We start from the raw sequence: 72089 nt of genomic DNA on the forward strand, positions 1-72089 counted from the left end.
CTGATTGCACAGGCAGTCTAATTTGTCCCTTCGGAACGACAGCTCTCCCTTCGAAGCTTATCAAGGGTGAGTCATATGCCATCAGATCTTCAACCCTTAAATTCAAGCCTCTAAATAGGTCAGGGTACATGATATCTGCGCCACTGTCTTGATCAACCATTACCCTCTTTACATCATAGTTCCCTATTCTGAGGGTTACCACTAAGGCATCATCATGAGGCTGGATGGTCCCCATCTTGTCCTCTTCAGAGAAACTTAGGATCGGGTGGTACTTGCCTTAATCCTCTTCGGCTAATCCCGTGACTCTTCGGCTAATGTTCGAGCTACTGACATTACCCTGAAAGGAGCTGAGCCAGTCCTTCCAGGTGTTGCAAAAATGACATTGATAGTACCTAGAGGAGGTCTCGACGAAGGGCCGTCGTGGTTTGCCACTCCTGATTGGTTTCCCCGCCCATTGGGTTGGTACAGGAACTGCTTCAGCTTTCCCTCCTTAACCAATTGTTCCAAATGATTCCACAAAGTGCGACAATCCTCGGTGGTATGACCCCTCTCCTGGTGATAATGGCAATGGAGATTTTGGTTGCGTCTCAAAGGGTCCCCTGCCATTTTATTCGGCCATTTGAAAAAAGGCTCATGCCTTATTTTCTCCAACAGTATTGCCGTTGCACCGGCTCCCCGAAGACGGTGTTGACCACTTGTGGGGGTATGTGACCACCACGCCCTGGAAAAATCCCGCGCGGGCCTATTGTTGTTGTATCCGTCCGACCACGAAATCCCTCATTTCTTGTGGGATAACCTTCGCCTTGCCTTTTCCCCGTTGCCTTGATCTTCCTCAACCTTTTTGTACTCGTCGATGCGATCCATCGGTCGACGTACGCTTCGACGAGGTTTCTTTTTTAAGGACTTCCTCAAGTCATGCTGTTGGTAGGCCGACCTTGAAGGTCCTTATTGCTACATCATCGAAAGTCTCCGTCAATTTCGTTGAACATTTCCCAATACCGTCCGAATACGTTTTCGGGGTTTCCCCTTCCCTCATAACCATGGATAGTAAAGAATCCAATGGACGAGGAACTCTACTGCACGTGATAAAGCGAGAACCAAATGCTCTAGTAAGCTCTTTGAAAGAATCAATGGAGCCTGCCCTTAAGCCGTCAAACCATCTCATGGCCACGGGTCCCGGAGCTAGAAGGAAAAATCTTGCATAATAAAGTTTCATTCTGGAATGCCTTTGCCATTCTCCGGCCGAAATGGCTTACGTGCTCCACGGGATCCGTCCGACCATTGTAAAGAGTGAAGGCCGGTTGTGTGAAGCGCCGAGGTAACCTCCCTTCTTCCAATGCGCGTGAAGGGTGACACGGAGATTTGGTGTAACGCTCTTCCCATTGCGTCATTTCCTAAGCCACAGGGGGTAGTCTGCCACGCCTCCCATGCAGATTGTCTTCTTCGGAAGAGAAATATTCACACGGGGGAGTTACGGATCTGCGCCCGTAATTGTCATCCTCGGATCCCTCCGAAGAGGGGTCGAGAGACCGGAGGAGTTCTCCTTCGCCTTTCGTGACGCAATCTCCTCTTTAGGCCGTCAATCTCCTTCGCATGGCCCCGGCATTTCTTTCATAAGGAACTCTGCTTCCTCCTTGCGAATGACTTGCACTTCTGATGGTGTGTGTAGTATGTACACTTCCTTCTCGGTTCTCTCCGTGTTCAGGATGCAAGGAGTGATCCTCACGCTGGGAGCCCACGGACTCCGCGCTGCGTTATGGTCCTGATCCTACCATGATGTCCTAAACTTCCTTAAAGACTAAATCCCCACAGACGGCGCCAATTGTAAGGACACAATTCAAATTCCCAAACTCTGACTGGTGGGAGATGGGCTTGAAAGGCCTTTCTTTACAATAAATTTGTAGAGGATGGGTTTGTAATCTAGATTTCAAGGATGGTTTAGACAATCAGGGAAAGGATGGGCTTTGGGCCCAGTGGGACAAATTAAAGAGTTGTTTGCAAAAGTAAGACAGGGAATTCCTCCTCGGACGAAATTTGAGGATAGTTTATAATAATATTTCTTTGAGTTTGGATACAAAGGTTGATTATCATCTACTATTGGCTCTCTCTCTTCTACTCCAAAAGTCCTCTCCTTTTCTCATATGTCTTCCCTTCTATTTATACTTATTTCCTTCTCTTCATCATCTTCCACTTTTTGGTTGCAATCCTCATTCCGGATACTTGTCCCATCCATTCTTCCCTAAAACCCGCTGGGATTAGGGACCAAGTTCTAAGCTCCATGCTCAGGTCCCATCCTTCCATCTATACAGTCAGCGTATCAATTACAGAGCTTTTAATGTATGGGCGGTGGTAGCAGCTTTACTTTAGACATTCCACCGCTCTTTCTATTGTCTTCCACGTGTACTGTGTATTCCCATAATCGTAGAATTATTTATAATATAATCCGGGGACACTAAACTTCTCTTCCTATGTCCTCGGCCTAATAATCCGAGGACAAATCTACTCCTCGGACGTATTTGGACATTTAGATACTCCACAATCATTTTGATGTCTTCGGATTTGGGTTTCCAGCCCAAAAGACTTCGTTGGGCCATCCTTCATAAATTACTGGGCCCAATACCCCTACAGAAGGTATAAGAAGATAATATATTTTTATGCTTGATTAGCCAAAATATTATTTGTGATGAAAAATATAGAGTGATATAAGTATAACATCACATAGAATGATATGGAGTAGAAATATATATATATATATATATATATATATATATATATATATATATATATATATATATATATATATATACACATATTATTAAAACAAAGAATCGAAGCCGGAACCTACGCTAGAACCTACGCTAGAGTAGTTGAAAATTTAGAGCGGTAATGCTAAAGTAGTTGACTTCTCTATTTGCTTATTGGTTTCTCGTATGCATGCATGTATAGGCTAGGTAGGAGAGAGCTCGTCTTATTTAATTGTCCACACAATCCAAATCAAATTCTAATGAATGTAGCTGATTCTCAAAAAAAAAAAAAAAAAAAAAAAATCTAATGAATGTAGCCGGTCATTACAATGCCAAAATTTTGTGTACATAGTTTTTACATACAAAGTCAAAGTATTTTGTTCATCATATATGGACTTTGAAAACTATGGAATTGATATCTATCAATGGCCCGCCAATGAATTTTTTTCCCCTTAATTTTTGACTTTGAATGTTAGAAAACTTCGTTAATTAAAGGGTTTGGCTTATCTAGCTCCAATACTTTTTTGACTGGATGTTTTCTTTTATTTTAAATATACAATGATAAATAGTAGTAGGTTTAATCTCCATGTTTTATGTGACAGTTTTTAATTAAAACTAAAGAAAATTTTAGTTAAAAAAATACTGGATATAAGCCAAACTCTTAATTAAATAGGGGTATACAATTGTATCAAGACAAACTTGCCATCACATCTTAAATTGCATGTGTGCTTGGTAAACAAAATATATAATTAAACTTAATCCAAAGATAAACAAAGCATAATCTTCAACCCTAGTTATTTAATGGGTTCCTTGTATTGCAAGTTGTGCCAAAAGTCTAACCTTGAAGACTTCTTGATTAACAGAGGTAGAGCTGGGGGGGGGGGGGGGGCATGGCCCCGCTGACTTTCGAAATTTTCCATTAGAGGTAGGATAAATTCACAATTCAAACGAAAAATATACTAATTGCCCCCTGAAATTTTAGAATTTGGACTTCTCAAAATTTAAAATTTAGTTTTATCACAAAAGAAAAAAAAAATATACCTTAAATTTTTTATAATTGATCCCTAAAAATTTTGAACCAGTCCATAATTAGTATAAAAACAACATACCCAAAAAAGAATGCAAAATAACAAGGCCCTAATAACCCAAAAAAAAAAAAACTCTTCATTTACAAATCCATAATAGTAATACCCAATCGTACCGCCAGTAACCACGTTGCCTTCATGCCTCGAGTAGCAGTAGCCACAGCCACAACCATGATCAACAAGACAAGGCAATTCACAAATGTATGTGTCTCTATTTGATGTACTCAACAACTTTACCAATTTATGTTTGCAATAATAGTGTTAATGGTTTTTCATTTGTGTGCATTGTGATTTGTGTTGCATTGTGATATGTGCTAAGCGAAAGGTCTGGATTTGTGCTATAGTGTGAGGGGCTTGTCGATTTGTGCCGTGTGATATTTTAAGTTTAAATCTATTATATACATTTGGATTTGTGCTGATAGTGCTATGTGAGTTATAGATTTAATTGTGTTGATTTTTATTTTTATTTTGTTTAGGCTAAATTAATAGTGTGGAACTGTAGATATAAAAGTGATGCTTCTTTCTTATATGTATATAATTGTTAGAGTAAACCTCCAGTCCGGATGTGGCGTAAATGGGCTGATTTACACTACCAATTAAACACTACCATGTCAGTCCTGTATTGAAAGAGTAATACATACTAGCACACACAATCACATCTCAATTTAACTCAAAATTCCCTCCATATGATTCAGGCCTAAAGAACAAATCCTCCAACGCCTAAACCCAAAGACAACTTCTTCCTCTCCTCTGAGCATCGGATCCCCACTGTTGGCGCCGCTGCACAACTCATCTATGGAGCTGGCGCCGCCGCACCGGACCTAAGGTGTATTCTTTTATGATTGCTATTTCCCCAAACTTTGGATTTCGTGATTTGATGGGTTTGGGATAATTTTTTGGATATCAATTTTTTTTATATATTGGTATGGGTTTTGTTGATTTGGCATGGATTTTTATGTTTTTTGGTATTTTTATGGGTTTTGATTAGATTCTTAAGTGGTAGGTTCAAACCCTAAAATCAATCTGATTGAAGGTTTTTTTTTCCCAGCTAGCCTAGATTTTTTTTTTTTCATATATGCAAAATAAATTGCTTCTTAAATACCAGAAATTGAATGTTTGTTTCAAAATTTTTATCAAGTGAACTGAGGGAGCCATTGAATTTGGTGAAACAGGTGGTGTAGCCTTGAAAATTATATGGACATTTTACTTTGTTTCTCTCAATTGTGGCAATTTCAAGGTGTGACGGTGCTAGCTTCAGAGACGAGGTGTGTGGTGGCGAAGCTCTGGTACTCAAAGGAGAGGAAGAAGTCGTCTTTGGGTTTAGGCGTTGGAGGAGTTGTTCTTTAGGTCTGAATGGTATGGGGAGGATTTTGAGTTTAATTGAGATGGGATTGTGTGTGCTAGTGTGTATTAATCTTTCAATATAGGACTGGTGTGGTAGTGTTTAATTGGTGACGTAAATTAGCCCATTTACGCCACATTCGGACTGAAGGTTTACTCTACTTTTTAATACTAATAGATTATTTGAAAAATTAAGCTCAAAATCAATTGTAAAAAATTGCAATACCATAAAAGAATGTATGGAATAGCTTTGTTGGGTCAAATTTAATTTATCAATTAATGTACTTTCTTTAGAATAAATTATATGTTTGTACTTAAGAATTTTGTTATATTTAGTTTGGTCCTCCTGGAAAAAGTTTTTGGCTTTGCCATTGTCCTGATAGCTATTAAGAATAGTTAGAGCCGTGCAGCTTGGATCTAAGACTGATGCAATTCAAATCCTTCATAATACATCTTATTAATTTCTTGCCGTCTAAATGAACAATGACACCATTATTGCCCATTCCAGTATTTCATTGCAAGTCAAAGACTCCATTTCTCTTAGTCTTACTGTTAGAGACTGGAAGAAATCTTATTTCATCTGTGTAGGATATTTTATGGCCCAAATGACCCAAACTATTAAGAATTTTAAGGTTCTAGATTCTTTTCAACACTGCTCGATTCTATCTGTATATAATTGGAATTTCCTTCTCCAGCTGCACAATTATCTCCTCCAGCAAATAATTTGTAAGCAGACTTCACTTTGAATCATGCCGATTTGGTCTCTGTCCATAAAACCCAATCCTTGGAGCTGAGTTGTTCTAGTGGAATGTTTTTTTTTGTTTTTTTTGTTTTTATCTCAGTGAGGTCATGCTCATAAGATTTGGATCGGGGTGGATTGCACCCGGTGCAATTTCCCTCATTCCCCTCAATTTTTTTTACTTTTTATTTATTTTTACTGCCTGTGTCTAGCACTACCAAAAATATAAACTTGGTGTCCTCACAGAAACATTAGCATAATACAAACTGAAATATCAAAACCAATTTAAAGAAAAGTTAGTAGAAGAGAAACCCGAAGAACTCCTAGAACGAAGTTGTTTGGTCACCAAGAAAATAAAATACTACCAATCATGGTATTTATCCAATAAGAGCATATTTCCCGCTTTATTAATATTAAATAAGAAGCATGCCAAATAACACGTTTGGCTGTAAAATTTTAGATAAGTATAACTCTAACTTAAGATGTATGTACATCATTACGACACTTCAAATAAAGTGTTCATACTTCCTAAACTCTAACAAAGAGACTCCACAACATAGTAACTAGTATAAAATAAGTAAAAATGCGGCCATTGGTCCGGGCCTATAGCCGCGTTTGAAAAAATGTGGCCATAGACCCCTCAAGCCTGTAGTTATGTATTTTAGGCCATGCTTGAAAACGTGGCCTAAACAAACACAGCTCTAGACCAAATCGTCTTATAACCACGTTTTTTTTTGAGCTATAGCCACGTTTTAAAAACGCGGCTATAGAACCTTTTTTTTTTTTTTTTGTAGCAAGATTAAAATGACTGTTTCCAAATTTAATGTTACTTGACCGAATTAACAAACTTCAAACTTAAATAACTAAAATAGTTTTTTGGGAAAAATTATTAGATAGTAAAATTACATTTTTAAATATAAAAAATACCTTCCCAAATTGATGAGGAACAGATGTCATTTCCATTAGCGAAAGTGAGCGGCGCTGGCAACTGGTTGTTACTGGCGGCAAGGTGATGGCCCCGGATTATGTCGTCTCGGTGAGCCATAGCAACATAGTACTCTATGCTTCCTTTCTCTGGAAGCCCATCAAAACCCAGAATTTGCTTAACCCGATCCGAGAAACGGTGGTGAATGTCGAAGCCAAATGAACCCAACCCGTAACAACTCCCAGAACTCAATCCCAACAGTAAAAAAAGAAGAAGAAAAAAAGAAGAAAACAAAACGTGTAAGAGAAGAGTTCTAGAGAAATCTAAAGACTAAAGCCTTTAACTCTTAAGTGGGCCCACTGACCAATGACTATTCTGAAATCTATAGCATTCTAGAGAAATCTAAACTTAAGAGAACAAATCAAAAAAATAATAGAAGCAGCAAACTCCTCTTCAAAAAAAACCCAACAGGTAGTGGCAGCAGCAGCAAACTCCTCTTCAAAACAAAAAAAAACCAGACACCCAACAACAAACTGCAAACCATGAAGAAGACAAAAGAGACAAAGAGGCAAAGGAAGAGAAAATAATAAACGAACCTGAAATGAAGATCTGTGAACACACCAAATTTATTGTCAACACCAATTGATGAGTAAGTCAAGGGTTTTTTTTTTTTTTTAAGAATGAATGAAGATGGAGAGTCAGAAAGTGAAGAGTATTTTTTTTCTGCCTTTTCTTATTTGTATCTTCTTTCAATTTTTTGCCTTTTGTAATTTTTTCTTATGCAAGCTATCTTTTGTAATCTTTTCTCTTGCAAGCTAAAGATTTTGTGATAGGATTAGCTTGCCTATCATGTCACTTCAGAGAAACGGGACTTTTTTTTTTCTTCAGATGAGAACTACAAGCTAAAGATTTGGTGATGGTGTGGTGATCTTCACGTCACTTCAATCTTTTTGGGTTTGTGAGAAACGGGCTTCTTTTTTTTTTTAGATGAAAAACTAATACTATATAATATATTATTATTTTGGGGCCCCTGTTACAAGTGGGGGCCTTAGGCGGGGCCTAAACCGCCTATAGCTTCAGCCGGCCCTGAGTATATGTGAACCGCAAGTCAATGAATATGAACAATGTTGTACAGTTCAAAGCCCAAGACATTGCTTAGCTTGATATTCTTTTTGCAGAGAGAAAAGCAGACTTGGTCTCCGAAAGTTTAGGCATGAAATGACCGAGTAATTTGGAGATATTTAGTTCATATATAGGGAGAGGAAGGTGACATGTTCTCACTTGAGGAAGACCAAGAAAATAGGGGATAGTATAGTCGTCGAGAGAGATAGAGAGCTATTGAGTGCTAGGTGTCACAGGTCGACGCTTGTAGATGAGAGTGAGGTCAAAACCGCGGGTGTTCTAAATCTTCATTGGTGTGTGTTTCTAGGGCCAAATCTGTTTGGGCTGGATGTGGAAACGTTTGCCACCAGTTTATTTGTTTATTTTTTAGTCTTTATGTATATTTTTTAGAAAATTTTTTCCCAACTTTTTAAGAAGTACAAATATGTTTTAGTACAATTTAAACAAAAAGTAATTAGTAAAAGCAAAATAGGCTGATTTCAAAAACACACTCACCTAACAAAACTGAACAATACTATATATTGACATACTAAAAAATTTATACAAAAAAGTGATTGTACATATTACAAACATTTAATCCAAACGGACTCACATGGCAAGAAAATTAGCAAGCTATTGATGGTTCCAATTTCTTTTGACTTTTAAATTCAATACAAATAATGATACTGGGGTCCAGAAAGTCTCGCCAAATAAAAAGATATCATACAATAGCTAAGACTGAAACAAAAATCATCAAGATTGTGCAAGTAAAAGCCTTCAACTTGGGTGAATGACTAGATGGAGCTTTGGCTTGTGGATTGGGGGCAAAAGCAGGAGAGGTAGCAGGAGAGACTGATGGACTGCTAGGTGAAGCAGTAGGAGAGTGTCATGGGCTGATAGTAGAAGTGTTCAAATTTGAATCATCGTAACCTGTGGACACCATGTCTCTTTATGGTCATAAAGAATTTAATAGGAGAAGAAAAAATTGACTCGCATAATGAAATTCAATATAAAGAAAAAGTTGAATTAACTCACAGTTAGATGGCTTCCAACCTAAGATCATCTTATCTCGATTGAAAACTATGCGATAACCAGTCATGAAGTTTTCTGGATAAAATAAATTAAACCATAAAGTTGAAATTCTCAATTTAAACATGTTAGGACACATAATAGCTAAATGACATAAGAGACCGTGAAAGTCCAGGTGCTGGTTTTCCCAAAACAGAAGTTGACAATATTGGCTTGTTTTATGTGCAATGATTATATGAAAACCATGTTTGCGGTTTCTTCTGCACATGCTAAAGTCTTATTTAAAACATAGAGTGGAGCTAACCATGAATAGTTTCCTGTTGTTTAAACCTCCCATTGATAATGTCTTACTACATAAACTTTAAAAATTTTAAGTTAGAGACAGCTAATAGGATTCTTGGCATAATGTTTTTTAGCCATATTGTGGAAATGTTGGTTTAACACGGATGAGATCACTTAATTTAAAGGGTTAATATAGTAATGATTTAGAAAATTTAATATTAATTGGACACAAGATGATTGAAATATGTAGATCTGACCTATTTACCAAAAAGTTGCAATTTACCCACCCCAAGAAATCACATTCATCAATCTAGAAATTATGTAATATTGTTCTCCCAAAAAAGAAAAAGAAAAAGAAAACTCAAATACTTTATTGCTTTTTATCAACTTCATAATTCATAATCAATAAAGTTGCAAATAACGTAAGGTTAAGTAAAGCATCCAAACTTTGATTGTTTTCTCTGTCTGATAGTCTCCTTATAAAAGGAATGAATGCACAAATGTAAAATTTCAAAATAAAACATGAAAATGAAATTTTATCAAGACAAACTGGTTTATAATCAGGATAGTAATTTTGATAAATATATACTTACGTCCTATGATGTTTATATCTGTACTTTTGAGAATAGCTAGACAATATCCACCCTGGAGACCACAACATCAATTTTCAGCATAACATAGGCAAGAATAAGATCTTAAATTAAGCACTAATAAGTGCGACAACACACCTTTGTAGAGAACGCTTCTGTTGTTGGATTAGTGAGATAATATTGTTCTCCACCTTTCATTGTCAGATTCATTATAGGGATCATAGGTGAGGATTGATTTGCACTACAATTAAAGTGGAGCTAATTAGTGGTTCAAAGTTGAAAAGAGAGAACCAATACAAAATAAGAATAGGTTTTCCCTAAATACCTCAAGTCATAACAGTATTCAAAAGGAATTTGGGAATTTGATAAATTTCGCTTTTCTGTGACCTGGGAATTGAACTGCAAAGTAACACAAATCACATACATTCATTTGCCATAAGATGAAGTTCCAATGATATATAAAACTAAAAGTTGTCATTTAAATTACTTACAGTTTTAGAAATAAATGTATAAGCTGGATCCGTTAAGTGTGTAAACGATGTACCAGAGTCAAAGATTGCACTGAACTCCATTTTAGAAACATTCACTCCAACATTTATCTGAGTGATGCTAATGTTATAAGTTGGACTGGTAACAAGTTTACAAGGGAAAATTAGTGCAAGCAGCATGAGGTTCTAATCCAAGACAGTCTTCTTGCTAAACTAAATAATTTTACAATGTTCAGAAGTGACAACTTACACTGAGGACCCAACAGTGAATGATGTTTCTTTTTGTTCCGAGGTGCCATTATCTCCAAAATTCATTCTCCCTGTCCCATCAGATCCAAAACACATGGAAAAAGAATTTGGACCTAGCCCTTTTCTTGCTATGGTGCTAGGAACAGATATATTACCAAGATCAAGCCCAAGTAGACCGTTTGGTGCAATTCCATTCAGAAAAATACCAGTCTCATTTTTACCACAACTGAAACAAAATGAAAGGGTTAGATCACAAGGGTTACACACAAATTAATGAAAATTTGCTGAAATGATCTGACCAGGAGGTATTAACAAGAAGCAACTCAATGATTAGATCCCCTCACCCCTAATTATCAAATTATCAAAGAAAAAGTAATGCTGGATAATTTTTTTTAGTGGTCATACTAAAGACATTAATTTTTTTTCTAGTAATATCACCAGCCCTCTAAAAGTGTATGATATCATGATAATCCTGGGCATAACCTACCTCCCTTAAGGTTCTTCAGTAAGCCTGAGGCAATAAAACACTTTGATAAACCTCACCAATGATTGCACTTATTTGAAGAGGAAAAGTGGCATACCAAACTCTAAATTTATCATCCAAATGATTGATATTTACAGAAATATCAGCTATTCCATAATTTTATCTTTTTAACTAACAATTGTTTTATATATTGTGGCAATTTCTTAAAGTGCTACAGTAGAGTACCTGTAGTGGCGGTTTGGAAAACGTTGGCGACTACCTATTGTGGCAATTCCTAAAAGTGCTGTATTAGATTTTCTATAGTGGCGGTTTTCAAAACCGTTGGGAAAAAAACACAGCTATAGAACAGATTTTTTTTTTTTTTTTGGTAGTGAAATGATATTGCTTACGATTTATAATTAGTATGATGTTCACTTGAAACAATATTTCTTTCAAAGATTTTGATAGCTAGGAAAGTAATGAAAAATAACCTACCCTAAAGTGATTGGAGCATCTACAACTTTTGATTGATCATCATCTGTAATTAAGTGCAAAACATCCTCTACCAAGATCCCAGAAGTTGACGTGTTGTTTGAAAGATACACAGCACTATATGCACAATCGCTATTAGCTGAAGGACATTGATTTGGATCGCAATAGATGCTGCTGTTGCAAGAAACTTTATTGCTTGTTGTTGATGCATTAGGACTGTAGATGTTGAAGTTTACTACCTGCTTGGCAAAAAGAATAATTGTTATTGCATTTTGATATTAAAACGAATAAATGATATTTTGATTTTGGTAAAAAATTGGTTGATTGAATTAAAAAAGTTATGAGTTTCACGGGTTAATTAAGTTCTAGTGGGAAGTTATTGTTTCAGTAAGTAACCTGTTCACATATTAACAAGGAAAGAATCTAATTTCATTTACAATTGATGGTTTTATAGGACTTTTAGGGTTGGATGCAAGAAATGGGTCAATTCCACGAATATGGGAGAGGTAGAGGCAGTGGCGGAGTTAGAAATTTAGGTCAGAGGGGGCAAGATTAGAAGACAAAGGCCAAAGGGGGCAAGATTAGAAGACAAGATTAAAAGTAAAAAAATGAATCTGAAATTTTTTTTATCAATATTAATAACAAAAGAAATAAACAACTATATGCTAATGTAATTACCATATAGAATCTAACATAAAATCATGGTTTTAAAAACCAGAACGGTAAAAGAATCGAAAAAGAGACTGGTTATCGGTTTTTTGGTCAGACCGGTAGTCAAACTGATAACATCATAAATAATATAATTAATTTTTTTAAATAATAAAAATTAAAAAAATATATTTTAAGTTTTTTTAACTAAGAATATTCAAATTAAACATATATATATATATAATTTTAAAAAATAACTTGAGTTTAGTTTTCGTGTATTAAATTTAGGAATAAAAATAACAAAACCTAACAGTAATAGTTTTAATTTTCCAATGATATTTTTTTAACAAATCTAGTGGAGCATTTGTGGCAATAATATATAATGACTTGTAAAATCATCTAATATTAATATGAAGTGCCATGTTCCCAACATTTATACAATACTTTCACAACAAATCATGTATGATAAGTTGTTATTGATTTAATTTGAACACACCACTTAAATTATTTTTATTCACTAGTATTAGCTAGTAACTATCCTACACTTAAGATTTATTATAAAAATATTGTGAAAATATTGTGATAGCATTTCTTAATTTTAATTTTTTATTTTTTATTTTATTTTTCCCTTATCTCTTTTTTCTTCATCCACACATTTCTTTATTATTATTTTCTCTTTTTTTCTCCTCCACACATATTATTTCCCTTCTCTCTGATCTCTATCTTCACTTTTGACCACTTTTCTTTTTACTTTTCTCTACTACCAGACTACCACTTCATCCACTTCATATTCCACAACATACCAATATACTATATTATAATTATATGTAAAAAAATTTGCAAGTTCAGGGGGGGCACTTGCCCCCCGCCCCCCCCCCCCCCCCCTCCCTCCGCCCCCGTAGAGGTATGATGATGAGGCTTTGTCAAACAATTAGGTTGTTATATCTTGGAGGACAGAAGTTGAAGAGAAAGGTTTGTGTTATTGGTTTTTGATTTTGAGCACTGCATATGGCTTAAATCTTCTCAAAGAGTCATGATCTCCATGCCTCAATTAGAACCTTTTTCTGACTAAATCATTGACTTTTCTAATTATAAAACGACTAATGTCTTATATTTTTACCAACAATTTTAACTAGATTTAATAAAGCCAATACCTTAGAACTTAGAAGCCTAATCACACAATATTGAAAATCTCAACAAACCGTTCCATTTAAAGCCAATACCTTAGACCTTGTTTTTAAAAAAAAAATTCATAGTACAACAGGGAAGTGGAGATTTGATTCTCCTATTTAAGGAGAGCAAGTTATGCCACTTAAACTACTATTTCTTGACATCTTAGACTTTGTATATTAAGAAATATTGGATTTTTCTAATTGTCCTGTATGTAATTTATTTATTTTTTAACTTCTTTGGTTGTCATATCCTTGTAATGCAAATATATATAATTTTTTTTAGAAGAAAAATATATCACAATTACACAATAAATGATTCCAGATAGGAGTACTTGAAGTAAAAATATAATTCAAAGATTAGAAATCCATGAGTCCAAGCAAATAAGTTATAGATAATAAATAACATACCTGTCCAGATGATGTTTGTAAGCTGGTTTCGCAAGTACTGTTGTTACAATCGCATGGTAGCCAGAACAAATCACTACCTGTGTCTAATGCTACCAAATATGATACACTTGGTGTCCCCACAGAAACATTAGCATAATACAAACTGAAATATCAACACCATTTTGAAGAAACAAAGTTAGAAGAAAAGGAACAGGAACTCCAAGGAAAAAAAAAAAGAGAGCAAAGTAAAAGGAGTGACTCTTAAGGATCATACAATCCCATACTGTTGATGAGGAGGGTGCCGTTTCCATTAGCAAAAGTGAGCGGCGCTGGTGACTGGTTGTTACTGGCAGCGAGGTGACGGCCGCGGATTATGCTGTCTCGGTGAGTCATAGCAACATAGTACTCTACGCTCCCTTTCTCTGGAAGCCCCTCAAAGCCCAGAATTTGCTTAACTGGATCCGAGAACCGATGGTGAATGTCGAATCCAAATGATCCCAACCCGTTACAGATCCCGGAATTCAATCCCAGTAGTAACAATACCAGTAGCATGTATGATCCGGAAGTCAATGAATATGAAGAAGCTGAACTGGTCCCAGCCAAAGCCATTGCTTAGTTTGAAGTCTTTTCAGAGAGAAAACCAGACTCGGTCAATTATTAAAGCTAAAGCATGAATGATCGAGCACTATGAAGAGTTTTAGTTTATGTAGGGAAAGAAAGTTGACACGTTCTCATCAGAACAAAACCAAGAAGATGCCATAGAAATAGTCTTTGAGTGAGAGAGAAAAGAGAGCTATCGAGAGCTGGGGGTGTTTGGTTTGGTCGACGCTTACGTTGGTGAAAGGCAAGTCGTGCGAAAGTGAGGTCGAAACCCCGGGTGTTTTATTAAATATTCAGTTATTCTTTTCTTCGCCAAATAAAATACTCAGTTATTCACGGTCTCATTATTTTTTCGCTCCCCAAGAAAAACATTCTAGTTGTTAAAGAGCAATGACTATAAAAATAAAAATAAAAGTTGTAATGAGCAAGAAATATTTTCTGGGGATTGTTTATTATTACAACTGCTAACAGATTTTATATATATATATATATATATATATATATATATATATATAATTTTATGGGATAATGGCTATTTTCTTGATCGTGAAGACTTGTGTTGGAGTTTTTACATGTCTGTCTATATGCTTTTATATTCAATAGCCATGCTCCTATTTGTGTAACGACTCCGCTCCAATTGTATAGATATTATCTGCTTTAGGGTCTATACTATTAGTTTGTTTAAACTCCTATACACTCAGCTTGTTTAATTTAATTAATTAATCAAGTTAATACTTAGGTTTAATATTCAGATCTAGGTTAAACACAAACAATCATATCACTTAATGTGGAAAAGCAAAGTTGACAAGTGATATGATAACCTAGGAAAACCAATGAAACTAACAGTTTCAAGGTAAAAAACCTGGGAAAGATTTAACCTAAACTATTCTTAAGGCAACAAATTCACTATGATAGAATGAAAGTTTACTATAGATTTTTCCCTAAATTTAAAGCTACGCCTTGTAGTATTTATTTACGTGACCATATGTAGTTCCGAATCCACTGACTTTTCTTTTTGAATTTGTTGAATACAAACACCCACGTTTGTGACTTTTCTTATTCAAAACTTTAAATTATCAGCTATGTATGATCTTGTATGCAGCAACTTATTCCACTAGTTCTTGAATATAGATCTTCTTTTTGGTAGATGCTTGTTGAGTTAGAAGGCTATATAAACCTCACAAATCTCATAGGAGTAACTCACAAGACTTCCAAGAACTTCTGAAACATATTTAGGGTTTTCCTTTTAAACTAGGTAGTGTTAGACACAAACCCAAAACGTTTTCGTGGGCTTTGAGCCTAATTAAAATTCTGCTGAACACAATTTTCAATCGGTCGGGACTTTCTTTCGATCAGTCGAGTCTTGTAGATTATGAATTCTTCTTTCTACAGCTTGACTATTCTTGAATCTTGCACTTGAATCATCATGAGCAATGTCTAACACTTAAACTAGACATGTTTTTGTTCTTGGTTTGACAACTCACATAAAATTAAAACCTAAACATTTATTCATAAATATTTAGAACCTAACACATGCCCCTCACAATTTTGTTCTCATGAAGCTTAGCAATTAAGGAATATCAAAATACGGTCGTCATACTCAGAAGAAAAAAAAAAAACGAAAACTTCCTTCCATGTGGTTAACTTAATAAGATCTAGTATTTATATATGTACATAACAGTAAGGACATGCTAGGGTTTAACTACAATTACTAAAACAATCTTAGTTAAGCTTCTTTAATGACTAATTTGTCCCTTTAGTAAAACACTTCAATTCTGTCTAGGAAGAACAATCCTACTCTAATTAGTACTTCTTTAATAAAATCAGCCAAGTAGTTACGTATACCAACTACACTAAATAAAACAAACTTGTGAATTCACTTAGGCTTGCAGGAGCTTAAAATAAGGCATCAAATTGAACTTCAACTATTTTTATATACTATAATTTATTTAATTTAACATAAAAAATAACTATTAAAAATACCATGCAATGCTATACTTTGAATTGGATATTACAATCTACCCTCCTTAAAAAATTTCGTTTTTGAAATTCTACATACCTCCGCTTAGAAATAACTGGACACTAATGAGGACGTTAAGGATTTAAGTGGGAGGGATTGTGATGCCCCAATTTGATTGATTGTGTGTGTTGTGTGGGTGTGTGATGAGTCTTACATCGGGTATTTACTGGGTAGATCTGGGCTTTATTAATAACTACAAACAACTTCAATTGTGACCAGTTTCTTTGAGGTATAATATAAATGTGGCTAGCGTTTTTTCTTGAGTCATTACAATATGTTCTGAATTTTTTTTATATAATTATTATCTAAATTTCCTATAATTTTTCTGAAAAAGTTGGCATCGGGTTTTCATTTATCATGTTCTCAATCAAAACACAACATCAAAAATCTAATAAGCGCTATCAAAGCCCTACACACCTTAAGAATATTCAAGAAATTAAAATATAGTTTTTCACATGTCTTGCCAATGCTGTCACTTGTGTGATATATTCAAATTGTCATTCTTATTTTCCACTATCATGTATCTCAATGTTAGATTCTTGGTCATTGATCTAAACGTTTTGTTACAAGTTGTTAGTGTTTATATAACTTATATTGCTGACAAATTCCATGTGCGTATATAAGTGATCTGCGAGGGTTGTTGTACGTGTAATTCAGGTTAAAGTATGTGTAATGAGCAGATGTTGAAGATCTAGAAACTTGGTCAAGCAATTAATAAAGTCCGTCATCAGAAGCTTCGCAAGCTAGATTATGGGAACCAACAATCCTATATAGTTTACTTGAAGACTAATTGAATCTCAACTTTCACCTACTTTTAAAAACCCAATTGAGGCACGAATTCACTGGGTCAAATGGGAAAATCTCAACTTGAATAATTATTTTTTTTCTCACTCGCCCTTTAAAGTCTAAGGGTCCGTTTGGATAGAACTTATTGTTGAAAACTGAAAATACTGTAGCAAAATAATTTTTAAATGTGTGAATAGTGCTGTGGGACCTATTTTTAATAAAAAATTGTTAAAAAAGTATGTCTGCGCGCTTGTCCCTCCGCAGCTGAAAAAAAAAAAAAACAAAAAACAAAACAAAACGTGAACGCAGCAAATATAAGCTGGATCCAAACCCTCTCTAAACCTTTTAATTTTAGGAGGTTGTGATAAATTAAGTTAGAAAGAGGGATGAAAAAGTCTCTACAAATTATTTAGTAGATTTGGCTAGCAATAAATTTTTAATGATAATATGGGCAGGTGTATGCAAAATGTTGAGGGAGCTGTGGCGTTGAATAAGATTATTTATGAATAAATTGCACTTCGGCTCACGTACGTCAAAGAGACCAGCTTAGATCCCACCTTGCGTATTATAATTTATGTTTGTTGAAACGCTAGAGTAAGTCACAAAATGACGTTATCAATAAGAGGTGGTAGGTGAATTTGGACGTGGACAATGATCATTATTCTCTTGAAATGATGTATAACCTTTTTTGGATTTTCTAGTGCTGTAAATGAAGATCAAGTGTTTATTTTTATGTTGTCTCGTGATGCAACAAACTCAGCTGCATAGGCATGTACCCTTACAAATCTAAATCACTTGTAGGAAGTGTTGGCATGGGCTATATATGTGAAGTTTAGTTTGTGTTTGATTTGGATTATGACCTGATTATTTGACCCGATATAAAATTATTACAATTTTTGACCCATTTTTAGCCGATTGTAGATCCCCTATGCAAGATATAAATACTGCTGTTATAGATTAGGGTTCGTTGGGTTTATGAGCGAGAAACACTATAATGTTGTATCTTGTATTTTTTTTTTCTTTGGAGATAGCAAATCATTGCAACTCCACAGACGGAGTTAAATTGTCAAATCACGTAATTTCCTGTGTCGTGCTATTGCCTTATGTGTGTGTTATTTTTCAATATGTTTTTCATTTCTCACATATCTGTGAATTCGTTTATATTCCCAATAAGAAGTTCTTCAAGAGAGTAGATTCCTTACCAAAAAATACTATGGCACAAAATAAATGATAGTATGGGTGTGGATTATATATGTGTGTGGACTACATTGCTTTATTACATTCTTCATACTTGTAAAATATCAAAATGATTGGAGATTAATAACTATCTAATCATAAAATTTTTAAATTATATTTGAAGAATTTTTAACCTTAAAATTTAATGCAAAACATAATTTAATGAATCAAATAGTAAATATCATTTGCTTAACACGGCATTTGGCATACACGTGAATAACAAAGAGAATATATAATCTAAAGGTTGAATTCTCAAAATATTGATACAATATAAAAATTTCTGCAATGATAAAGAGTTATAGTAGCTTTGACTCGAATCAAGGTACACTTGATGCAACCCATTTGGATGTTATACTAATCCATAACTTTTAATTTAAAGGATTAACATTTTGAAATTTCGACTAACGCCAAATTTCGCGTAAATCAGATATTATATATTTACTATCTCATACACAAACTTATGTTTTATATATAATTTTTAAAGTTTAAAAAACTTGAAATTTAAATATTTCATTATTAGGTAGTTACAAATCTTCAGTCACCTTGATCTTTTGCAAATATAGAAACTATAAGAAGATAATGTATTCTGATGCTTGATTCATCAAAAAATATATATATATATATATATATTTTTTTAAATAAAGTGGTATAAGTATAACTTCACATAAAATTATGTGGAGTATAATTGGAATATATTATTATTATTATTATTAAACCAACGAATCAAAGCCGGAAACTACGCTAGAGTGGTTGAAAATTCAGAGAGATGAAGTGGGTTCACCATGTAAATGTGGTTTTGTGCCAAACTTGTTTGAATTGGAACTGGAAATGTTTGCCCCCAGTTTATTTTTTAGTTTTTATGTGCAATTTAAAGTCTATTTTTTTCTCCAATTTTTTTCATAGTTCAAGTATATTTTAGTATACTTTTAACAAAAAGTAATTAATAAAAAGCTACATAAGTTGATGTAAAAAACACATTCAATTAACAAAACTAAACAATACTATATATTTGGCAGACTCAAAAATTTATACGTAAAAATGATTCTTGAAACTATAAATTTTTTGAACATTTAGTCCAAACAGACTCAAAACGCCAAGAAAATTAGCAAGCTATCGATGGTTCCAATTTCTTTTGAGTTAACTTTTAAATTCAATACAAATAATGATACAAGGACCGTGAAAGTCTCGCCAAATAAAAAGATGATCAAACAATGGCAAAGAATGAAACAAAAAGCATCATGATTGCGCAAGTAAAAGCCTTCAACTTGGGTGAATGACTAGATGGTGCTGTGGCTTTTGGATTGACAGAAAGAGCAGGAGAGGCAACAGGAGAGAGTGATAGACTGCTAGGTGAAGCGGCAGGAGACTGTGATGGGTTGATAGGTGAAGTGTTCGAATTTGAATCATTGTAACCTGTGGGCACCAAGTCTCTTTATGGTCATAAAGAATTCAATAGTAGAAGAAAAAATTGACTTGCATATTGTAATTCAATCTAAAGAAAAAGTTGAACTAACTCACAGTTAGATGGCTTCCAACCTATGACCTTCTTATCACGGTTGAAAACTATGTGATAACCAGTCATGAAGTTTTCTGGATGAAATAAATAAAACCATATTGTAAGTGAAAATTTCTCAATTTAAACATGTTTAGACACATAATGGCTACTTGATATAAGGGACCAAGAAAGTCCAAGTGTTGGTGTTCCCAAAATAGAAGTTGACAAATGACAATAATGGCTTGTTCTATGATGCAATGATTAAATGAAAACCATATATGTTTGCAGTTTCTGATGCATGTGTTAAAGTCTGATTTAAAAGAGTGGAGCCAACCATTGTTTACACCTCCAATTGATAGTCTTACTATATAAACTTTATAATTTTTAAGTTAGAGACAGCTAATAGGTTATATTCTTGGCATAATGTATTTTGACCATATTGTGGAAATGTTGGTTCAACTAGATGAGATCACTTAACTATAAGGGTTAATATAGTAATGATTAATTTTAATTGGACACAAGATGATTGAAATTTGTAGGTCTGACCTATTCAACAAAAATTTGCAATTTAACCACTCCAAGAAATCACATTCATCAATCTAGAAATTATGTAATATTGTTCTCCTAAAAAAGAAAAAGAAAATTCAAATACTTTATTGCTTTTTATCAACTTCATAGTTCACAATCAATAAAGTTGCAAATAAAGTGAGGTTATATAGAGCATCCAAACTTTAAACGTTTTCTCAGTGCCTGATAGTCTCCTTATAAAGGAATGAATGCACAAAGGTAAAATTTCAAAATGACAAATAAAACATGAAAATGAAACTTTTATCGAGACAAACTGGTTAATAATAAAGATAGTCATTGATAAATACTTACGTCCTATGACGTTTATATTTGTACTTTTGAGAAGAGCTAGACAATAGACATATCCACCCTGGAGACCACAACATCAATTTTCAGCATAACATAGGCAAGAATAAGATCTTAAATTAAGCACTAATAAGTGTGACAACACACCTTTGTAGTGAAAACTTCTGTTGGATTAGTGAGAGAATATTGTTCTCCACCTTTCATTGTCAGGTTTATTATAGGTATCATATATCCGGTTTGATTTGCACTACAAATAAAGTGGAACTAATTAGTGGGTCAGAGTTGAAAGGAGAAAAACCAATACAAAATAAGAATAAGTTTTGCCCAAATACCTCAAGTCATAACAATATTCAAAGGGCATTTGGGAATTGGATGAATGTCGTTTTTCTGTGACCTTGGAATTGAACTGCAAAGTAACATAAATCACATACATTCATTTGCCATAAAATGAAGTTCCAATGATATATAAAACTAAAAGCTGTCATTCAAATTACTTACAGTTTTAGAAATAAATGTATAAGCTGGGTCCGTTAGGTGTGTAAACGATGTACCAGAGTCAAAGATTGCAGTGAACTCCATTTTAGAAACATTCACTCCAACATTTATTTGAGTGATGCTAATGTTATAAGATGGACTGGTAACAAGTTTACAAAGGAAATATTAGTGCAAGCAGCACGAGGTTCAAGTCAAAGATAGTCTTCTTGTTAAACTAAATAATTTTGCCATTAATTGACATTTACAATGTTAAGAAGTGACAACTTACGATGAGGGCTCAGCAGTGAATGATGTTTCTTTTTGTTCTGAGGTGCCATTATCTGCAAAATTTATTCTCCCAATCCCATCAGATCCAAAACACATGGAAAAAGAATTTGGGCCTTGCCCTTTTCTTGCTATGGTGCTGGGAACAGATATACTATCAAGACCAAGCCCAAGTAGGCCATTTGGTGCAGATCCCTCTAGCAAAATACCAGTCTCATTTTTACCACATCTGAAACAAAATGAAAGGTTTAAATCACAAGGGTTAGACACAAATGAATAAAAATTAATGAAAATTTGCTGAAATGATTTGACCATGGAGTATTAATAAGAAGCAACTTCGATGAATCAAATCCCCCCACCCTCAATCATCAAATTATCAATGAAAAAGTAACTTGAAACAATATTTCTTCCAAAGATTTTGGTAGCCAGGAAAGCAATGAAAAATAACCTACCCAAGGGTGATCGGAATGTCAATAGCTTTTAATTGATCATCGTCTGTAATTAAGTGCAACACATCCTCTACCAAGATCCCAGAAGTTGACGTGTTGTCTGCAAGATATGGATATGTATATGCACAATTACTATTATTTGAAGGACACTGACTTGGATCGCATAAGTTACTGCTGTCACAGGAAACCTTTTTGCTTGTTGATGATGCATTAGGACTGTAGATTTTCAAGTTTAAATCCTGCTTGAAAAAAAGATTAATTGTTGTTGCATTTTGATATTGAAATGAATAAATGAAAATTTGATTTTGGTAAAAATTTGGTTGACTGATCCGAAAAGGTGTGAGTTTGATGGGTTAGAAAAGTTCTAGGGGGAAGTTATTATTTCAGTAAAAAAACTTATGCCCATAATAATATGGAAGTAATCTAATTTAATTTATAATTGTTTGTGTTGGATGCAAGAAATGGGTCAATTCCACGAACATACATGGGAGAGATAGAGGTATGATGATTAATTAGGATTTGTCAAACAATTAGGTTGTTATATCTTGGAAGAGAGAAGTTGAAGAGAAAGGTTTGGGTAATTGGTTTTTGATTTTTGCGACTGCATATGGCTTAAATCTTCTCAAAGAGTACATGATCTCCATGCCTGATCAATTACAACCTCTTCTGAATCAATCATTGACTTTTCTAATTATAAAACGACTAATTTCTTATATTTTTACCAACAGTTTTAACCAGATTTAATAAAGCCAATACCTTAGAACTCAGAAGCCTAATCACAATATTAAAAATCTCAACGAACCGTTCCGTTTAAATCCAATAACTTAGAATTTTTATTTCTTTTTTAATTTTAATTTTAGTTTTTAAATTTCATAGTATAATAGGGAAGTGAAGATTTTTAAACTTAATTTGATTCTCCTATTTAAAGAGCAAGTTATGCCACCATACTACTATTTCTTGACATCTTAGACTTTTTATACAAGGAAATATTGGATTTTTCTATTTGTCCTGTATGTATTTTATTTATTTATAACTTTACATATGTTTTAACTTCTTTGCTTGTCATCCTTTATAATGCAAATATATATATATATACACACACACATATATAATTTGTAGAAGAAAAAGATATCACAATAACACAATAAATAAATAATTCCAGATATATATGAGCACTTGAAGTAAGAATATAATTCAAAGATTAGAAATCCATGAATCCAAGCAAGTAAGTTATATATAATAAATGACATACCAGTACAGATGATTTCGGTAAGCTGGTTACGCAAGTACTGTTGTTACAATCGCATGGTAGCCAGAACAAATCACTGCCTGTGTCTAATGCTACCAAATATGATACACTTGGTGTCCCCACAGAAACATTAGCATAATACAAACTGAAACCATTAAAAAAAAAAAAAAAAAAAAAAAACAAGTTAGTATATATAAAAGGAACAGGAAGAACTCCAAGGAAAAAAAGAAAAGAAAAAGGAGTGACTCTTAAGGATCATACCTTCCCAAAGTGTAGAGGAAGAAGGTGTCATTTCCATTGGCGAAAGTGAGCGGTGCTGGTGACTGGTTGTTACTGGCGGCGAGGTGACGACCCCGCATTATGCTGTCTCGGTGAGTCATAGCAACATAGTACTCTACGCTCCCTTTCTGTGGAAGCCCCTCAAAGCCCAGAATTTGCTTAACTGGATCCGAGAACCGGTGGTGAATGTCGAATCCAAATGATCCCAACCCGTGACAGATCCCGGAATTCAATCCCAGTAGTAACAATGCCAGTAGTATGTATGATCCGGAAGACAATGAATATGAAGAAGATGAACTGGTCCAAGCCAAAGCCATTGCTTAGCTTGAAGACTTTTCAGAGAGAAAACCAGACTTGGTCTATTAATAAAGCTAAAGCATGAATGATCGAGCACTATGAAGAGTTTTAGTTTATGTAGGGAAAGAAAGTTGACAAGTTCTCATCAGAACAAAACCAAGAAGATGGCATAGAAATAGTCGTTGAATGAGAGAGAAAAGAGAGCTATCGAGAGCTGGGGGCCGGTGTTTGGTTTGGTCGACGCTTATTGGTGAAAGTCATGTCGTGCGGAAGTGAGGTCGAAACCGCGGGTTATTCTTTTCTTCGCCAAATAAAATACTCTGTTATCCACGTTCTCACAATTTTTTCTGCCCCCCAAGAAAAACATTCAAGTTGCTAAAAAAAAAAAAAATTGTAATGAGCAAGAAATATTATCTGGGGATTGTTTATTAATATTACCACAAACAGCTTTTTTTTTTAAAATTTTTATTTTATGGGATAGTGCCTATTTTCTTGATTGTGGAACCTTGTTCTATAGAGTATTTTTTATATATTTAATTATTATCTGAATGTCCTGTAATTTTTCTGGAAAAGTTGATATCAAGTTTTCATTTATCATGGCCTCAATCAAAACACAAATTAAAATATGGTTATTCAAATGTCTTGCCAATGTTCTCACCTGTGTGATATATTCAACTTATCATTCTTATTTTCCACTATCACATATAAAATGTCAATGTTAGATTCTTGATCCTTAATCTAAACGTTTTGTTACAAGTTGTTAGTGTTATATAACTTATATTGACAAATTCCATGGTATAAGTGTCAACAAGGGTTGTGTTTAATTTGATACAAGTTGTTAATGTTATATAACCTATATTGATAAATTCCAAGTGCCTTTTATAAGTGTCAACGAGAGTTGTTGTATATGCAATTTAGGTAAAAGTACATGTAATGAGCTGCTTGAAGATGTTGAAGATCTAGAAACTTGCTGAAGAAATTATTAAAGTCAGTCAAAACTTAATTCGCAAGCTAGATTATGGGAACCAACGATCCTAGTTTACTCGAAGACTAATTGAATCTCAACTTTCACCTAGGAAAAATCTCTAACTTGCATAATTATTATGATAAATTAAGTTAGAAAGAGGGGTGAAAATGTCTCTACAGATTATTTTATTTTATTTTTTAAGAGATAATTACAATATTTGAGCGTAAACTTATTTATGTATTAATTGCACTTTCACGTACGTAAGTGCAAATACCAGCTCATATCCCTTCTTCGTTGAAATGTAGGTTTCTTGGAACCCTGGAATACGTTACAAAATGACGTGTGGAATAAAAACAGAGAATGTTGAATACAATTTTGACAAAATGATGTTATCAATAAGAGTTAGTGGAATTTGGACGTACAAAGATCATTCTCTTGAAATGATGTATACCCTTTTTTTTTGGATTTTCTAGTGCTCTAAAAATGAAGATCAAGTGTTTTACCCTTACAAAATGAAGATCAAGTGTTTTAATCTAAATCACTTGTAGGAAGTTCTTCAAAAGAGTAGATTCTTTGCCAAAAAATACTATGGCACGAAATAAATGATAGTATGGGTATGGAAAATAAAATCAGGATATTTAATCATAATTCAGTGCAAGGTTATGTCATGATTTTTTATTGAATAAGTATTTTAATCATCTGCTGAATTACATCGATGCTACCCATTCCAGGTTGAATTCTCAATATATTAAAATGATATAAAAACTTATGTAGGTAAAGAGTTATACTAGCTTTGACTTGAATTAAGTTACAATTGATGCAACCCGGCCATTCAAAAATATTATACTAATCCATAACTTTTATGAGAAATGCTAACAAATGTCTTTAGGGTATTGGTTAATAATTCATTTAAAGAAAGTTTTTATAAGGAAAGAAAAAAAAAAAAAAACAATTAATGTTTTAACATCTTTTTTCATTTTCCATAAAAGTGATGTTAAAACTTTCTTAAAATAGATTATTAACCAATGTCTTAAGGGCACTCGTTAGCATTACCCACTTTTAATTTATATAGGATTAACATTTTGAAATTTTGACCACTCTAAATTTTACTCCAAATTTTATGTTAATCAGGTATTATATATTTACTATCTCTTACACAAACTTAAGTTTTATATATAATTTTTTAAGTAGAAAAATCTTGAAATTTAAATATTTTAGGATTAGGTAGTTACTAATGTTCGACCTTGATCTTTTGTAAATATATATAGAAGGTATAAGAAGATAATATATTTTTATGCTTGATTAGTCAAAATATTATTTTTGATGAAAAGTATAAAGTGATATAAGAGCATCCACAGCAGTGGATCTAAAATTTTAGCAATTTAGCTATACAAAAAGTTACTTTATCTATTTTACCTATACACTTTACAAAACATGCTGCAGCAGTGTATCTATTTTAGCTTTCAACACAATAAAATAATATATTTCCTACAATAAAATAATATATCCCACAACTCAAAAAATATTCATACAACCAATCACAACCACCTTTACCATCAGCCACAGTCACAACAACCACCACCACCACCACCACCACCAGTCCACAGCAGCAAAAAAAAAAAAAAAACCAACCGAAATCTCCAATCTTTTTCCTCAACCCAGACCAAACAAAATCACCAATTATAAACAAAATAAAAATCATCAATCATAGAACTGGGCTTCGGTGAGGAGGACAATGTCGGCGTGGGTCTGATCGGCGGCGAGCTTGCGTGGAGCTGAATCGGCCTGGGTCTGATCGGCGGCGAGCTTGCGTGGAGCTAATTGGCCTGGGTCTGATCGGCGGCGAGCTTGCGTGGGTCTCAGCTGATCGGCGTCGGCGTGGGTCTCAGCTGATCGGCGTCGACGTGGGTGAGCTTCAGAGTGTGAAATGGAAATGGAGAGGAGAGGAGAGAGTGAAATGAAAATGGAGAGGAGAGGAGAGAGTGAAATGGGAGAGAGTGCTTCAGTGCCCGAATAAAAAATTATTTTTTTTTTATAACTTTCAGCTACAGTGCTCATGTATTGATACATGAGCACTGTAGCGCAAAGCTAAAATTTTTTAGCTTTGCCTCCACTGCTGCATGTGGGTTTTTGGGGTTTGAGTGGAGCTAAAATAGCAATATAGCTATTTAGCTCCACTGCTGTGAATGCTCTAAGTATAACATCACATAGAATTATGTGGAGTATAGTTGAAATATATATATATATATATATATATATATATATATATATATATATATATATATATATATATTATTAAACCAAAGAATCGAAGCCCGAACCTACGCTAGAGTAGTTGAAAATTTAGAGAGATAATGCTAAAGTAGTTGACTTCTCTATTTGCTTATTGGTTCCTCGTATTCATGCATGTATTGGTTAGGTAGGAAATAAGAGGTCGTCTTATCTAATTGTCCACTCAAACCAAATCAAATTCTAATGAATGTAGCCAGTCATTACAATGCCAAAATTTTGTGTACATAGTTCTTACATAGTCGAAGTATTTTGTTCATTATATATGGACTTTTAAAACTATGAAATTGATATCTATCAATGGCCCACCAATGAATTTTTTTCCCCTTAGTTTTTGACTTTGAATGTTAGAAACGTTAATTAAGGTTTGGCTCACCTAGCTCCAATACTTTTTTAACTGGATGTTTCATTTTATTTTAAATATACAATGACAAATAGTAATAAGTTTAATCTCCATATTTTATATGTGACAGTTTTTAATTAAAACAAAAGAAAATTTCAGTTAAAAAAGTATTGAAAATAAGCCAAAATCTTAATTAAATAGGGGTATACAATTGTATCATGACAAACTTGGCATCACATCTTAAATTGCATGTGTGTCTGGTAAACAACATATATAATTAAACTTAATCCAAAGATAAACAAAGCATAATCTTCAACCCTAGTTGTTTATTGGGTTCCTTGTATTGCAAGTTGTGCCGAAAGTCTAACCCTGAAGACTTCTTGATTAACAGAGGCAGAGCTAGGGGGGACCATGGCCCCCTTCACTTTCGAAATTTTCCATTAGAGGTAGGATCACAATTCAAAAGAAAAATATACTGATCCCCCCTCGCCCCCCTCCCTGAAATTTTAGAATTTGAACTTCTCAAAATTTAAAATTTAGTTTTATCACAAAAGGAAAAAATAGACCTTAAATTTTTTATAATTGAACCCTAAAACTTTTGAACCAGTCCATAATTAGTATAAAAACAACATACCCAAAAAAGAATGCAAAATAACAAGGCCCTAATAACCCAAAAAAAAAAAAAAACTCTTAATTTACAAATCCATAATAGTAATACTCAATTGCACTGCCAGTAGCCACGCACGTTGCCTTCATGCCTCAAGTAGCAGTAGCCACAGCCACAACCATGATCAATAGGACAAGGCAATTCACAAATGTATGTCTCTCTATTTGACATACTTAACTTTACCAGTTTATGTTTGCAATAGTAGTGTTAATGGTTTTTCATTTGTGTGCATTGTGATTTGTGTTGCATTGTGATATGTGCTAAATGAAAAGTCTAGATTTGTGTTACAATGTGAGTGGCTTGTGGATTTGTGCCATGTGATATTTTAAGTTTAAATTTATTATATACATTTGGATTTGTGCTGATAATGCTATGTGAGTTATAGATTTAAAAGTGATGCTTCTTTCCTATATGTATATACTTGTTAGAGTAAACCTCTAGTCCAGATGTGGTGTAAATGGGCTAATTTACGCTAGGAATTAAACACTACCACATCAATCCTGTATTAAAAGAGTAATACACACTAGCACACACAATCACATCTCAATTAAACTCAAAATCCTCTCCATATGATTCAGACCTGAAGAACAACTCCTCCAACGCCTAAACCCAGAGATGACTTCTTCCTCTCCTCCGAGCACCAGAGCCCTGCTGCTGGCGCCACCGCACCAAACCTAAGGTGTGTTCTTTTATGATTTGCTATTTCCCCAAACTTTGGATTTCGTGATTTGATGGGTTTGGGATAATTTTTTGGATATCAATCTATTTATATTGGTATGGGCATTTTGTCGATTTGGCATGGATTTTTATGTTTTTTGGTATTTTCATGGGTTTTGATTAGATTCTTAAGTGGTAGGTTCAAACCCTAAAATCAATCTAATTGTGGGTTTTTTATTATTATTATTTTTTTTTGTATATGCAAAATAAATTGCTTCTTAAATACCAAAAATTGAATGTTTGTTTCAAAATTTTTTATCAAGTGAACCTAGGGAGCCATGGAATTTGGTGAGACAGGTGATGCAACCTTGAAAATTATACGGACGATTTACTTTGTTTCTCTCAATTGTGGCAATTTCAAGGTGCAGCGGCGCCAACTTCAGAGATGAGGTGTGTGGCGGCGGAGCTCCAGTGCTTAGAGGAGAGGAAGAAGTTGTCTTTGGGTTTAGGCGTTGGAGGAGTTGTTCTTTAGGTCTATACATAGTATGGGGAGGATTTTGAGTTTAATTGAGATGGGATTATGTGTGCTAATGTGTATTAATCTTTCAACATAGGACTGACTTGTTAGTGTTTAATTGATGGCGTAAATTAGCCCATTTACATCACATCTGGACTGAAGGTTTACTCTACTTGTTAATACTAATAGATTATTTGAAAAATTAAGCTCAAAATCAATTATAAAAAATTGCAATACCATAAAAGAATGTATGAAATAACTTTGTTAGGTCAAATTTAATTTATCAATTAATATACTTTCTTTAGAATAAATTATTTGTTTGTACTTAAGAATTTTATAATATTTAGTTTGGCCCCCCCCTGGAAAGTTTTTGGCTTTGCCACTGTCCTGATAGCTATTAAGAATAGTTAGAGCCGCGCAGCTTGGATCTAAGACTGATGCAATTCGAATCCTTCATAATACAACTTATTAATTTCTTGCCGTCTAAATGAACAATGACACCATTATTGCCCATTCCATTATTTCATTGCAAGTCAAGGACTCCATTTCTCTTACTGTTAGAGACTGGAAGAAATCCTATTTCAATTGTGTTGGATATATTATGGCCCAAATGACCCAAACTATTAAGAATTTTAAGGTTCCAGATTCTTTTCCACACTGCCCGATTCTATCTATATATAATTGGAATTTCCATCTCCAACTGCACAGTTATCTCCTCTAGCACATAATTTGTAAGCAGACTTCACTTTGAATCATTTTGATTTGGTCTCTGTCCATAAAACCCAATCCTTGGAGCTAAGCTGGCCCAGTGGAATGTTTTTTTTATTTTTTATTATCTCAGTGAGCTCATGCTCATAAAATCAAGGATTTGGATCGGGTGTAATATCCTATGGATTGCACCCGGTGCAATTTCCCTCATTCCCCTAAAAAAATTTTACTTTTTATTTATTTTTACTGCCTGTGTCTAGCACTACCAAAAATATAAACTTGGCCCCCACAGAATCATTACCATAATACAAACTGAAATATTAAAACCATTTAAAAAAAAGTTAGTAGAAGAGGAACCGGAAGAACTCCTAGAACGAAGTTGTTTGGTCACCAAGAAAATAAAATAGTACTAATCATGGTATCTATGCAATAAAAGCATATTATCCATTTTATTAATATTAAATAAGAAGCATGCCAAAGAACAAGTTTGGGTGTAAAATTTTAGATAACTCTAACTTAAGATGTATGGACATCATTGCGACACTCCAAATAAAGTGTACATACTTCCTAAACTCTAACAAAGACTCCACAATATAGTAACTGATTTAAAATAAGTAAAAATACAAATTACACCCACTAACTTTACTCAAAAATCATTATAGTAATTTAAGTATGAAGTTTGTCATTATAATTCGGTAACTTTGCCCAAAAATCTTTTTACTTATTTAAGTTTGAAGTCAGTCATTTTTGTCACAACTTTGCCAAAAATCATTTTAAAATGATTTTAGTCCAAAAATTTTGCCCAAAATAACCAACTTAAAGGACTAATTAATCACATAAATAAATATATAAATAAATAAAGGACTAATTAAAGTCATTTTTGGATAAAGTTTCAGTATTAAAATGACTATTTCCAAATTTAATGTTACTTGACCGAATTAACAAACTTCAAACTTAAATAACTAAAATAGTTTTTTGGGCAAAATTATTAGATAGTAAATTACATTTTTCCATATAAAATACTAGTAAATAAAAAAATATCTTTAATACCTTCCCAAATTGATGAGGAAGAGATGTCATTTCCATTAGCGAAAGTGAGCGGCGCCGGCGACTGGTTGTTACTGGCGGCAAGGTGACAGCCTCGGATTATGTGGTCTCGGTGAGCCATAGCAACACAGTACTCTATGCTTCCTTTCTCTGGAAGCCCATCAAAACCCAGAATTTGCTTAACCCGATCCGAGAACTGGTGGTGAATGTCAAAGCCAAATGAACCCAACCTGTAACAGCTCCCAGAACTCAATCCCAACAGTAAAAAAACCAGTAGCATGTATGAACCGCAAGTCAATGAATATGAACAAGTTGTACAGTTCACAGCCCAAGACATTGGTTAGCTTGTTATTCTTTTTGCAGAGAGAAAAGCAGATTTGGTCTCCGAAAGTTTAGGCATGAAATGACCGAGTAATTTGGAGATATTTAGTTCATATATAGGGAGAGGAAGGTGACATGTTCTCACTTGAGGAAGACCAAGAAAATAGGGGATAGTATAGTCGTCGAGAGAGACAGAGAGCTATCGAGTGCTGGGTGTCACAGGTCGACGCTTGTAGACGAGAGTGAGGTCAAAATCGCGGGTGTTGTAAATCTTCATTGGTGTATGTGTGTTTCTTGGGCCAAGCCTGTTTGGGCTTGATTTGGAAATGTTTGCCACCAGTTTATTTGTTTATTTTTTGGTTTTTATGTATAGTTTTTAAGAATTTTTTTTTTCCCAATTTTTTTCGAAGTACAAATATGTTTTTGTATAATTTTAACAAAAAATAATTAGTAAAAAGCTAAATAGGCTGATTTCAAAAACACACCCAATTAACAAAACTGAACAATACTATATATTGACACACTCAAAAATTTATACATAAAAATAATTGTAGATATTTCAAACATTTAGTCCAAACAAACTCATATGGCAAGAAAATTAGCAAGCTATTGATGGTTCCAATTTTTTTGGAGTTAACTTTTAAATTCAATACAAATAATGATACTAGGGTCGAGAAAGTCTTGCCAAATAAAAAGATATCAAACAATAGCTAAGAACGAAACAAAAATCATCATGATTGTGCAAGTAAAAGCCTTCAACTTGGGTGAATGACTAGATGGAGCTTTGGCTTGTGGATTGACGGCAAGAGCAGGAGAGGTAGCAGGAGAGAGTGATGGACTGCTAGGTGAAGCAGTAGGAGAATATGATGGGCTGATAGGAGAAGTGCTCAAATTTGAATCATCGTAACCTGTGGGAACCATGTCTCTTTATGGTCATAAAGAATTTAATAGGAGAAGAAAAAATTGACTCGCATATTGAAATTCAATATAAAGAAAAAGTTGAATTAACTCACAGTTAGATGGCTTCCAACCTATGATCATCTTATCGCGATTGAAAACTATGCGATAACCAGTCATAAAGTTTTCTGGATAAAATAAATAAAACCATAAAGTTGAATTCTCAATTTAAACATGTTAGGACACATAATAGCTAAATGACATAAGAGACCATGAAAGTCCAGGTGTTGGTTTTCCCAAAATAGAAGTTGACAATATTGGCTTGTTTTATGTGCAATGATTATATGAAAACCATGTTAGCGGTTTCTTCTGCACATGCTAAAGTCTTATTTAAAACATAGAGTGGAGCCAACCATGAATAGCTTCCTGTTGTTTAAACCTCTTATTGATAATGTCTTACTAATAAACTTAAAAAAATTTAAGTTAGAGACAGCTAATTAATAGGATTCTTGTGTTGGTTTAACAAGGATGAGATCACTTAATTAAAAGGGTTAATATAGTAATGATTTAGAAATTTTAATATTAATTGGACACAAGATGATTGAAATGTGTAGATCTGACCTATTTATCAAAAAGTTGCAATTTACCCACCCCAAGAAATCACATTCATCAATCTAGAAATTATGAAATATTGTTCTCCCAAAAAAGAAAAATAAAATTCAAATACTTTATTGCTTTTTATCAACTTCATAATTCATAATCAATGAAGTTGCAAATAGCTTCTCAAAATAAATAAATAAATAAATAAAGTTGCAAACAAAGTAAGGTTAAGTAAAGCATCCAAACTTTAATTGTTTTCTGTCTGATAGTCTCCTTATAAAAGGAATGAATGCACAAATGTAAAATTTTAAAATTTAAAAATAAAACATGAAAATGAAATTTTATCAAGACAAATTGGTTTATCATCAGGATAGTCATTGAAAAATATATACTTACGTCCTATGATGTTTATATCTGTACTTTTGAGAAGAGCTAGACAATAGACATATCCACCCTGGAGACCACAACATCAATTTTCAGCATAACATAAGCAAGAATAAAATCTTAAATTAAGCACAAATAAGTGCGACAACACACCTTTGTAAAGAACACATCTGTTGTTGGATTAGTGAGAAAATATTGTTCTCCACCTTTCATTGTCAGGTTCATTATAGGGGTCATATATGAGGTTTGATTTGCACTACAATTAAAGTGGAGCTAATTAGTGGTTCAGAGTTGAAAAGAGAAAACCAATACAAAATAAGAATAGGTTTTCCCCAAATACCTCAAGTCATAACAATATTCAAAAGCAATTTGGGAATCATATGAATGTCGCTTTTCTGTGACCTGTGAATTGAACTGCAAAGTAACACAAATCACATACATTCATTTACCATAAGATGAAGGTCCAATGATATATAAACTAAAAGTTGTCATTTAAAATACTTACAGTTTCAGAAATAAATGTATAAGCTGGGTCCGTTAGGTGTGTAAACGATGTACCAGAGTCGAAGATTGCGCTGAACTCTATCTTGGAAACATTCACTCCAACATTTATTTGAGTGATGTTGATTAAATAAGTTGGACTGGTAACAAGTTTTCAAGGGCAAAATTAGTGTTAGTAGCATGAGATTCTAGTCAAAGATAGTTTTCTTGCTAAACTAAACAATCTTTCTTCAGCATTTACAATATTAAGAAGTGACAACTTACTATGTGTGCGAGACAATGAATGGTGTTTCTTTTTGTTCCGAGGTGCCATTGTCTCCAAAATTTATTCTCCCAATCCCATCAGATCCAAAACACATGGAAAAAGAATTTGGACCTAGCCCTTTACTTGCTAAGATGCTAGGAACAGATAAGTCATCAGTTCCAAGCCCAAGAAGACCGTTTGGTGCAAATCCACTCAGAAAAATACCAGTCTCATTTTTACCACAACTGAAACAAAATGAAAGGATTAGATCACAAGGGTTACACACAAATTAATGAAAATTCTCCGAAATGATCTGACCAGGAGGTATTAACAAGAAGCAACTTCAATGATTAGATCCCCTCACCCCTAATTATCAAATTATCAAAGAAAAAGTAATGCTAGCCCACCAATGATGATTTTTTTTTAATGACCATACTAAAGACATTAATTTTTTTTCCAGTAATATCACCAGCCCTATAAAAGTGTTTGATATCATGATAATCCCGAGCATAACCTACCTCCCCTAAGGTGTTTCAGTAAGCCTGAGGCAATAAAACACTTTGATAACCCTCATCAATGATTACACTTATTTGAAGAGGGAAAGCACCCTATCAAACTCTAAATTTATCATCCAAATGATTGATATTTACTGAAATATCAGCTATAATTTTGTCATTTTAACTAACAATTGTTTAATATATTGTGGCAGTTTCTGAAAATGCTACTGTAGAGTACCTATAGCGGCGGTTTAGAAAATGCCAGCGTTAAACTACCTATTGTGGCAATTCCTAAAAGTGCCATATTCGGTCTCCTATAGTGGCGGTCTTCAAAACTACCGCTAGTTTTTTTTTTTTTTTTTTTGTTGTGAAATGATATTGCTTACGATATATAATTAGTATGATGTTCACTTGAAAGAATATTTCTTCCAAAGATTTTGATAGCTAGGAAAGCAATGAAAAATAACCTACCCTAAAGTGATTGGAGCATCTACAACTTTTGATTGATCATCATCTGTAATTAAGTGCAAAACATCCTCTACCAAGATTCCAGATGATGACATGTTTGAATAATACAGAATTTCATATGCACAGTCGCTATTAGTTGAAGGACATTGATTTGGATCGCAATAGATACTGCTGTTGCAAGAAACTTTATTGCTTGTTGATGATGCATTAGGACTGTAGATGTTGAAGTTTACTACCTGCTTGGCAAAAAGATTAATTGTTATTGGATTTTGATATTAAAATCAATAAATGAAAATTTTGATTTTGGTACAAAATTGGTTGACTGAATTAAAAAAGGTATGAGTTTCAGGGGTTAATTAAGTTCTAGTGGGAAGTTATTGTTTCAGTAAATAACCTATTCCCATATTAATAAGGAAAGAATCTAATTTAATTTATAATTGATGGTGTTATAGGACTTTTAGTGTTGGATGCAAGAAATGGGTCAATTCCACGAACATGGGAAAGGTAGAGGTATGATGATTAGGCTTTGTCAAACAATGAGGTTGTTATATCTTGGAGGAGAGAAGTTGAAGACAAAGGCTTGTGTTATTGGTTTCTGATTTTGACCACTGCATATGGCTTAAATCTTCTCAAAAAGTAGTACATGATCTCCAATGTCTTATATTTTTAGAACCTCTTCTGACAAAATCATTGACTTTTCTAATTATAAAACGACTAATGTCTTATATTTTTACCAACAATTTTAACTAGATTTAATAAAGGCAATACCTTAGAACTTAGAAGCCTAATCACAATATTGAAAATCTCAACAAACCGTTCCATTTAAAGCCAATACCTTAGACCTTTTTTTAAAAAAAAAAAATTCGTAGTACAATGGGAAGTGGAGATTTTTAAACTTAATTTGATTCTCCTATTTAAAGAGAGCAAGTTATTCCACTAAATCACTATTTCTTCATATCTTAGAGCATCCGCATTAATAGATGTAAATTTTTGTCCATTTTGCAAAAAAAAAAAAAAAAAATCTATTTTACACACTCACTTTTACAAAACACCTACATCAGTTTATCTATTCTACCATCTATTTTATTTAAAGAAATAATATTTTCCTCACTTTTATTATTATTTATCAACTCTCCCTTTTTAACCCATCTGAAACTCTCTCTCTTCATTCACACTATCGCCTCTATGATGAAACTCACCTTTCCCCCCCCCCCCCTTTGGTTGAAATCGCCTCTCCTTCTCTCCCTCATGGTCACAAGCAAATGATCCACAAGCATCACAATCACCAATCCATGATCCATAATTAACGATCCACAAGCACCGATCCACGATCCACAAGCACCGTCCCAGTAGATTCAAGCACCAACTCACAGTTACAAGTTCACAAAAATGCTCTCTGTCTCTGTTGGTGTGTCCATGTAAGGGTGTGTTCGATTTTTGGTTGATTTTGTGGTTCGTCCATGTGCGGGTTTGTTTGATTTTGGTTGATTTTGTGGTGTGTCCATGTTGTGGTGGTGGTGGTGGTAGGCGGTGTTGGGTTGTAGTAGTGGTGGTTGGCGATGCTGGGTTATGATGGTGGGTCTGTTTGTGATGGTGGGCTTGTGTGTGGTTGGCAGTGCTGAGTTGCGGTGGTCGGTCTGTGTGGTTGGCGGCGTTGGGTTACGGTGATGTGGGTGGCAGTGTTGGGAAAAATGATATTGGCAATGCTGGGTTATCAATTGTAGAGATTATGGGTTGAGGAGAGAGTCAGGGGAAGAGAGAGAATGTGAGGGGAGGGAAAAAATATTAAAATAATACATAAAAAGTTACAGTAACCGTGCATATATGCACGATTGTTGTAGTAATTTTGTATATATGCACAATTTTGCAAGCACTAATGTAGGTGTTTTTTTGGTTCAAATGTGTAAAATTAACAACTTTTTGTATTTTGCCCAATTTTGCAACCTCTAATGCGGTTGCTCTTAGACTTTTTATATTATAAAATATTGTATTTTTCTATTTGTACTATATGTAATTTATTTATTTTTTAACTTCTTTGGTTGTCATCCTTTTTAATGCAATATATATATATATATATATATATATATATATATATATATATATATATATATATATATATATATATATATAAAGTTTTTAGAAGAAAAAGATATCACAATGACACAATAAATGATTCTAGATAGGAGTACTTGAACGCTCCGTTTGTTTTAATGAAAAATCTTGTGTAAAGATAGTTTTCCATTTTTCAGTATTTGGTAGTATTTGAAAAAATGGGTAAAATGAAAACTATTTTTAGTCAACAAAAAATGTACGATTTATTTTTAGAGATTTTCTACTAAATTTTTTTGGAAAACAATTTTATCTTACAACAAGCTAAATAAGGAAAGTTAGTAAATTGTTTTTCAACTCATTTAAGGTTGCTACTAAACATAAGAAAATAAGATAGTTTTATAAAAAAATACTTTTTGAATGACGACTCATTTTCTAGAAAATATTATCGTCAAAACAAACTGAATAGAAGTAAAAAATATATTTCAAAGATTAGAAATCCATGAGTCCAAGCAAATATGTTATGGGAAAGGATTGGCTGCAAACTAAGTTGTAACAACTCCTGCAAAATGCAAACATGTCAAGTGGACATTTGGTAAAAAAATTAGGAGGTATTTGGTACAGTAGTTTGAGATGGAATTTTTGTAGTTTGATATGAGATTTTTGTTATTTTTTAAAATACGTATAGGTGAAAAAATGTATTAAAATGTGTGTAATATTGTTTAAAATGTAAAAATATGAGTTTGAAATAGGTGACCAAACAGGCCCTTAGTCTTGACATAGAAGTTTCATTTAAATATAAGTCTAGATAGATGTCTATCTGAGGCATTAACTCATGTACATTTTTGCAAGAGTTCCTACAACTTAATCATTGCCTATAAGTTATAGATAATAAGTAACAAACCTGTCCAGATGATGTTGGTAAGCTGGTTACGCAAGTACTGTTGTTACAATCGCATGGTAGCCAAAACAAATTACTGCCAGTGTCTAATGCTACCAAATATGATACACTTGGTGTCCCCACAGAAACATTAGCATAATACAAGCTGAAAATATCAACACCATTTAGAAGAAACAAAGTTAGAAGAAAAGGAACAGGAACTCCAAGGAAAATAAAAGGAGAGCAAAGTAAAAGGAGTGACTCTTAAGGATCATACTAGTAAAAATTGTTGATGAGGAGGGTGCCGTTTCCATTAGCGAAAGTGAGCGGAGCCGGTGACTGGTTGTTACTGGCGGCGAGGTGACGGCCGCGGATTATGCTGTCTTGGTGAGTCATAGCAACATAGTACTCTACGCTCCCTTTCTCAGGAAGCCCCTCAAAGCCCAGAATTTGCTTAACTGGATCCGAGAACCGGTGGTGAATGTCGAATCCAAATGACCCCAACCCGTAACAGGTCCCGGAATTCAGTCCCAGTAGTAACAATACCAGTAGTATGTATGATCCGGAAGTCAATGAATATGAAGAAGCTGTACCAGTCCATGCCAAAGCCATTGCTTAGCTTGAAATCTTTTTCAGAGAGAAAGCCAGACTTGGTCAATTAATAAAGCTAAAGCATGAATGATCGAGCACTTTTATGTAGGGAAGGAAAGTTGACACGTTCTCATCAGAACAAAACCAAGAACACGGCATAGAAATAGTAATAAAGCTAAAGCATGAATGATCGAGCACTTTTATGTAGGGAAGGAAAGTTGACACGTTCTCATCAGAACAAAACCAAGAACACGGCATAGAAATAGTCTTTGAGTGAGAGAGAAAAAGAGAGCTATCGAGAGCTGGTGTTTTATTAAATATTCAGTTATTGTTTTCGCCAAATAAAATACTCATTATATACGTTCGCACAATTTTTTCTGCCCCCAAGAAAAACATTCAAGTTGTTAAAGGGCAATCAATGACTGAAAAAAAGAATTGTAATGGGCAAGAAATATTATCTGGGGATTGTTTATTATTACAGCTAACAGCTTTTTTATTTTATTTTTTCTGAAAAAGTTGGCATCGAGTCTTCATTTATTATGGCCTCAATCAAAACACAACATCAAAATTTTAATAAGCATTATCAAAGCCCTACACGCCTTAAGAATATTCAACAAATTAAAATATAGTTTTTCAATCTCTTGCCAATATTGTTCTCACCTGTTTGATATATTCAAATTGTCATTCTTATTATATATCCACTATCACATAGAAAATGTCAATGTTAGATTCTTGCGGTCATTAGTCTAAACGTTTTGTTACAAGTTGTTAGTATTATATGGTAACTTATATTGACAAATTCCATGATATAAGTGTCAACGAGGGTTGTGTTTAATATGTTACAAGTTGTTAGTGTTATATAACTTATAGTGATAAATAATAAATTCCATGTGCCTATATAAGTATCAACAAGGGTTGATGTGCATGTAATTTAGGTAAAAGTACATGTAATGAGTTGCTTGAAGATGTTGAAGATCTAGAATTAAACTTGTACGTTTTTTGATCCCTTAACACAAGTTGTTTAACCTAGTTATTTAGCCAAGTGATTACTTGATAAATTATTCAGATCTAGGTTAACACAATAATATCATATCATGCAAAGAATACGAAAAAAATAAAGAACACCATGATATGATGATCCAAGAAAACCTAACCAAAAAAACCTGGGGATGATTGAACCTAGCTATCCTTAAGGTAAAAATAAATCCACTATGAAAGAATTGAAGTTTTTACAATAGAACTTAGACCACTAACATTCTATTGCTATCTCGAGTAGAAAACTTATTGCCACAATCACGTGACAACTCCGAATCCACGGACTATTTCTTTCTTTGATCTGTAATGACCACAAGTTCACCTACTTGTGACTTTGACACTCCACTCAAAGATTTTAAATCTTCTTTAAAGTTTTTTTATACAGCAACTGAAGAGAACATTGCACACAAGGGTATTAAAATCGGTGGGTTTGAGTTAGGCGTAAATGGGTTGAGTAGATAAAAAACCATTATAACTTGTTTTACCAATTAATTATAACCCAAACCCAACCCAATTACTATAGACAAAACCCAACCCACCAAATTACGCAATAATCAATGAATATATATAACAAAAATACCACTAAAACCTCTAAAATTGCCGAAGTACTCTTATATTTAACAAATTACCAAAATTTCCCTAAAACTTGAAGATAATTAAAATGCCTTTAAAACCCTCTAAAATTACCAAAATACTCCTTGAAACTCCAAAATAACCCTAAAACCTAAAAAAATTACTGAAATACCCCGAAGCCTCTAAAATGAAGAAAATGGACTTGAAACCTCATAAAGACCAAAAACAAAAATCATGATACCTCTAAAATGACCAAAATATCTTGAAATCTCTAAAATGACCAAAGTAACCCCGAAACCTTAAAAATGACAAAAAATACTCACGAAACCTCTAAAATAATCAAAATATCCCAAAACCTCAAAATAGCCAAAAAACCCATGAAACCTCTAAAACGACCAAAATATCATGAAATCTTTAAAATTACCAAAGTACTCCCGAGACCTCAAAATGATAATATATATATATATATATATATATATATATATATATATATATTTAAACCTTATGCTTCTGCGGTCTGACATTTACAATGGGCAGAACATGATGACCCAAGAATATTTCTCACAAGAGATCCTGTTTACGAACCATTAATGTATTGTGGTTTCTGTAACCAATATTCAACTTATCATAAACATGAATGCAATGATGATCCCCTATGAGATCCCTCTCCATGGGACCCTTATGCTGGTTACCCGTCTGATGCAGCTTCTACCTAGAAGCATAATGATCCCAGAACAAGACTTTCTTATTTAGACAGATGATGCTACAATATTCACTAGTTACTATTTGCCAAAGATGCTTTCTTGATAATAATGATTCCTTGTTGACTACTTACTTATTGATTCCTTAAGCCAAACCATTTTGGCACTACGTTCCAACATTGCTGCAGCTTTCCTCTTTTGTTGACTTTCCAAGATAAGGGTTTTTCCCCCAAGGTTAAAGCTATTTACCTGCTACCTTTATATTTGCTGATATTTCCATTGATATTTTGGACACAACATGCCAAACTACTTTCGGCTCCAAAGCCAATCTGATTCCTTCTGGATTTAACGTTACTGTTGCTCCTGATGCCCCTCACAGGTCCTGATATGAATAGTAAAAACGTCACTATTCACTGCTTTATTTACTTATTTAAGGGGGGTTGTCCCTTATTGTTAAACTCATAATTCTCTTCTAGGATTTCCTTTAGAACTCTCTCTAGGACTTCCCTTAGTTCAGAATATCTCACTGATTACAAGCTTTGTGTATCAGTGAGATATCTTGATCTAAGGAAGTCTTAGAGAGAGTTCTAAGGGAAATCCTAGAAAAGATTCTAAGTTTAAAAATAAGGGACAACCCCCTTTAAATAAGTAAATAAAGCAGTGAATAGTACAAAGTGAATAGTGACATTTTTACTATTCATATCAGGACCTGTGAGGGGCATCATGAGCAACAATAGCGTTAAATCCGGAAGGAATCAGATTGGCTTTGGAGCCGAAAGTAGTTTGGCATGTTGTACCCAAAATATCAGTGGAAATATTAGCAATTATAAAGGCAGCAGGTAAATAGCTTTAACCTTGGGGAAAAAACCCTTATCTTGGAAAGTCAACAAAAGAGGAAAGCTGCAGCAATATTGGAACGTAGTGCCAAAATGGTTTGGCATAAGGAATCAATAAGTAAGTAGTCAACAAGGAATCATTGTTATCAAGAAAGCATCTTCGGCAAATAGTAACGAGTGAATATTGTAGCATCATCTGTCTAAATAAGAAAGTCTTGTTCTGGGATCATTATGCTTCTAGGTAGAAGCTGCATCAGACGAGTAACCAGCATAAGGGTCCCATGGAGAGGGATCCCATGGGGGATCATCATTGCATTCATGTTCATGATAAGTTAAATATTGGTTAGAGAAACCACAATACATTAACGGTTCGTAAACAGGATCTCTTGTGAGAAATATTCTTGGGTCATCATGTTCTGCCTATTGTAAATGTCGGACCACAAAGCATAAGGTTTATTATGGAAAACAGAGATTCTATCTGTACAACCAAAAAAATGGTAGTCTTTCCATAATTCTTCAGAGACATCTAGAATTCGATTATTGAAATAACTTATCCAACATTCAGCAAGAGCATAGGGATGCTTATGTGAAACATAAGCATTTCCTTCATACCACTGACCTTGGTGAGTATATCCATTAATGAGAACAAGATGCTTGGAAGGTTGAACATTCATCCAATTATTCTTTTCCCATTTGGGCACAGTACTCCAACATCGGATGGAAACATAGGGGCTTCCAACATGTGTAACAGCTTTTTGAATAATATCAGGAAATTGGTTAATTTGATCATGACTCGTAAATTTGATGAGTCTGATAAAACCAAATTCAAACATTTGAGAAAGCCAAAATGGATCATTATTAGAACCTTCTTCATAATTAATCAAAAGACTAGGGAAAGGATGGGTTTTTTCATGTACTCTGATACTGCTCCCAAAGTATTTCCACCATTTCTTTTTCATGTAGCCTTTATTGGGGCCATCCGGTTCAACAATGGTAGGAGGAATAGAAACAAGGGTTTTGAAATGTTTAAGCCAAAGATCAAGATCTTTGGTCATAGCCTTGCTTTCGGAAATACAAGATTGTACTTCTAGAGGCAAGTTGGCAACAGCACTTTTAAGCAAAGATTGGTTTTTTAGACTCAATCTAGCAAAATCAGTACCCATTATAGTCTTTCTATCCATTGAATGGATTTCCTCTTTGCCAAAGAGTTGACTAATCAGATTTGATTCATCATGATGGTTTTGAGAGTTAACAAGGCAATTAAGAAGTTGGTTGGCAAAGGCTCCATTTTCAGTAGTAGGGTCAACAATTTGGGTAGTAAGGTTAACAAGGTGAATTTCAAGCGCTCTCATGGTTTTGTCGAATAGTTTATGGTGGTTTGAAGAATGAGAAGCTTGAAGGTTGTCAAGAATGAATTTAATGGAATCTGGTAATTCACTATAGACTTCATTTTGGTATTGCAATTCTTTGTTCAATACTTATTGTAAGGTTAATATGATATCACCACTGGAATATGTCACCTTTGCCGGGACAAATTCTTGAAGGGATGTTGCATTACTAGATTTTACTCCAGAAGATGCGCCTTCATGCATTACAAAAGGATGTCCTGCTGGGAACCTTTCGTCTTGAGGAAAGCCCTATGCAGGTGCTTTCCCCTTGTTCCTCTTCTCTGCCGAAGAAGTCATAATATTCCACTTAGTAGTGATAGTATTAAATCTTACTTTCTCCTGTCAAGTAAGGGAGAAAATGTTAAGCCAGTTGGCCATAGTCAATAGTTCAATGATAGAATGTTTTTTGAGAAAATGAGAGTAAATATTATCAATAAAATTATTTTGAAAAATATATTTCAAAAGCCAGAGTATAGTAGTAATATATCTTAGTTGTGTAGGACAATAAGCTTTAGGATGACAATGATCATTTTTGGAAGTATTGGGGTAGGAAGAAGACTTGTTCCAGACATACTTGATCCAATCTAAGGACTTGGTCAAAAGTCTAGTGCTAAGGATTCTTTTTTGAATTGTAGTATTCGTAGGACATTCTTTGGTGAAGATACTCCTTTCACTAAAGTTTTTGTCATTATGTAAGTCAACATCAATATTGTCGGGGTAACTATCATTCGTCAAGACTTTGTGACAATTAGCAATTATTGTTGGCAACAAATTATCAGAGAGTTATCCATCAGTTTTCTTAGAGCTATCATTTTGTTTAATGGAGTTAAGATGTTTGAAAGCATTATCAATATGAGTTTCATACTTTGAGCAAAAATTAAATTTTACTTTTTGTCCAAAAGGATCAGTAGTAATTCCATCATCTTCAGTAAGGAAAGGGTACAAAGAGTTAATAAAAGGCAGACCAAGAACCACTTTATCAGTCATGTTTTCAACAAGTACAGAGAGAATTTTAAAGCAAACATTATCATGGCAAACATGAGAATTGTTCAATTCATACTTGATTTTCATTTTAATTCCATTAGCAGAAACTAATCTTTCAGTGGGTTTTTCAAAATATTTAGAAGGAATCAGTCCTTCTTGAATACAATTAACATCAGTACCAGAATCAATCATAGTAACAACATCAAAAGCATAATCATGAGCAACAACAATTTTGACCTTAGTGTACCATTTGGGCAGCATATGTTTAATAAGAGACAATTGATTATCAATCAAATTAATCAAGACACGATCAGAAACATTACCAGAAGGAGAAGCTTGTTGATTGGATTCATCTCCGTCTTTTTGCTCATCATCATCAGATTGTTGTTTATCCATATTTTTATCAATTTTTAGAATTAACAATTCTTGTTTGAGATGATCATTATCATGTTTAATAGTTTTAACATCATTTTTTAACTGAATTATTTCTTATTTAACAGTTTTTATTTCATGTTGAAGATCATTAATAGTTATCTCTTTTGATTTATTTTTATTAAATCTTTTTAGAGTTTCTTCAAAACTTATCATAGATTTAGGTTTTTTAATCTTTTCATCTTTTGTTAAGTTTTTCATAAACTTGTCAAGATAATCTTTCTGTAAATTAGGGTCTTCAATTTTACTTATCAAAGTTAATAGTAAATCATCACTTTCTTTACTTTTATTTAACATTTTAACAGATTTTATCACATTACAACAGGAATCTCTACAACCAAGTTTAATATTAGGAGATTTAAAAACAGCACTACAAGAGTGATAATCAAAATCAGATGAGGAGGAGAAATCTTCTTCAAAGGAATCAGTTGAAGCAACAGATTCAAGAATCTGAAATAGTTCATTTTGATCATTATTATTAATGTTTAACATGTTGAACTTATTTTTCAATTTACCAGGCTTTTGGTCACAGTCTTTACTGAAATGGCCAAATTTGCCACAGTTAAAGCATTTACCATTACCTGATCTTTGTTTATCATGTTTTCGAAAAGCAGATTTGTTTTTAGCATAAAAATCATTGGGTTTAACAAAGTGGGTTCTGTATCTTTTATGCTTTTTATGGGAATAACTTTTGTAAATCTTATCATGTTTACTTTTTCCTTTTTGCCTGGAATGGGCAATAGGAGGTAAACCATATTGTTCATAGAAATTACCCATTTCATATTTAGCTTTCTTTTTATCTTTTAACTGTTGTTTTAACCATTTTTCATCATTGCACATATTAATTCCAAGTTTTTTAATAGTGCTGAAAATATTACCATAAGTCAAATTATCAAAATCAATAGAATCATTTTTACCAATTAATTCATTTTTACCTTATGAGCAAAGATAGGAGGTAGACCGTCAATAAACCTCTCTTTCCAATAAGGCTTCGTAGAGTCTTTTCTGAGCATAACTCTGGATGTAAACACTTCTTGGTACTATCTGTAATTAGACATAGTAGGACATCTCAAATTATTCAAATAATCAAAAATTCGAGACAAAATATTAGATGGAGTACCAACAAAATGTTTAAGAATGGTGTAAACCAAAGTGTTGACACCATCAGGAACACCACGATCAATATTTTCATAAAAAATGGGCCTACCATCAGTATCTCTTTTAACAGCATGTTTAATAGATTCTCTGGATTCTTTTGTGAGATGTGAATACCGCCAACCTCAAAGAGAACCAGTAAAGCCAGATGCAAGTAAATCAACAATATCAGGGTGATCAAGATTGTCATGGTTATTCATGTATGCAATACCAACCATAGACATGTGAGCCATTTTGTTAATAATTTATTGTTCAGATAAACCATCAATATTCCATTCATAAAGTTTATCAGCAGAAACAGAAAATTGAGTTTGAGAAGATCTTTCTTCAAACTGTAAATCAGGAGGAGTAGGTTTGGAATACCAGTTTTTTGTAAAAGATGTGGGATTGGGTTTTCCAACAAATCTTTTAATTTCAGGTAAACTTAAACCATCATCAAAAGCATTTTTTAAAGAATCGGAAGATAATGAGTCAGAATTTGTGTCGTCATCAGAAACAATTTCTTTCTCATTTCTTGAAATAGCACAAGCAGCGCTTCTAGAAGTAGAAGTTTGGTCGGTTTTAACTTTTAAATCACCAAGCATTTTTTCAATCTTTTCAACAGTTGATCCTTGGGAGTTAACTAAATCAAAAGTCTTACTCTGAGAAGTTTTAAAATCAATATTTCTTTGACTGGGTAAATCAATCAAAGGTTTCTCAGGTTTTGAAACAGCAGTTTTTTCAACAATTTTTTCTTCAATACGGTCAAGCTGTTGACCAATAATATGCAAAGATTCATTAGCAAAATTGTTTTGTTCAATAATGGCAAAAACAGGAGTTTCATCATCAGCAATTTTGAAAGGGGAGGCTTTCACCTTAGTGCTTTCTTTATCATTTTTGCAAGTAATCAAAACAGTTTCAAGGGGCGAATGACTGGATTTAACAATGGTTTTATCATGTTTAACAAAAGCAGATTTTCTTATTACATTCAAGTAATTGGTATGAACCTCATTTCTTGAAACATAATAATTCTCAAGATAATCAAAAAACAAAATATGTTGTTTTAACAAATTCATTTTTTCTCTCCATTTCCTTTTGATTCTGTCTTTTTCAGACTGAGCAAAAGTACTTTGGTAATACTTTCTTTTATCACGGTTTGCTTTAGAAAAGAATTCATTACTTAAAGCAACCACATCAATTTGAAAAGCAGGGATTTCAAAATCGATATCCATCAGATTAATCACACGTAATTGATTTTCAAAATCAAGGTTTTCAATAGGTGAAAAATCAGATCCAGAAGGAGCATCAAATTTAGCATCTTCTTCTTCTTTGTTAATATCAGAAGGAAATTCAGATTTTGTTGAATAATAAGTATTGCTAACTTGGGAATTGTTGCTAGCAACTCCTTTTAGCTTTAAATCACATGGTTCAAAATTCTTTTTCAAAAATTCATCAACATCAGAATTTCCTTTAACAAAACTTTCAGATCTAGCAAAGGACTTTCTTCCTTCATTGTTTCTTAAAGGTTTGTTAGTAGGAAAAATTTGGTATCATCAAAAAATATTTTAACAATTCCATCACTATATTGTGCAATTTTAGTAAGATCAAGTTCATCAAAAACAGGTTTAACAGGTAGTGCTACTTGTTCCAAAGTCCATTATCTGGGAAGAGTAATATCTTGCCATTGAATCATTTTAGGGACTTGGATCTTAGCATCAGGGATGGAACATTGAATCAACATGGTTTTTCCAGCAGGATCATGTCTTCTAGATCGAGGAGTTAGCTAGGAATCAAGCAATCTATAAAAAATTTGGTAAATAAGAGTAAAAGGTCTACTACCATCATCCATATCATAACCAGATGTCAATATATTCAAAGTTAAAACTTTAATAATATTAGGATCATTTAAAGCAAAAGCAAGATCAGGATAACAATCAAAGTAAACAGGAACATCATACAAAAAAGTAGTAATCATGCCAAGAATGCTATCATTAAATTTCTTAAATCTAGCATCACGTAAACACATGAGAATAGAAGCAACAATTCCTTTTCTTGTTAAGGGTTTAACAGCAACTTGAACCAAACCAATGTGTAAATATTTAAGATTTTTCTTGGACAAAAACTCATTAATATTTTTCTTGGAAAATAAGCAACATTTTACATGAGTTTTTGAAATAGAAAAAGTTTGTTCAACAGTTCTTGCTCCATATTCAGAGAAAATACTTTTTTCAATTCAATTTAGATCATAAACAGTTTTAGTAGAAATCTTAGGGATATTCCATTTTCTAAAATCTGGGTTCTCACTTTTGCCAACAGTGAGGTCTTCTTCATTCACAATATCAGGAGGACAACCAGTCCTAGAGCTAACAGAGGAGTCGGATCTCCACATCCTATCAATATCTATCTTAGTTATAATACTCAATTATCATGTTTTTCTCACAACTGTTACATTTCGTAACACATACCATTCATCAACCCTATTCCTCTCATGCCCTCACGCTCTCCTGGCTTCATGAGCCTTACTGTTCGGATCTGGGACTTTTTACGCCGGCGGTGGCGCCAACGACGGCAAGATCGACACAACAATGAAGTATCACAAGGTCAGGCAGACACGGACAGAATATGAAAGACACAACAACACTATCGGCCAAGGAAAGAATGGCTCTGATACCATAAAGGGAGAAGAACGACAGCGCAGAAGGCGGAAGCACAACAGATAACAGAGCCATTCCCCCTTTATGGTATCAGAGCCATTCTTTCCTTGGCCGATAGTGTTGTTGTGTCTTTCATATTCTGTCCGTATCTGCCTGACCTTGTGATACTTCGTTGTTGTGTCGATCTTGCCGTCGTTGGCGCCAGGAATATTTCTCACAAGATCCGAACAGTAAGGCTTGTGAAGCCAGGAGAGCGTGAAGGCGTGAGAGGAATAGGGTTAATGAACGGTATGTGTTACGAAATGCAACGGTTGTGAGAAAAACATGATAACTGAGTGTTATAACTAAGATAGGTATTGATAGGATGTGGAGATTCGACTCCTCTATTAGCTCTAGGATCGGTTGTCCTCCTGATATTGTGAATGAAGAAGACCTCATTGTTGGAGAAAGTGAGTACCCAGATTTTAGAAAATGGAATATTTCTAAGATTTCTACTAAAACTGTTTATGATCTAAATTGGATTGAAAAAAGTATTTTCTCTGAATATAGAGCTAGAACTGTTGAACAAACCTTTTCTATTTCTAAAACTCATAAAAAATGTTGTTTATTTTCCAAGAAAAATATTAATGAGTTTTTATCCAAGAAAAATCTTAAATATTTACACATTGGTTTGGTTCAAGTTGCTGTTAAACCTTTAACCAGAAAAGGGATTGATGCTTTTGTGCTTATGTGTTTACATGATGCTAGATTTAAGAAATTTAATGATAGCATTCTTGGCATGATTACTGCTTCTTTGTATGATAGTCCTGTTTACTTTGATTGTTATCCTGATCTTGCTCTTGCTCTTGATGATCCTAATATTATTAAAGCTTTAACTTTGAATATATTGACTTCTGGTTATGATATGGATGATGTTAGTAGACCTTTTACTCTTATTTACTGAATTTTTTTTAGATTGCTTGATTCCCAGCTAACTCCTCGGTCTAGAGGATGTGATCCTACTGGAAAAACCATGTTGATTCAATGTTCCACCCCTGATGCTAAGATCCAAGTCCCTAAAATGATTCAATGGCAAGATATTACTCTTCCCAGAGAATGGACTTTGGAACAAGTAGCACCACCTGTTAAACCTGTTTTTTATGAACTTGATCTTACTAAAATTGCACAATATATTGATGGAACTGTTAAAATATTTTTTGATGATACCAAATTTTTTCCTACTAACAAACCTTTAAGAATCAATGAAGGAAGACAGTCCTTTGCTAGATCTGAAAGTTTTGTTAAAAGAAATTCTGACGTTGATGAATTTTTGAAAAAGAATTTTGAACCACGTAATTTAAAGCTAAAAGGAGTTGCTAGCAACAATTCCCAAGTTAGCAATACTTATTATTCAACAAAACCTGAATTTCCTTCTGATATTGACAAAGAAGAAGAAGATGCTAAATCTGATGCTCCTTCTGGATCTGATTTTCCACCTATTGAAAACCTTGATTTTGAAAATCAATTACGTGTGATTAATCTGATGGATATGGATTTTGAAATCCCTGCTTTTCAAATTGATATGGTTGCTTTAAGTAATGAATTCTTTTCTAAAGTAAACCGTGATAAAAGGAAGTATTACCAAAGTACTTTTGCTCAGTCTGAAAAAGACAGAATCAAAAGGAGATGGAGAGAAAGAATGAATTTGTTAAAACAACATATTTTGTTTTTTGATTATCTTGAGAATTATTATGTTTCAAGAAATGAGGTTCATACCAATTACTTGAACATAATAAGAAAATCTGCTTTTGTTAAACCTGATAAAACCATTGTTAAATCCAGTCATTCGCCCCTTGAAACTGTTTTGATTACTTGCAAAAATGATAAAGAAAGCACTGAGGTGAAAGCCTCCCCTTTCAAAATTGCTGATGATAAAACTCATGTTTTTGCCATTATTGAACTAAACAATTTTGCTAATAAATCTTTGCATATTATTGGTTAACAGCTTAACCGTATTGAAGAAAAAATTGTTGAAAAAACTACTGTTTCAAAACCTGAGAAACCTTTGATTGATTTACCCAGTCAAAGAAATATTGATTTTAAAACTTCTCAAAGTAAGACTTTCGATTTAGTTAACTCCCAAGGATCAACTGCTGAAAAGATTGAAAAAATGCTTGCTGATTTAAAAGTTAAAACCAAGCAAACTTCTACTTCTAAAAGCGCTGCTTGTGCTATTTCAAGAAATGAGAAAGAAATTGTTTCTAATGACGACACAAATTTTGACTCATTATCTTCTGATTCTTTAAAAAATGTTTTTGATGATGGTTTAAGTTTACTTGAAATTAAAAGATTTGTTGGAAAATCCAATCCCACATCTTTTACAAAAAACCGGTATTCCAAACCTACTCCTCCTGATTTACAGTTTGAAGAAAGATCTTCTCAAACTCAATTTTCTGTTTCTGCTGATAAACTTTATGAATGGAATATTGATGGTTTATTTGAACAAGAAATTATTAACAAAATGGCTCACATATCTATGGTTGGTATTGCATACATGAATAACCATGACAATCTTGATCACCTTGATATTGTTGATTTACTTGCATCTGGCTTTACTGGTTCTCTTCGAGGTTGGTGGGATTCACATCTCACAAAAGAATCCAGAGAATCTATTAAACATGCTGTTAAAAGAGATACTAATGGTATGCCCATTTTTTATGAAAATATTAATCGTGGTGTTCCTGATGGTGTCAGCACTTTGGTTTACACCATTCTTAAACATTTTGTTGGTACTTCATCTAATATTTTGTCTCAAATTTCTGATTATTTGAATAATTTGAGATGTCCTAATATGTCTGATTACAGATGGTACCAAGATGTGTTTACATCCAGAGTCATGCTCAGAAAAGACTCTACGAAGCCTTATTGGAAAGAGAGGTTTATTGACGGTCTACCTCTTATCTTTGCTCATAAGGTAAAAAATGAATTAATTGGTAAAATTGATTCTATTGATTTTGATAATTTGACTTATGGTGATATTTTCAGCACTATCAAAAAACTTGGAATTAATATGTGCAATGATGAAAAATGGTTAAAACAACAGTTCAAAGATAAAAAGAGAGTTAAATATGAAATGAGTAATTTCTGTGAACAATATGTTTTACCTCCTATTGCCCCTTCTAGGCAAAAAGGAAAAAGTAAATATGATAAGGTTTACAAAAGTTATTCCCATAAAAAGTATAAAAGATACAGAACCCACTTTGTTAAACCCAATGATTTTTATGCTAAAAACAAATCTACTTTTTGAAAACATGATAAACAAATATTAGATAAAGGTAAATGCTTTAACTGTGGCAAATTTGGCCATTTCTGTAAAGACTGTGACCAAAAGCCTGGTAAATTGAAAAAGAAGTTCAACATGTTAAACATTAATAATAATGATCAAAATAAACTATTTCAGATTCTTGAATCTACTGCTTCAACTGATTCATTTGAAGAGGATTTCTCCTCCTCATGTGATTCTGATTATCACTCTTGTAATGCTGTTTCTAAATCTCCTAATATTAAACTTGGTTGTAGAGATTCCTGTTGTAATGTGATAAAATCTGTTAAAATGTTAAATAAAAGTAAAGAAAGTGATGATTTACTATTAACTTTGATAAGTAAAATTGAAGACCCTAATTTACAGAAAGATTATCTTGACAAGTTTATGAAAAACTTAACAAAAGATGAAAAGGTTAAAAAACCTAAATCTACGATAAGTTTTGAAGAAATTCTAAAAAGATTTAATAAAAATAAATCAAAAGAGATAACTGTTAATGATCTTCAACATGAAATAAAAACCGTTAAACAAGAAATAATTCAATTAAAAAATGATGTTAAAACTATTAAACATGATAATGATCATCTCAAACTAGAATTGTTAATTTTAAAGATTGATAAAAATATGGATAAACAACAATCTGATGATGATGAGCAAAAAGACGGAGATGAATCCGATCAACAAGCTTCTCCTTCTGGTAATGTTTCTGATCGTGTCTTGATTAATTTGATTGATAATCAATTGTCTCTTATTAAACATATGCTGCCCAAATGGTACACTAAGGTCAAAATTGTTGTTGCTCATAATTATGCTTTTGATGTTGTTGCTATGATTGATTCTGGTGCTGATGTTAATTGTATTCAAGAAGGACTGATTCCTTCTAAATATTTTGAAAAATCCATTGAAAGATTAGTTTCTACTAATGGAATTAAAATGAAAATCAAGTATGAATTGAACAATTCTCATGTTTGCCATGATAATGTTTACTTTAAAATTCCCTCTGTGCTTGTTGAAAACATGACTGATAAAGTGATTCTTGGCCTGCCTTTTATTAACTCTTTGTACTCTTTCCTTACTAAAGATGATGGAATTACTACTGATCCTTTTGGACAAAAAGTAAAATTTGATTTTTACTCAAAGTATGAAACTCATATTGATAATGCTTTCAAACATCTTAACTCCATTAAACAAAATGATAGCTCTAAGAAAACTGATGGACAACTCTCTGATAATTTGTTGCCAACAATAATTGCTAATTGTCACAAAGTCTTGACGAATGATAGTTAACCCGACAATATTGATTTTGACTTACATAATGACAAAAACTTTAGTGAAAGGAATATCTTCACCAAAGAATGTCCTACGAATACTACAATTCAAAAAAGAATCCTTAGCACTAGACTTTTGACCAAGTCCTTAGATTGGATCAAGTATGTCTGGAACAAGTCTTCTTCCTACGCCAATACTTCTAAAAATGATCATTGTCATCCTAAAGCTTATTGTCCTGCACAATTAAGATATATTATTACTATACTCTGGCTTTTGAAATATATTTTTCAAAATAATTTTATTGATAATATTTATTCTCATTTTCCCAAAAAACATTCTATCATTGAACTATTGACTATGCCCAACTGGCTTAACATCTTCTCCCTTACTTGGCAAGAGAAAGTAATATTTAATACTACCACTACTAAGTGGAATATTATGACTTCTTCAGCAGAGAAGAGGAATAAGGGGAAAGCACCTACACAGGGCTTTCCTCAAGAGGAAAGGTTCCCAGCGGGACATCCTTTTGTAATGCATGAAGGCGCATCTTCTGGAGTAAAATCCAGTAATATAACATCCCTTCAGGAATTTGTCCTGGCAGAGGTGACATATTCCAGTGGTGATATCATATTAACCTTACAAGAAGTATTGAACAAAGAATTGCAATACCAAAATGGAGTCTATAGTGAATTACCAGATTCCATTAAATTCATTCTTGACAACCTTCAAGCTTCCCATTCTTTAAACGGCCATAAACTATTCGACAAAACCATGAGAGCGCTTGAAATTCACCTTGTTAACCTTACTACCCAAATTGTTGACCCTACTACTGAAAATGGAGCCTTTGCCGACCAACTTTTTAATTGCCTTGTTAACTCTCAAAACCATTATGATGAATTAAATCTGATTAGTCAACTCTTTGGCAAAGAGGAAATCTATTCAATGGATAGAAAGACTATAATGGGTACTGATTTTGCTAGATTGAGTCTAAAAAACCACTCTTCGCTTAAAAGTGATGTTGCCAACTTGCCTCTAGAAGTACAATCTTGTATTTCCGAAAGCAAGGCTATGACCAAAGATCTTGATCTTTGGCTTAAACATTTCAAAACCCTTGTTTCTATTGCTCCTATCATTGTTAAACCAGATGGCCCCAATAAAGGCTACATGAAAAAGAAATGGGGGAAATACTTTGGGAGCAGTCTCAGAGTACATGAAAAAACCCATCGTTTCCCTGGTCTTTTGATTAATTATAAAGATGGTTCTGATAATGACCCTTTCTGGCTTTCTCAAATGTTTGAATTTGGTTTTATCAGACTTATCAAATTAATGAGTCATGATCGGATTAACCAATTTCCTGATATTATTCGAAAAGCTGTTACACATGTTGAAAGCTCCTATGTTTCCATCCGATGTTGGAGTACTTTGCCCAAATGGGAAAAGAATAATTGGATGAATGTTCAACCCTCCAAGCATCTTGTTCTCATTAATGGATATACTCCCCAAGGTCAGTGGTATGCAGGAAATGCTTATGTTTCACATAAGCATCCCTATGCTCTTGCTGAATATTGGAGAAGTTATTTCGATAATCGAATTCTAGATGTTTCTGAAGAATTATGGAAAGACTACCATTTCTTTAGTTGTACAGATAGAATCTCTGTTTTCCTTAATAAACATTATGCTTCTGTGGTCCGACATTTACAATGGGCAGAACATGATGACCCAAGAATATTTCTCACAAGAGATCCTGTTTACAAACCATTAATGTATTGTGGTTTTTGTAACCAATATTCAACTTATCATGAACATGAATGCAATGATGATCCCCCATGGGATCCTTCTCCATGGGACCTTTATGCTGGTTACCCGTCTGATGCAGCTTCTACCTAGAAGCATAATGATTCCAGAACAAGACTTTCTTATTTAGCCAGATGATGCTACAATATTCACTGGTTACTATTTGCCAAAGATGCTTTCTTAATAACAATGATTCTTTGTTGACTACTTACTTATTGATTCCTTATGCCAAACCATTTTGGCACTACGTTCCAACATTGCTGCAGCTTTCCTCTTTTGTTGACTTTCCAAGATAAAGGTTTTTTCCCCAAGGTTAAAGCTATTTACCTGCTACCTTTATAATTGCTGATATTTCCACTGATATTTTGGGCACAACATGCCAAACTACTTTCGGCTCTAAAGCCAATCTAATTCCTTCCGGATTTAACGCTACTATTGCTCCTGATGCCCCTCACAGGTTCTGATATGAATAGTAAAAATGTCACTATTCACTTTGTACTATTCACTGCTTTATTTACTTATTTAAGGGGGGTTGTCCTTTATTGTTAAATTCAGAATCTTTTCTAGGATTTCCCTTAGAACTCTCTCTAGGACTTCCTTAAATCAAGATATCTCACTAATACACAAAGCTTGTAACTAGAACCAAGACTAACTTTCAAGCCTTGTACTGTTTATCCCACTGATCCCTGTTGATCACTGTAATCTTGTTGCTACTACTACTACTGTAAGTGTTTTGATGTACATTCAATAAACACTTCTGTTTTCAATACTTTGAATTATTTTGATATACAACTACTTGGCTGGTTCTACCGCCTTACTTTCAATTATCATTTACTTTGAATTATTCCATATATATATATATATCCATGAAATCTTTAAAATGACCAAAGTAGCCCCAAAACCTCAAAATGACCCCCCCACACACACACACAAAACCGCAAAACCTTGAAAATGGCCAATATATACCGGAATCTTTAAAATAACCAAAAATAGCCCGAAACCCCAAAATGACCAAAAAGTTTCCCAAAATCTCTAAAATGGCCAAAAATATAACTTATTGGTCATTTTAGAGGTTTGCTTGTTTGTTTTTTTTTTTTTTTTTGGGTCATTAAAAATTATTCTACCACCTCTTTGCTTTTTCTCAAATTTTCTTTTTTGTCAACTTGAGAATTCATTATCAAAAAAGTCACAACCAGAGCAGTTACGGGGAATTTCCAAAAAAGTATAGAAACATGAAAATGCAACTTCATCAATAGAAGTAGGTTCTGAAATAAAGATAGTTATCGATAAATAAATACTCACCTCCTATGATGTTTATGTCCGAAGACTGACCTTTGATAATACCCAACCAATACAATTTTCCACCCTAGAGACCACAACATCAAGGTTTAGCAAAAATCAAGCAAGAATCGGATATTAATAAAGCACTAGAAAGTCAGAGCATACCTGATGATTAAACTTTACTAGTGGATCAGTGACAAAATATTCGTCTCCACCTTTTAATGTCAAATTGATTTTAGGGAAATTACTGTTTCGATTTGCATTGGATAGAAATTAGATGTAAGTGATTCAGATCAAGATGAAAAGAGAAAACAGAAACGATATAGGAATAGATTTCTCAAGAATCAAGATATAGATGACCTTAAGTTATAACAGTATTTAAAGTTGGCATCCTGATAATCGGACCGGTTTTCTTTGACTTGGGAATCGAACTACAAAATAATAGGAGTACAAGTCATACTCATTTGCATTGAATGAAATTCCAATGATATCATGAAACATGTTATATAAATGACTTACACTCGTAGAAATAATTGTGTAAGCTGGGTTGTTCAGATATGTAAACGTTGTACCAAAATCAAAGATTGCATTGAACTCTAGCTTAGAAACATTGCTTCCCACAGTTATTTGAGAGATTTTGATATGATAAAATGAACTGATAACAAGTTTTTAAGGACAAAATTGGCGCAAGTACGATGAGATTCAGGTTAAAAATAGTCTTCTTGCCAAAGTAATAAATAACCTTTCAGACAGTTTTTTCAATATCGAGAAAGTAATGACTTACTTTGATTGCGGTGAAAGGCGCTTCTTTTTGGTGATTTGTTCTGAGTTGCCAGTATCTCCAAAAGTTATTCTCCCATAATCATGATTAGGTCCAAAACACAGGGAAAAAGAATTCGGAACTACCCCATTTCTTGCTAAGGTGCTAGGAACTGAAGACATCATAAATTTAACACCAAAGAAAAAAAATAAAATAAGATAGAAAAAATAAAATAAAAGTTTTAATCAAAGAGAGCAAAGAAAAAAAACAGAGAGAAAAATTTAGCGCTAATTTTTTTTTTCTATAAACTATTAGACAAATTTAGTATTTCTATTCAAAAATGATAATACAATCTCAAATTCTATATGTAATCATTTATTCTCCTTCATACCATAGGCATTTGTGTAAAAGCAATAAAATATAAGGGTAATTACATAATAAATCATTTTTTAATTGATCTTGAATACTATATGCATATATTTGCATGCATGTGTGTAAATATGATTGTCAAATGTAAATTATGTTTCCTTTAAATAAAATCTTGGCTCCGCACTCTAGCAAATAATAAAATTCAAAAATAAAGAATATACCTCTCTAGATGGTAATGTTAAGTTCAGGGGCGGAGGGAGGGGGGGCGAGGGGGGTAGGTGCCCCCCCTGAAATTTCAATTGTTTTGACTAGGAAATACCATATTGGGCCCCACCACACCCCCCCAAAAAAAAAAAAAAAAAAAAAAAGCTAAAAAGCTAAAAAGGAAAAGTAACGTGACTTAAAAGCTAGAAAGGAAAAGTAACGTGACTTAAAATCTAGAAACGAAAAGTAAGGTGACTTAATTGAGTTTTTTTTTTTTTTTTTTGGATAGAAGTGATAAAACCTTTCCTGCTTTCCTAGTAGTAGTAGACTTCTACCCCTAGAAGTAGTACAATTCTAATGATCTCTATAACAACTTTGCTACACCTACCCGGATTAGAAGTCAGTAGAACTCTGGAAAAAAAAAAGTATATATAATGCAAACAAGGCACGCCTCCCATCACAACGAAAAAATTTCTTTTCAATCCAGTTTCTTTCTTTGGATCTCAGAGTTGCTGTGCAGCTTTTAAAAGCATTCAAGTTGGGTTTTTAAGTTACATTCAAATATTTATAGGTATGCATACTCTTAATACTTTTGCTTTGATTTATTTATTTATTTATTTTAAAAGAATCAAATTATATGTTTAAACTGTTTATATTTAGATGGATCTCTTAATTTGACTATTCTTAACCATAAATTTATAATTCAAATTATATGTTTAAACTATTTGTATTTATAATGATCTCCTCATTTGATTATTCTTAATCATAGATTGTAATTTTTTTTTCTTTATTTTAATGATATGACATATATATTTGTAGTTAATTGAGATTATGGAGAATCTTGATCATAATAATGAGTCCGGATCAAATCCTAAACGAACTCGTATCGAAGTGGATGTTGCAAATCTTCCCACGGATCCTGGTTTAAGAATAAAAATTTGTAACTATCATCCTAATGAAAGAGATCAAATTAGAAGGCATTATCTACAAAATAAACCTTGTCAACCAGTTGATCATGATTTTCCACAAAGTCAATTTGGCAAAACAAAGCGTCGATTTAATCCAGTGTGGTTCAAAGACTATCCTAGTTGGTTGGAATATAGCATTACGAAAGATGCTGCATATTGTCTATTTTGTTATCTATTTCGACCTGATACTAGTGATCAAGGAGGGGGAGACTCATTTGTTACTGAAGGATTCAGAAATTGGAAAAAGAAGGAGAAATTACAGAATCACGTTGGGGACCACAACAGTGCACATAATATAGCTCAAAGAAAATGTGAAGCTTTGTTAAACCAGAGACAAAGTATTCAAACAGTTATAAACAAGCAATCGGATGTCGAGAAAAGGGAATATCAAACTCGTTTGAATGCATCAATGGATTGTATTTGTTTTCTACTACGGCAAGGATTAGCATTTCGTGGCCATGATGAATCTAAAGACTCCAATAATCAAGGAAATTTTCTTGAATTATTACGGTTTCTTGCGAATCACAATGAAGAAATTGATAAGGCAGTCCTCGAAAATGCTCCTGAAAATCATCAAATGACCTCTCCTGATATCCAAAAAGAAATAGCAAATGCTGCAGCCGTTGAGACAATAAATGCTATTATTAAAGATATTGGAGACTCATTATTTGCTATTATAGTTGATGAATCACGTGATATGTCTACTAAAGAACAAATGGCGATTGCTTTGTGCTATGTGGACAAACTGGGACATGTGAATGAGCGCTTTTTAGGCATTACACATGTTAATAATACATCAGCAGTGACACTAAAGAGTGCAATTGAGGAGGTATTTAATAAACATAGCTTAAGCATTAGTAGATTGCGGGGACAAGGCTACGACGGGGCAAGCAACATGCGAGGTGAGTTAAATGGACTAAAAACTCTTATTTTGAAAGATAATCCTTCTACCTATTATGTCCATTGCTTTGCACATCAGCTTCAACTAACATTAGTTGCAGTAGCAAAAAATCACATCTAGATTGCAACCTTTTTTAACTTGGTTGCAAAGGTATTCAATATTGTTGGAGCATCATGCAAACGTCATGATATTCTTCGTGAAAAACGTAATGCTGAAGTTATAGAAGCACTAAAAAATAATGAAATTTCAACTGGTCGTGGCTTGAATCAAGAAATGAGTCTAAAAAGACCTGGAGATACACGTTGGAGTTCTCATTATGGTGCACTTGTTAATATTATTCACATGTTTTCTTCTGTAATTGATGTGATTGAAACTATTATAGAAGATGGTTTAGATTCTGATCAGAGAGCAGAAGCAAATATCTTAATTGGTTTACTCCAAACATTTGAATTCGTGTTTGATTTACATTTGATGAAAGGTGTGCTTGGCATAAGTAATGAGTTGTCACAGGCATTACAACGAAAAGATCAAGATATTGTGAATGCTATGAAGTTGGTTGACATTTCAAAGCAACGTTTACAGGTCATGAGAGATGATGGGTGGAACTCTTTGCTAGAGGAGGTTTCTGCATTTTGTGCAAAAAATAATATTGATGTTCCTGATATGGATGATTTTTATCAACCTCGGCCACGACGAAAAGCTCAAAACATGAAAAATTCACATCATTATCAAGTGGAGCTTTTTTATACTGTTATAGATATGCAACTTCAGGAACTCAATAGTCGTTTTGAAAATTCTGAATTATTACTTTGTGTTGCATGTTTGAACCCAGATAACTTATTTTCAGCATTCAACAAGGAGAAATTAATTCGGCTTGCTCAGTTTTATCCAAGTGATTTTTCAACAGTTCAAGTTTCTTTCTTGGATAACCAACTTGAGACATACATCCATGACATGCGGTCCTCTGAAGAGTTTTCAGCACTTGAAGGAATTGGACAGCTTGCTGAAAAGATGGTAGAAATGAAAAAGAATGTTTCATATCCATTGGTTTACTCATTAGTGACTTTGGCATTGATCTTACCAGTTGCAACAGCTACTGTTGAAAGAGCTTTTTCAGCAATGAACATAATTAAAAATCGATTGCGCAATCGAATAGGAGATCAGTGGATGAATGATTGCTTAGTCACATATATTGAAAAAGATATATTCAAGACTATTGAGTGTGAAGAAATTATGCAGCGGTTTCAAAATATGAAAAATCGTCGAGGGCAATTGAGTAAAATAAGCTAGGTGTGAAAAAATAAATTAAAGTTTACATTTTATGTTAGATTTTGTATGACAATTACATTATCATATAGTTGTTTACTTATTTTGTTATTAATATTGATTAATTTTTTTAGATTAATTTTTTACTTCCAATCTTGTCTTTTAATCTTGCCCCCCCTGACCTAAATTCCTGGCTCCGCCACTGGTTAAGTTGGCCTCGCAACCAGCACTGCCTTTTTGACAACTGCACGCACGGTAACCAGAACAAAGGACTGCCTGTGTCTAATTCCTCCAAAATTATAAACTTGGTGTCCCCACAGAAACATTAGCATAATAGCCACTGAAATATTTAGAACATGGGTGGGGTGGTGGTTAGTACAATTGTACAGAAAGAAGTGAAATTTAAATTAAGCATTTCAGTGGTAACCAAGAAACTAAGGGGTGTTTGGAAGAGTAGTTTAAGTTATGTTGTTTAGGTGTTTTTGATATATGTGTAGGTGAAAAAATGTGTAGAAATGTGTGTAATTTTGTTTAAAATGTGTGAAAATGTGTTTAAATTAGCTTTCCAAACACTCCATAAAAAATTGAACTATTCTCATTTAGGGTTTCTTTGAATGGACTATGAGTGTGAGCATATTTTCTGGTCCAATATTAAATAAGAAAGCAGTGCCATTGCCGGACATTTTGGATGTAAAATTTTGAAAAAAGAATGATTTTTTTTTTAATATAATGAATGAATTAAGACGTAATTAAAGACCTAAAAGACAAAATTCACAACATACTATACTATATATTGATATAAAGAAATTCTTTATACTAGCCAAGAGCATTGTTTTCAACTGAGACACCGCTTGATAATTTTTTAAGAGATATTTTAAAAATCTCATTGTTAAATTTCATGTTCCCTATTTTCTAAACACATGCTAAATTTCAAATAAATTAGATGTTATTTATTATTTAATCTATTAATTCATCTTTGTACATAAATTTATAATACAAAAACTTGAACTATGTATATTTTATAAGTGGGATAGTTATTGATCTCCAATTATCTTAATATTTTGCAAGTATGAAGGGTATAAGGACAAGATGTAATTTAAAAATGAATTTGTTGAAATTCGCATCCAATCAAAGAATATTGAGTTATGTAATATTACTTTATATCAGGATTTTAGTTTTGTGGAGGGGGGAAAATGAAAAGAAAAAAATTGAAAGTATTAAACTAAAAATATTGATTTAGAATTAACTAATAAAAAAAATAAAGAATTACATGCTAATGTAATTTTTACACATAATCTAATATAAATGTAAACTTTAATTTATTTTTCATACCTAGTTTTATCTACTCAATTGTCGATGATGGAAATAGTTAATGATAATCAAATTGAGAAATTAATTTGAATTCATAAAGTTTAAATTTGTAATTCATAATTTGAATATAAATATATATATATATATAAAGTGCTTTTTGATGGACAATATAAAAGTTTTAAAAAAATATAGCAAAATACCTACAAAGTTGTATATGTGTCTCACTATCTTGAATACTTTTTAAAAATTATGTAGAGTTTCCTCTATTCTTCGATTTTTTTTTAAAAAAATTTGGGGTTTTAACAAAAATTCAAAGTTCGAAACTACGTGTGAAAATGTGAAGAGATGGAAGAGAAAAAAGAGTAGTGGATGTTCTAAGATTTCTTTTTGAAATAGGTTTAGAGCATGTAAAAAAAATTCACAACTATTGAAGTAACAAATTGTAAATAGTAGACAATAAAATGAAAAAAAAGTGAGTTAATCCCACGTTGAAAATTGAGTGTGTGAGTTAAAGAGGTTTAAAATCTGTGTTATGTATCCAAAAGTTAAGTAATTTTGGATATACACCACGGTTAGTTTCTTTAAGACTTTCTCCTCTCTTCTCATGTGTTTTATAAAAATATTTAGTATTCTAAAAAAAAAATAAGGCAATAAAATGATGACAGTGACAAGTCTATATAAAAAATAAATAACAACTTGCCACCCTTTTTTTTTTTTTTGAGAAAAACTTGCCAATTCTATAATTATGAAATTTATTGGAAAAAAATATATAGTGTATATAGTATTACATAGAATTATATATATAATTATTTTTAATATTTTGTGAAAATGGCTATTCAATCTTGACTTGAGCACTTGCTGTGAAGAGAGTGAATATGAAATATATAAAGCAAATAAAGATTTTCTTAAAATAGTTCACCTAACAAATCCCCCCTTAAATTTTCCCCTAAAAAATTATGATCATACCCATACGATGGCAAATACATGGTCTCGTTTCCATTGGCGAAAGTGAGTTGCGACTGGTTGTTATTGGCATCAAGGTGACGACCTCGAATTATGCGGTCATGGCGGGCCATATATAGCAGCATGGTATACTCTACGCTCCCTTTCTCTGGAAGACCATCAGTGCCAAGAATTGCCTTAACCGTGTCCGAGAAGCGAGAACCTGTGGTGAATGTCGAACCCAAATGTGCCCAACCCGTAACAGCTCTGGGAACTCAAACCCAGTAGTAACAGTACCTGTAGCATGAGTGATGAGGAGGTGAATGAATGTGAACAAGTAGTACAAGTTGAAGAAGCCCAAACCATAGCCAAGCTAGAAGGTTTTTGCAGAGAAGAAAACGAGTTATCTCGGAAAGTTTAATACATGAATGAACGAGGGATATGAAGATTTTTATTGGGGAATGAAAGTCAAAGTCTCTCTTATGTATTTTTTTTAATTAAAAATTTTCACAATCTCACTACTTTTTAATTTTAAAAAAATAATAAAAAGAAAAATATTCAAGATATATAAACTTATATAAAGAGAAATGCTATCTAAGGAACTGTTTTCATTAAGACTAGGCCTAATCACAGTTCAATAAGGGTTTGTTTAGGGTTCACTTATTTTGTTGAAACTGAAAATTTTATGTTAAAAATATTGTAGATAAAGGTAAAAGTTAGTTGAAACAGTACAGTAGGACACATGAATAGTACCAAAAAATGCAGTGGAAACAACAAATAGTAACAAAAATAAGTTGAATAGTAAAATAAGTTGATAAAAATAATCTTTGTCAAACGAACACTAAATAAAAAGCTTTGATAGGAAAAATATTTATGAATAATATATAGTTTTAGCAAGTATTAATACATAAAATCTCATATTTTGAGGGGAAAAAAATTCTAGGACTAGATTAGTTTCTGCTAAAATGTAAAAGGCATTTTTTGGACATCTTTTTTCATTTTGTATGGTTCTTTCTCCGTAGTGCCTAATCCTTTTGGTCTATTCTAAAGTCATTATCAGGCTTTCTTTGTGGCTTCCTCAAGGCATTTTCATGGTCATCTTCAAGGCATCTTCAAGAGATCTTCATGAGATCTTCTCAATTTTATCAAATCTCAAGGCTTTATGAAGCTTCCACCTTAATTTTGAGAATGGATGTTAGAGATATATTAGTCCAATATAATAGGTCCAAGCTCAATCCTACCTTATGTATAAGTCAAGCCTTTTATTTGTACTACAAGTCTAGTAACCATAGTCAATGTATTGTTACTAAACCTATAGTACAAGTAGGACACTTGATTTGCACACAAGGTAGGATTTAACTTAAGCCTATGATATTGAGCTAATATATCTTTAACACACTAATTTAAATATAAGTACATATGCATTTTTCTTTTTTGAAAAAGTCACATACACCAAAAAAAAAAAATTTGACATTTGTTGATATAACAGATTGTTAATAGTATATAGAAAAGTAATGTCAGTAGTGGATGCAAATAAAAACTAGTAAAAGCTTGTAAATTTAATGTATGTAGCATTACTCTTTCCCCATTCTAAACTGGATTGTCTATTTGCTTTTAGGTAGAGTTCAAACTTCAAATGTTTAGAAGTTGAAAGCTCGAATATGTGTGAGTACACAAGAGATTGTTTAGACCCTCAATCACAAGTTACGGCTCGGTTGTTTTTACTCTACCTTAAACTAAGTGCAAAATAAGAGTAAATGCATGCGAACAAACGATAAAACTACTCAAAGCCATATTCATTAAATATAAACAACAAAATGAAAGCTAAAAGAGTAGGGAAGGAGGATGCAAACACAAAATAATACCGAGACGTGTCATCGAAGAGAAAATCGAAGAACTTGGCAAAAAACCTCTCTGCTGCCCTCCAAGCAGTATTTCGATCCACTAGAGAATAAATTGGAGTGCACGAATATCAAAAGACCCTCCAAGCCTAGTCTACCCCATGAACTTGAGCCCTCCAAACTCCTGCTACCAACTGGTTTGACGAAACCTTATCTTCTCTAACTTTTCAGATCACGCAATTCAGCCTGATTACATCTGCTAATGATTAGCTTCTTCTAATGCTTCCCAGCAGCACCAAAACCTCACTTTACACTTAGATTGGGTGTGGTAAGTGTTTGGGCTATCAACCTCTCAAGGATTTGGATATAGAGAGGTAGGAGTAGAGGAAAACCACAAGGAATTGTGTAGATGATTGTGGGTATAACAATCTCTAACTCTCAAAGGTAATTTCTAGGGTTTTTTCTCTGAAAAAACACTTCTTACAATATGTGGGTAATGATGGTATATATAGTGTGGGTAAAAACTTGGTAGAGCAGAAATAACAAAATAGCAAAACAAAATGTTTCGTGAGTATTTCGCGGGAAGGCCTTACTTGCGAGACACTCGCGAAAACTCCAGGCTATCATGACTCTTCGCATTCCAGTCATATGCTCAACATGTGACTACTTTGCGAGTTAGCTTCTCGCAAAATCCACTTGATTTTCAATATAAACTTGAGTCTTCACACTCTCTCTCACACACAACCCTTACAATAAAAATCCCACATAAATACAAGAAAAAATAATTGAATGGAATTATAATCAAATTTGACACAAAATTAAAGTCAACACAAAATAGTTGTAGATAAAAACTTTACAGAGGTCAATTCATACCTCTATGTTTTATATTCGTGTCTTGTTTTGAAAGAGAAATCACCTAAAATATGCAATTGCAAATGGCCTTCCAGGTTACATAATAAAAAACATATATATGACCAGTTTAATTTAATTTATAATTCAGGTTACTATGATTCTGCCGTGTCATACGGAATAGTATATTTTATACACGCATGCACATGTTCAGAGCTGGTCAAATCCCTCATTACATTGAAGAACTAGGTTTGTTGGAACTTGGAACACTAAATTAAGGTTTTTCCACCTCCCATATCAGAGAATGTAATCTAAATGATGTATAGTGTGACACAAAGTAAGGTAACTTGCCTCTATCAAAAGCATCTGACCAAGGCTTATTTGATGTAGTTTTAGACTTGCAACCCCCCAAAAAAAAACTCATATCATAATTTGATTTCTTTTTTCATCCTTTTAGGTGAATTTATTTGATGTATTTTTTGTTGAAAATTTATCTTAATTTATCAATTACTTTAAAAGCTGCCATTTAACTAAAGCTACATTAACCATGTAAATATGAGCAATTATTGTAGCAAAAATGAATATATACAGCTATATACAAAGGTTGATGTGGGTAATTTTTTTATAAAATTGTGTAAAACTTATACCACTTTTTCCATTTTGCATCTACTAATGCAATTGCTCTAACAATTTTGAACTAGCAAGGAGTAACCTTATTTTTAAGAGATGTGGTTCCCAATTGAGAACAAAATTCAAAGGGGACGAGTTAATACTAAATATATAAGTAGTTGATATTGTTTTTTTTTTCTTTTTTTATTTAGTTCATGTAAATTAATGAGAGAAAAAAAAAATTATATGGTAGTTATGTCATTTTTGGGAATTTGCTGTTGAAACAAATTTCAGCCAAATAGAACACAATTTTTTTTTAATCAAAGTTACTGAACACTCCAACCTTAATATTGGCAATTATTGAAACCATGGCAATTTTCGAACAATACTTATTCAAACAGTTATCCTGTTAAAAATGAGAAGCACAGAGCACAAGCAAGTAAGGTGCAAAAGGGTAATACATTTGAATTGAAGCATGGAAGTCAAGAGTCTAATGTTGTAGTCAGAACAAGGGAGTATGATGATCAAGTGAACACCACAAAGATTGTGATGGCAAGTGCTAAGGTGTTAGAAATAATAGAAGCAGTACCTTATCATCAAGACTTTATACATTGACTTGGAGCAATGAAGGCAGTTGTATATGTCAACTAGAAGTTAGTTATTGTAATTAGCACATGTGTACTATTAGCTTGGGATTAGTTTCATAACAGTTTTCTTCCATCAAATTAGGGAATTAGTTACAGAGTTTAGATTGATTGCTTCGTGTATATATAGAAGTAGTGGCCTTGTATATTTTTCATTCTTTTGCACTCTCTATTCAATTGATTTTCATCAATAAGAATTTCAATGCTATTTAGAGAGAATCTTCTAGAATTTTACATCGTATCAAAGCTTTGAAGCTCCTTCCATGGCGTCCTCTGATTCAACTAATCCTTTTGATCCAAATCTAGTTCAACCTTCACCATCTATCAGCAATGATTCCACTACTCCTAATCCTCCCAATCCTAATTTCCTTAGTTCAAGTGAAAATCCAAGCAGTATTTTGGTTACTCAACCACTGCTTGGAATGAAGAATTACCAATCTTAGTCCCGAGCAATGATTCTTGCTCTCATTGCAAAGGAGAAAATTGGTTTTGTTGATGAAAAGATTTCAAAACCAGATTTGGATTCGCCTTTGTATGAAGATTGGGAGAGCTGTAAAATGATGGTGCTTTCTTGGATGATCAATTCAATGCATGTTGATGTATCCAGTAGCATCATGTACTGTGAAACAACAAGCGAAATGTGGATTAAACTACAAAATGTGTTTGCACAAGGGAATGGTCCCAAAATCTACAACTTGCAGCGAGAGATTTCTCACATTTCTCAAAACCAAATGTCAATGACCGAGTACTATACCAAATATAAGAGGCTTTGGGATTAATTGCTTCACTACGATCCAATTCCAGAGTGTTCTTATGGTGTTATGAAGGTGTTGAATGCTTCACACAACAATGCCTATGTTATGAGATTTCTGATGGGCTTAAACAAGAGCTTTGCGACTTTTAAAAGTCAAATTCTGATAATGGATCCATTTCCTTCTATGAGCAAGGTTAATTCATTAGTTCTTCAAGAAGAATCACACAAATCCATTGGACATGGAGGTTCTGGCACACCTTAATCTGATGCAACAGCTATGTATGCTAATACAAGAGGAAATACAGGAAGTGCAAACTAGAATAAAGCAAACAATAAGAAGGAGAAGCCTTTTTGTACACACTGCAATATGACTGGTCACACAGTTGACAAATGCTACAAGTTGCATGGCTATCCTCCTGGATACAAGCCAAAAGGAAAGTCAAATTCTAATGCAAATCAAGTTTCCTCTAAATTAGTGTCCTATATCTAAGGCACGGTGTGAGAAGTTATTATCATATCTCAATACTGGAGGTAATCTTGGTGATGGACATCATGTAGCTACTATGAGCACAATCAATGCAAGCAATGGTGTTGAAGGAACCTCTGGTATGGCTTCTGGTGTTGCTTCTACTTCCTCTCATTCTCGATTTAACCTCATGTCAGGTAATCACTTCATACTCCAAATTTAGGGCATTCAATTTTCTTTGCTAAAACTATCAATAGGAAAGCTTTTAGCAAATCTGATTGGGAATTAGATACAGGGGCAACATATCATATGATTCACTCTGTTTCCTATTATACATCTATTCCTTCTACATTGAATTCTTATGTTAATCTTCCAAATGCTGAGATTGCTCAAGTTACACATATAGGGACTGTCCAGATTTCAGAAACATTTGTGTTACATAATGTACTTTGTGTTCCTTCATTTAATTTCAATCTGATTTCAGTCAGTCAGTTGGCAAAATCTATTCTTTGTTGCCTTATTTTCCTTAATAATCTTTGCTTTATCCAGGCCCTTGCTCCTTGGAGAAGAATTGGTCTAGGTAAAGAGTGCAATGGTCTATACCTACTTGAAGAGAGCTGCTCAACCTCATCTTGTGTTTCTGCTACTGTTTCAGCTAATAAGACTCAGCCACATGTATGGCATTCTAGACTAGGTCACTTGTAAAATGAGAAGTTGATTTTGTTGAATAATAATCATGTACCTCTTTTTCATTCTTCAAAGACTTTTCATTGTGATGTATGTCCTTTAGCCAAACAAAAGAGGTTACCATTTAATAAAAGTACTCATATTTCTAAAAATTTCTTTGATTTGATCCATTGTGATTTGTGGGGTCCTTTTTCTATTTCAACTATGCATAGTTGTAAATTTTTCTTGACTATTGTAGATGATTGCTCAAGGTGCACTTGGGTATACTTGCTTTAACATAAGTCACAAACTCAAGGCATCTTAGAACAATTTTGTGCAATGGTAGAGACTCAATTTTCAAGGAAAGTGAAAACTATTAGATCAGATAATGGAATTGAATTTATAATGAAAGATTTTTTTTTTTTTTTTGTTCAAAAGGGAATTTTACATCAACTTAGTTGTGTTGAAACTCTACAACAAAATTCCATTGTAAAAAGGAAGCATCAACACATATTGAATGTGGCAAGGGCTCTCAAGTTTCAATCAAATTTGCCTTTGCATTTATGGGGTTATTGTGTTCTTATTGCTGTGTGCTTAATCAATAGGGTTCCTTCATTTGTTTTATCACATAAAACACCTTTTGAAGTCCTTTTTGGTTATGCTCCCACTTATTCTCATTTGAGAGTTTTTGGTTGCTTATGTTATGCCTCAAATTTTTCTCATACCAGGTCAAAGTTTGATGCAAGGGCCAGAAAATGTGTATTTTGGGGTTACCCTTTTGGCATTAAAGGCTATAAACTTCTTGATTTGTCTACTACTACAGTTTTCATTTCCAAAGATGTGATATTTCATTAAAACATTTTTCCTTTTGCATCAAGCAGCTATGATTTTTCTGATCCTTTTGTTGTTACTGAGGTTGAAGCTCACTCTTTTGATCGAGCTTGTACAGATACTTTTGTCACTCCTATTAGTATTGCAGAGGTTCCAAATTCCTATCCAGTTTCTTGTGCTTCTCCAGTTCCAGATTCTTCTGTTTCACCTCTCTCCCTACATCTTCTTCCTCACTCACTGAATCTGTAAATCATGATTCTTCTCCATCTAATTCAGCGCCTTGCATTGTTCCTAGCTCTATACCATCTGTGGAAGTTTCTCCACAAGTCAGAAGTTCAACCAGGGTTCACAAGACACCTGGCTATTTACAAGACTATGCTTGTAACACAGCTACTGCTGCTCATCTTCCAAGCACACCTTATGATATTGCAGATTCTTTGACATACTCTCATTTGGACCCTTCCTATCAGTCCTATTTGATGACTATTAGTGTTTTTCATCAAGAGCCTACTAGCCTTTCCCAAGCAGTTCAAGATCCAGCTTGGAGAGTAGCCATGGATAAAGAGATTGAAGCCCTTGAAAAGACTCAAACTTGGATTCTCACCCCACTGCCTCCTGGTAAAAGTCCTATAGGTTGCAAATGGGTCTATAGGATCAAAATGAATTCTAATGGCACTGTTGACAAGTTCAAAGCATGTTTGGTGGCTAAGGGCTTTACACAAAGAGAAGGTCTTGATTTTCTAGAAACCTTCTCTCCTGTGGCAAAGACTATTTTAGTCAGGGTTCTTCTTGCTCTTACTTCTGCCAAGGGCTGGCCATTGCATCAGTTAGACATCAATAATTCCTTCCTCCACGGGGATCTTGAAGAGGAAGTGTATATGAGTCTACCACCTGGTTATCACCGTAAGCGAGAGTCCATGTTATCTTCCAGTTCATCCTCATCTGCCCCATTGGTTTGTAAACTAGTCAAATCCCTTTTATGGTTTGAAACAGACATCTAGGCAATGGAATGCAAAACTGTCAGCCACTATCTTGTAGCTTGGTTTTCATCAATCTCAAGTTGATCACTCATTATTTATGCATACATATGGCTCTTTATTCATTGCCTTACTTGTCTATGTAGATGACATGATCATCACAAGCAACAATCCAAATTGTGTTGCTGCCTTAAAATCCTTATTGGATAAAAATTTTGGGATTAAAGATCTTGGTTCACTCAAGTTCTTCTTAGGATTGGAGATTGCTAGAAGTGAAAAAGGCATCAGTTTGAACCAAAGGAAATATGCCCTTGAAATTCTTAAAGAGGCTGGTATGGTTGGCTACAAACCTGCCAAAACACCTATAGAAAGTTGTCCAAAGGTGATGGAGAGATACTTCAAGATGCTGGACAGTACAGGAGACTCATAGGCAAGCTAATGTACTTAACCTTAAGTAGACCAAACATCACCTATGCAGTGCATAGACTTAGCCAATTTTTGTCTCAACCTAGGGTGCCTCATATGAGGGCAGTCACAAGGATTTTACAGTATATAAAGGGTACACTAGGGCAGGGTGTTTTCTATCTTGCAGAATTAGATTTACACCTTAAAGCATACTGTGATGTAGATTAGGCAGAGTGCCCTGATACTAGAAAGTCCCTTATAGGATTTTGTGTGTTCCTAGGCAGTGCTTTGGTGTCTTGGAGGTCCAAGAAGCAGAATGTGGTGTCCAGATCCTCTGTAAAAGTAGAGTATAGATCCATGGCCACCACTACCTGTGAGCTAACTTAAATATTGTACTTATTAAGGGATTTGTACATCTCACATGACAAGCCGGCATTGATGTACTATGACAACTAGGCTACACTGCACATCTCAGCCAATCCTATTTTTCATGAAAGGTCAAAACACATTGAAGTAGATTGCCATATAGTTAGGAATAAAATTCTAGATGGGACTATCAAAACTGTTTATGTATCCTCTCAAAATCAATTAGCTGATATATTTACCAAGGCACTTGGAGTAGATAGTTACTTAAGGTTGCTGAGAAGACTACGATCAATCAATATTTTTGCTCATTGTATTCAGTATCCAGAAAAGGCAAAAGAGTCTCAATCTGCAAGAGCTTTGCTCTTGAGGGGGAGTGTTAAAAATGAGAAGCACAGAGCACAAGCAAGTAAGGTGCAACAGGGTAATACATTTGAATTGAAGCATGGAAGTTAAGACTCTAATGTTGCAGTCAGAACAAGGGAGTATGATGATCAAGTGAACACTACAAAGACTGCGATGGCAAGTGCTGAGGTGTTAGAAACAATAGAAGCAGTGCCTTATCATCAAGACTTTATACATTGACTTGGAGCAATGAAGGCAATTGTACATGCCAGCTGGAAGTTAGTTATTGTAATTAGCACACATGTACTATTAGCTTGGGATTAGTTTCATAACAGTTTTATTCCATCAAATTAGGGAATTAGTTACAGAGTTTAGGTTGATTGCTTTGTATATATATAGAAGTAGTGGCCTTGTATATTTTTCATTCTTTTGTACTCTCTATTCAATTGATTTTCATCAATAAGAATTTCAGTTCTATTTAGAGAGAGTCTTCTAGAATTTTACATATCCAGACCCAACACCAATAAAAAACAAAGAAGCCACCAATGCATCCAGTTTGGGTGAATGATTGGAATGATCAGAAAGCCTCACCAAATAAAAAGAGAATCAAACAATGGCAAAAAAAGAAACTAGAAGCATCATGAGGGTGTAAGTAAAAGACTTCAACTCGGGTGAATGACTAAATAGAGGTGCTATTGGTATGTGAGAATCGTTTCCAGGACTCCCAGCAAGAGGCGGGGAAAAAGGAGGAGACTGTGATGGGTTAGTAGGTGGAGAGTTTGAATTACCATCAGGTGTCGGAGGAGACTGTGATGGGTTGTATCCACCTGT

At 33.5% G+C, this 72089-nt stretch overlaps 4 protein-coding genes and 1 pseudogene across 4 annotated transcripts in view; 1 reads left to right on the forward strand and 4 right to left on the reverse strand.

The window, feature by feature from the left end:
- Positions 1 to 8457: 8457 nt before the first annotated feature.
- On the reverse strand, positions 8458 to 14370 carry LOC142623395 (aspartyl protease family protein 1-like). The gene is made up of 10 exons (XM_075796803.1): positions 14010 to 14370; positions 13757 to 13898; positions 11532 to 11767; positions 10575 to 10799; positions 10328 to 10463; positions 10162 to 10235; positions 9975 to 10077; positions 9840 to 9891; positions 8971 to 9042; positions 8458 to 8865 (listed from the first exon to the last, which is right to left on the reverse strand). Exons 1-10 carry the CDS (start codon positions 14342 to 14344, stop codon positions 8822 to 8824), a joined length of 1419 nt encoding a protein of 472 aa, XP_075652918.1. The 5' UTR covers positions 14345 to 14370; the 3' UTR covers positions 8458 to 8821.
- A 5041-nt stretch (positions 14371 to 19411) lies between these two features.
- LOC142623394 (aspartyl protease family protein 1-like) lies at positions 19412 to 23950 on the reverse strand. Its single transcript, XM_075796802.1, has 10 exons — positions 23464 to 23950; positions 23206 to 23347; positions 21957 to 22192; positions 21509 to 21733; positions 21244 to 21379; positions 21078 to 21151; positions 20893 to 20992; positions 20752 to 20809; positions 19896 to 19967; positions 19412 to 19790 (listed from the first exon to the last, which is right to left on the reverse strand). The coding sequence occupies exons 1-10, from the start codon at positions 23796 to 23798 to the stop codon at positions 19582 to 19584; spliced, it is 1587 nt and encodes a 528-aa protein (XP_075652917.1). The 5' UTR covers positions 23799 to 23950; the 3' UTR covers positions 19412 to 19581.
- A 7099-nt stretch (positions 23951 to 31049) lies between these two features.
- LOC142625797 (aspartyl protease family protein 1-like) lies at positions 31050 to 38528 on the reverse strand. The gene is made up of 10 exons (XM_075799520.1): positions 38092 to 38528; positions 37839 to 37980; positions 34889 to 35121; positions 33941 to 34165; positions 33681 to 33816; positions 33516 to 33589; positions 33329 to 33431; positions 33188 to 33245; positions 32308 to 32379; positions 31050 to 32202 (listed from the first exon to the last, which is right to left on the reverse strand). Exons 1-10 carry the CDS (start codon positions 38424 to 38426, stop codon positions 31994 to 31996), a joined length of 1587 nt encoding a protein of 528 aa, XP_075655635.1. The 5' UTR covers positions 38427 to 38528; the 3' UTR covers positions 31050 to 31993.
- A 19423-nt stretch (positions 38529 to 57951) lies between these two features.
- On the forward strand, positions 57952 to 60285 carry LOC142625519 (uncharacterized; annotated as a pseudogene).
- Positions 60286 to 71864: 11579 nt separating this feature from the next.
- LOC142625520 (aspartyl protease family protein 1-like) overlaps positions 71865 to 72089 on the reverse strand; it is a 10422-nt gene continuing 10197 nt past the window's right edge. Inside the window, exon 10 of the mRNA XM_075799159.1 lies at positions 71865 to 72085. Within this exon, the coding sequence (XP_075655274.1) occupies positions 71865 to 72085 (221 nt within the window). The remainder of the gene's footprint in view (positions 72086 to 72089) is intronic.

The sequence above is a fragment of the Castanea sativa genome, chromosome 2 (genome assembly GCF_040712315.1).
Source record: "Castanea sativa cultivar Marrone di Chiusa Pesio chromosome 2, ASM4071231v1".
NCBI lineage: Eukaryota > Viridiplantae > Streptophyta > Magnoliopsida > Fagales > Fagaceae > Castanea > Castanea sativa.

What these genes read in the sequence shown, in the direction of transcription:
- LOC142623395 (XM_075796803.1), bottom strand. Translation starts at nt 14,344, where the DNA reads ATGGCTTTGGCTGGGACCAGTTCAGCTTCTTCATATTCATTGACTTCC. An exon ending in ATACATTTATTTCTAAAACT is followed by an intron (nt 10,236 to 10,327) that starts GTAAGTAATTTA and finishes GTTACTTTGCAG; the next exon opens with TTCAATTCCCAGGTCACAGA. An exon ending in AGGTTGGAAGCCATCTAACT is followed by an intron (nt 8,866 to 8,970) that starts GTGAGTTAATTC and finishes TGGTGTCCACAG; the next exon opens with GTTACGATGATTCAAATTTG.
- LOC142623394 (XM_075796802.1), bottom strand. Translation starts at nt 23,798, where the DNA reads ATGGCTTTGGCTTGGACCAGTTCATCTTCTTCATATTCATTGTCTTCC. An exon ending in GAATATTGTTATGACTTGAG is followed by an intron (nt 20,993 to 21,077) that starts GTATTTGGGCAA and finishes CTTTATTTGTAG; the next exon opens with TGCAAATCAAACCGGATATA. An exon ending in AGGTTGGAAGCCATCTAACT is followed by an intron (nt 19,791 to 19,895) that starts GTGAGTTAGTTC and finishes TGGTGCCCACAG; the next exon opens with GTTACAATGATTCAAATTCG.
- LOC142625797 (XM_075799520.1), bottom strand. Translation starts at nt 38,426, where the DNA reads ATGGCTTTGGCATGGACTGGTACAGCTTCTTCATATTCATTGACTTCC. An exon ending in GAATATTGTTATGACTTGAG is followed by an intron (nt 33,432 to 33,515) that starts GTATTTGGGGAA and finishes CTTTAATTGTAG; the next exon opens with TGCAAATCAAACCTCATATA. An exon ending in AGGTTGGAAGCCATCTAACT is followed by an intron (nt 32,203 to 32,307) that starts GTGAGTTAATTC and finishes TGGTTCCCACAG; the next exon opens with GTTACGATGATTCAAATTTG.